The sequence below is a fragment of the Rattus norvegicus genome, chromosome 5, assembly GCF_021556685.1.
Source record: "Rattus norvegicus strain SHRSP/BbbUtx chromosome 5, alternate assembly SHRSP_T2T, whole genome shotgun sequence".
In the NCBI taxonomy this organism is placed as follows: Eukaryota; Metazoa; Chordata; class Mammalia; order Rodentia; family Muridae; genus Rattus; species Rattus norvegicus.
The window spans coordinates 101,037,477-101,109,565 of NC_141538.1; the positions used below are offsets into that span (position 1 = coordinate 101,037,477).

A 72,089-nucleotide genomic window follows, 5' to 3' on the forward strand; every position below is an offset into this window, starting at 1 on the left:
AGGATCTGAACATTATTTCTTTGTACGTTTTGTTCATTTGTCTGCCTGCCTGCCTGCCTGCCTGTCTGTCTGTCTGTCACAGTTTCTCTGTATAGCCCTGGCTGTCCTTGAACTTATTTTGTAGACCAGGCTTTGGCCTCCAACTTAGAGCTCTGCATGCCTCTGCCTACAGGGGGTGGGGTTAAAGTTGTTAGCATGGGGGTTGGGGCTATAGCTCAGTGGTAGAGCACTTGCCTAGCAAGCGCAAGGCCCTGGGTTCGGTCCCCAGCTCCGAAAAAAAAAAAAAAAAAGACAAAATTTTAAAGTTGTTAGCATCACCACCTGGCCAAATCCTTTTTCCATTTTCCATTTTCAAGACCAAATGCTTTTTTGGTCCTACTGATCCCTCCATCTCCGTTATATGTGAATGCTGATAACTGTGAGCAGCGTGTGGACTCACAGTGAAATAGAATCTCTTCAGTGAGATTATTACATTGTAGGTTGAATTCACTGGACTGTGAGTTCCTGAAAGCACAGGAATCAGGTTTTCTGTTTGTTTTTTGTTTTTAAGGTTTTCTTTCCTTTACTGTTCTTTTTCATGCATAGCTCATGACACATGCAAGGCACAAGGAGGGAAGGAAAGGAAAGAAGAAAGTACAAAGAAAGGAGAAAATAGCGATGAGAAAGAGAGACTAGAAAGGAAGAAGAATGGGCCTAGGTCATTGAGGAGTGGACTGGATGTGAAGTGAGAGTTATGAGCAAGAGGACATTATCAACAAGGCCCTAAGACATTCTACTGGAACAAGACACTAGCTTAGGATGCCTTTGGTCATTAAGTTGAATAAGTAAAATAGGTTTCATGCTTTGGAAGCCAAGCTGTAACCATCATGGTAATGGGGTTGTGGGTAATTTTGGAGTAAGGTTAGAGGCAGTGGGGTTATGTAAGTCCTAAAAGTAACTTTAAAAAATGTACTTAGAGACAATATCTTGTGGGTTTGAGAATATATCTCAAAGAAAAAGCAGTTAGAATCTAGACGGAATAGCGGCTGGTGAGCAGAAGCTACATTAGAGTCTTCCGAATAGGAAATGTCAGTGCACCCAAGTAAGTTCTCCACGTGGTAGTAAACGGTGGGAGACGGAGTGAGTGAAGTGAGATTCTGGGCTCAGAAATGTCAGGGTCAACAGGCAAAACAAGCAAGCATGGACTATAGTGTGAGGGTAGGACACTTAGTTCTGCACAAAATGATTTAATAAAGTGACAGATGATGAAGATGCTATGGATTGCTGAGACAAAGAGAACAACCAAAGCCAGGTTTCTGGGATCAGCAGGAAGACAAGCTCTTACTCAGGACAAAGGCATGAGCACAGCTGGCCCAGGACAGAAAGGAAGGTAAGGATGCTGACTGATCACTTTCATTAAGTCGCTTATGTCTTTGGGTGGTTTGATTTGCTTAAAATATTAATGAGATACATTAATTTCTGCTATAATTATTGTGAGAGAAGGATAAAACAAAATGAATGTTAGAATTTGGGGACATTGTGAAATCTTATGCAAGTTGAATTCAGAAAGAGCTATACCGACTTGCCTAACCCAAGTAGAGATGGCATATATCTTTTAGCAGAGCTTACAGGGGAATATTACTCATTCATATCTGCTTTCCAAGAAGGCTAGAGGTGCAGCTTGATGCCAGTGTGGACGCTGAATTGGACCCCTAATATGACCTAAAAAAGTTGGAAAAGGAGAAGAACAAAAGAGGCACAATGTACTGGACATAGTCTCTGAAAACAGACAAACAACAGAAGCAAAACAAATTCTGGGATTGGCTGAGGCTGTTTACTTGTCTGTTAACTAAGTACTTCTACTCTCTCTTTTCAAATGTTATCTCACATATGTGCAGGTACCTACCGAGGCCAGAGGAGGGTATGGGAAGCTCTAGGGTTGCAGTGACAGGCAGTTATAAGCTATCTGACAAGGATGCAAGAACCAAATTCGGGGGCCTCTTCGAAGGCAGCGAGCGCTCTCAATCACTGAGGCATCTAGGTCTCTAGCCCAAAGTTCAATGATTCTTTTCTTTTTTTTTTTTTTTTAAAGATTTATTTATTTCATGTATATGAGTACACTGTAGCTATCTTCAAACACACCAGAAGAGGGCAGCAGATCTCATTACAGATGGCTGTGAGCCACCATGTGGGTGCTGGGATTTGAACTCAGGACCTCTGGAAGAGCAGTCAGTGCTCTTAACCACTGAGCCATCTCTCCAGCCCAATGATTCTTTTCATTTAGATTGTTTCATTTGAGGTGCGGCATGGGAGTAGAGGAGGCTCAGGGTGTGTCCCACCATGCAACTCTAGATGTCCTGGAACTCAGCATGTAGACCACGTCGGCCCAGAACTCACCGAGCTCTGCCTGCCTCTGTCTCCTAGCCATCATATTCACTACTATGAAATGAGATAGTCTCTTTTCTAATCGAGCACATGTGTTCTACAAGGTTTAGTAGACATGAGAACAGAGGCTCTAAGTTGATGACTAAGGAAGGAGAGGTTCCGGGGGACAGAATGTGTGCTATTCTCAGTCAGTGCACTACCTGGAAAGAGTTGCAGTCAGGTTGAGGAAGGGAGCGGATTCCTGGAGGTTTTAACCAATAGAGAGAAAAAGCATTTACTACTGATTAAGCACACAATCTCTGGATTCAGAGAAGGGTGTTTACCTTTATATAAAATGTCTCCTAACTGCGTGACTGTGTGAACTTTGTTGAAGTCAACTGAGCACTGACTGTGTTGTGTGCAACATGGTAAGAGGACCAACTTTCTTCTTAAATTTTATTTATTATTTATGTCACGTGTACACTTGTTGCTTTTGTTTTTGTTCTAATTTTATCTGCATATATGTCTGCATACCACGTGCATTTCTGATGCCTACAGATGCCAGAAAAGGACACCGAGTTCCCCTGGGACTGGAGTTATAGATGGTTATAAGTCTCTGAGTAGGTACTGGGAAGTGAACTCAGTTCCTCTGGAAGGGCAGAAAGCGCTTTCAAATGCTGGGCCATGTATTCAGCCCCTACTTAATTTATAATTTTATTTTAGAGGATGTGCTCTATGGTGGTTGTGATGGCATGACAAGATGCAGAATAATAAACACCAGTGAACAGTATTAAAGGGAAACTGTTAAATCCACTTCAACCAGTAAGAGAACACATCATTACTTATAGTCAAATCTTGAAATATATGAATAGACAGACAGACAGAGAAAGGGGGAGATAGAACAAAGAAAGCAAGGATGGGTAAAATTAAGAAAAAGAAAGAAAGAAAGAAAGAAAGAAAGAAAGAAAGAAAGAAAGAAAGAGAAAGGAAGGAAGGAAGGAAGGAAGGAAGGAAGGAAAGAAAAATGAAAGAAAAGAAAGAAGGAAGGAAAGAAAGAATAAACTGAAGGGAGAGGGATTAGCAGGAAGTGCAGTTGTAGGGAATAGCACACTCAAGACTCTGGACTCAATTCACAGCACTGGAGAGAGGAGACTGCTGTGAAGGGAAATAGCAAGAGAAACAGGAAGAGTTATGGTAAGGGAGAGCAGTGCATTGCTTAAGCTTGCAAGCTCTTCACAGTTGCGCATTCCTCCTCAAAACAGCTGAGGAGCACAGTGAGGCATTACCGTGATGAAAGCAGAAAAGAATGTTTAAGGGAACACCCACTGAGAGCAAAAGGAAATGGGAAAAGGGCCTTGGTATTGAACATAGACAAATGATTGACAGTGGGGTGCATGACTTAAAATTTTCCTTTCTCTATTGGTTGTTTCTTCTTTTTGTTGTTTGTTTAGTTTTTGGGGTTTTTTGTTTGTTGTTTTATTTTGTGTTTTTTCTTTGTTTCTGTTTGCTTGTTTCTTTCTTTTTTTAAACAGAGGGTTGCAAACAGAACTATTGAGACCCGTACATGCTTACTTGCCTCAGGTCGAATGAGGGCATATCTTCTTATTAGTTTGCTCGTTTCTTGAAACAGGTTTTTATTCTGTAATTTATGCCGGCCTCAAACTCTGCTATGCTCCTGCTTCAACCTCTAGATGCTAACATCTATTTCTTTTCTTTTTGCCTTTTCCTTGTATGTCTGACAGTTGATTAAAATGCTTGTTTAAACACTGTGAAATGCCCCTACCAAATCAGAACAGTAAATACCAACCCAGCTACAAACCCTTCAATCTATAATAGTGTCCTGCCTGCAAATTATGCTAGTGCGATGGTAATGGGAGTAGCCAAGACCTCATTTGATTTAAGGCCCCCTCCACCAGGAGGAACCCATACCTGATACTGCTTGAATGACCAAGAACCTCAGACTACATAGTCCACGGACCTAGGGGAAAACCAAAGACAACTCTTCTATTAAAGGCACATAGCAATAAAATGACTCTTAATAGCATTCTGCTATACTTAGAGATCAATGTATTGCAAATGTAAGTTTATCTTTCCCCCAAGACAGTCTCACTGAGAAAACAAACTACTCTTAAGAGTAGGTTGCTTGTCCACCAGAACATGGCTAACAGAAAAAGATGCCCAATGGCATTGAAGTTCCTTGCCACATTGGGGCTTTTTCTTCTTTTAGTTCTACCTTTTTTAATTGTTTTATTATTTTTATCTTTACCCCACAGGTCCTTTGAATATATAATATGGCTTTCCAGTTTTACGGAATTCCCAAGTGTGAAAATAAATGGACCTTTTCTTGGGCTGTTTTTTTTTTCTTCTTCTTCTGTTTGTTTGTCCTATTTCAATGTGCTAATTTTATCTTTTTAAAAATTTTACATTTTTATCCTTTACATGAGGAGAGACAGAAAAGGGATGGATCTAATTGGGATAGGAGGTGGGAGAAACGAGGAGGAGTAGAGGGAGGGAAAGCCATAAACAGAATGTATTGTATAAAAAAAAAAAACCTATTTTCAAAAAAAGAAAAAAGATATGTAAAATGTGTGCCTTCTCAGACAGATATGGCTTGGCCTTTATGTACTCTCTTAACCAATGTGAACTTACATAAGCAGGAAAGGTGCTAAAACACAAAGTAAAGTTTCTGATTACACCCAGAAACCCAAGTTCTGTAAATCAGAGCTTAGATTCCAGTAAACTAGAAAAAAAAATTCCCTAATTCCTATTCACAGTCAATTCTGAGTGATGTAATGTCAGGTTATATATCAACTAAATCATCTGGGACCCAACTACTTAATGGAATCTGTCTGGAGTTGACAGCAGGCAAAAGCAGTGCATGATTCTATCCTCTATCTGCTTTGGTTACCCTCTGGCTAGAGGTCTCACAATAGAACGCAGTCATCCCATTTAAGATGCTCATACACATCCCTGACCCCTGTCCGGTTCCGAGATCATACCTAGGTTGTGACTCTGTAGATTACTTCTGATCATATCTTCTCCCTTGGCCTCCGTACCAGGCAGCAGTGAGTCACAAGTTTAAACCAAAGGTGAAATGCTTTCTGGTACTGCATGACGTAATTTAAACAGAACTTAGCATGTTTTAACAGTAAACTTTGAAGTGTTTGAACTACCACAGACAAAGGTTATTATGGAATTAAGGGTCAACCACCACAAAGTCAGCTGCCATAGATGGTCTGGGAATAATATCACAGGAACGAAGTGGGGTGGGGCCGAGCCAACGAAGAGGGCGGGACTGAGCCATGGCCTTGTAGTTGCCTTTCATCTTGTGGAATGTCAGGGTGCCTTGACATTTTCTCCTTGACAAATTGCCCACACTCCTAGCATTTGCTTCTTCACATAGGTGCGGTCTCTCTGGCTGTAAGGTCACAATCCCATGACCCAGGACGGACTAGGTGCACATGTTTTCACTGGGACACTCTTTCACAAACACTTTGTTTCACACCTCCATAATTCCCTTGGGACCATCACTTGTGAGCCAAATCACTAACTGTCATGTCTACCCAGACCTACGTTCTCCAAATGAGGATCTGGCATCAGGTGTTGTAGGCCTTGTCCTTCCAAGGGTGTGAGAGTTCATAGGAATTGGGATCTGCCTTCCCACGTCCCGTTCCTTTCACTGAACAGGATTCTTATGCAAGAGCCCCAGTTAGTTTCCCATTTTTATTTCTTCTGTCTCTTACATTTTTGAGCTCTGTTTCAGCAAGTGTATGAACTCTCCTGATTCATCAGAAAAAAAATAATTTATATTTTTATATTTTGATTTCTTAAAAGTGTATGTTCATCTGGGCATGATGCCACATACCTTTAATCCCAGCACTTTGGAGGAAGAGGCAGGTGGATCTCTTCTGAGTTTAAGGCTAGCCTGGTGTACATAGAAAGATCCAAGCCAGCCAAGACTATATAGTGAGATTGTCTTGGGGAGAAGGGGGAGGAAGGAAGGAAAGAAGAAAGGAAGAGAAGAAAAATAAAGAAAAGGACATGAAAAAATTTAAAAATATATGTTCAGTGGTAAAAGTACTTACCTTAATTTTATGAGGCCCCGAGTTAAAGCCTTACTGTAATATATTCCCCCAAAGGGCTGGAGAGATGGCTCAGTGGTTTAGAGCACCAACCCTGCAACCACATGGTGGCTCACAACCATCTGTAATGAGATCTGATGCTCTCTTCTGGTGTGTTTGAAGACAACTACAGCTTACATATATATAATAAATAAATACATTTAAAAAAATACACTCCCCCTAATATGTAGAGCAGAAGTGGAATCACTTAGTAATTCTGCCTTTGTTATTATTGTTTGTTTGTAATTTTGTTTTCGTTGTTTAGAGACAGGCTCTCTCTATGTATCCCTGGCTGGCCTGAAACTCACCAGGTAAAGCATACTGATCTCATACTCACAGAAATATGCCTGCTTCTGTCTGCCACGTGCTGCGATTAAAGGTGCGCTCCATCTTGTCCAGCCTGCTTTACATGTTCTATATTAGGACTAAAGATCATCTAAAGGTGAAGAAAACTGTCTATGGGGCTGCCAAGACGTCTCAGCTGCTCTTCCAGAGGACCTGGGTTCAATTCCCAGAGTGGGAATTGAACCATTTGTAACTCCAGTTCCAGGGGACCCAATATTCCTTCTTGACCTCTGAAGGCAACAGGCATACAAGTTGTATATATTTCAGGAAAAATACTTTTACATATTAAAAACAAACAAACAAGCAAACAAAAACCCAAAACACAGAAAATAACATGAAGTTGGTAATAGAATACAATTTAGGAGCGGTTCTAGCCTCCTTCCTTGCCACAAGTCAAACACTGAGTTTTTCATCCTTTGTAGTTTAAAATGTTTCTTTACATAGGAGGGTCAATGGTATTTGTTTTCTAGATTGCTTGGAGCATTAAACAGTAAAACCCTGTAGGGGTTGAGTGTAACTCCTATGCTCTGGATGTAACTGCTTCTGTCTAGTACTTTTCTACGTTCTCCCAATTTATCACAATTTTTGCTTTTCTGAGTTAAAATATTTTCCTGGTACAAAAAAAAGAAAGGTTGTCGCTGATTCATATAGGTAAAACCCTCACTACAACACATGTCCCCAAATGGGATATGACATAATGATAAATTTTAAATAAAATGACAAATTTAATAGACATAATGACCAGTAGCCATTGCTTTATTATTCTGAGAACATAATTATAGTACTTAACATAAGATACAAATACTCTGTATGCCTTCCTATGATCATGAAAATATTCTCACTGAATCACAAACGCTTTAAAAATCACACACGCCAATGAAGGCTAATTTTCAGCTGTGGTGTTCAGAGTGAGAGATTAGGGAGGAACGGGATGGTTTCAGTTACAATTCACTAATGTAAGATACACTGGGATATGGTGAATGGGGCTGTGATCCAATATGGTGTCCTTAAAAGAAGAAATGATTTGAAATATGTACACAGAAGAAAGGAGGAACAAATATGAAGGCGGTGGCCATAGCTGTGCTAACACAACCCAGGGGACACACTGGACACTCGACCGTTGCTTGAGACCTTTAGCTTATACAACTTTGAAATTATAAATTGTTATTGTTTTCAGCTAGCCACTCTGTGTGATTTTATGGCAGTCCAAGGAAACCAACACAAGCGATTGATTTCCTGAGCTTTCTCAAGTGTCACAGGTTTCTCCAGTCACAGTATTGCTGACACCTGGACTTCACATCACTTCAGTGATTTCCCTTCAGCAATTATAAAAACAGAAGTGTCCAGGAGTCAGCCCAAACCAGTTTGCAAGAGATTACTGTTAAATTTCCAGGAATTTTTGCAAACACTCTGCTGAACATTCCTACTATTTAAAACTTACGTTGTGTAAAATTTTGGTTAGGTAAATGAAAACAAATACAATAAACCCTCAAATGTCATTATCATTTCCTAATTTTTGACACTTGGCTGTTCTATGTTCTGGGATATATTTATTTACATGAGTAATTTGCTATTATTATTTACATAAATAGCACAGTCATTTACAGCGATCTGACCTGTGCAGTGGCAATACTATATTGACCTCTATTTGTGGATATCCTTCCCCAACTCAGAATCAGACTGATATAAGGAAGTATTTATTCCACTGTAGAACGTTACAAATCAGTTGCTTGCATATTTGCACAGTGCTTGTTGTAAACATTTACCAAAACAGAGTCAAAATTGTCGTCCTCTAAATCGTACTGGGATGGCTACCGAGGAAAGTACCAAGATTTCTCTGAGTCCAGTTTGAAAACAAAAAGCTGAGCAAAGCACGAGAGAGAAAATCAGGCACTGGTCCAAGCGATGAAGGCAGAGAGGGATTTGACAGGGATTGCAGAGTGGGGATAAGGGAGACTTAGATGCTAGTGACCTACTTTTAGCATTATATGCTAAATCTCTGCAGGAAGTGGCTAGCTCTGATTATAAATATTAATTAGATTTCCAAGAGCACTCTTTAAAGGCACTGTACTCTTTAGAGAGAAACATTTCAGATGTACAGAAGGTAAAACATAAATAGGAAAGTAATAGATAGGTGATAAATGACAATAGTTATACAGCCATCACAGGCACAACTTGCTCACGTTGGTAGTAAACTAAATGATGTTGCTAGGTAAACAGATCTAAACCAGCAACAAAATCATTAGGCCATTTAATGGTGTTTAAATGGGCCAGATAAAACTTTAGTGGCTTTCCTAGGTATATAATTCTCCTATATATAGGTAAGGTCAACATTCTTTAGCTTTGCTATGATGCCTTCCTTGTTCCGCCTATAAGCTGAACACAAATATTTACACCCACAGCAACTCTACGCTTTTAAATAAAAGATGCAAAGAACACACCTATTAAATGGTCACTTCCTAAAACGCTTAAGGGTAGTTTGACCCTGCTGGCAGCCTGATTTTCTTTTGCACTATAGAGTGGAGTTTCAGGTAGAGACTGCCTGAGTCATTGAACTCAGTGCCAGTAGGAGCTGGGAATTGGGCAGACTTTCAGGCAGTGCCAGACCAAAGGTTGTAGGGCGTTCTTATTTAATCAAAATGCTAGCAGCAGATTAAGTGACGAGTGCTGCTACAGACCGGGTCAAGTCCTGCCTGAGTTTGTTGCTCTGAGGTTCTCTCCTCACCAAGCCCCTCACCACCCATTCTGACCAGGAAGTAGTATTCTTATCGAGGAATGGGAAGAGGTATGTCTCACCTCAGTTTGCTGTGACCAGTGCATTCTTTGAGCTTGTGTCATCGGAGTCCCAAAATGCTCCTATTTAATCAACCCAACAGGGATTTCTCTATAATAAATAAGAGGCCTCTATTCTTCTCTGTGAACACAATCCAATGGTGGAGGAAGTTCAGTTTCTGTTCTCCACACTTTAACATCCATTCGTATTTGCACATGCATTTTAATAAATTAGAAAGACTAATGTAAGGCAGAACTAATGCAGCACCCAGACCCATCACCTACTAAAGCATAAAACCGGCCACACACAAACCTCGTGCTTTTACAGTTCTGTGTTTCAGTACATTAGGCCTGAGTAAACACCCCGTGCACCGGCAAGCACTGAGCTGGATGAGTAGGAACGGGCAGGGAGCTGTTAAAAGCGTGCAGCCAGGGTGTGTCCATCTTTGTTTTCTTCTCCCTGGTTTCCTTCTTGCACTGCTGAGAATACTATTCCCTGACCACTGCCCATCCAGAGCTCACAGTGGCAGCTTATGTCTAGTTTCCCACATCAAGGGATAAGCTACTGGCCAACCCTCTCACACTTTCCTCATAGGTAAATCTTTAACAGACACTGTGCTCAAGATGAAAACTGTTACAAAAAAAAATCCAATTTTCAGAAATTTGGAATGAGAAATATCATCATAGTAGAGCATAGTATAGCCATACTCTATTATAGGCCTAGAAGAATTGTAATTCTAAGTTGTTCCCCAAACCGGCTGCTCAAAACATTTCTATTTTAAACAAATATATCATAAGGCATCATAAAGAACACTTTTAAAACTTAGCATAACTAACCTTTTCTTTAAATGTTTAAATGTGTTTTACATTTCACCAGAACCAAACGATAACTATATACCATACACTTGTTTGATTGTTTGTTTCCAAACAGGATTTCTCAGTGTAGCCCTGGCTCTCCTGGAACTTGCTCTGGAGACCAGGTTGGTCTCCAACTCAGAGATCTGACTGCCTCTGTGTCCAGATTGCTGGGATTTAAGGCATGCACCACCACCGCCCACCTATAATACACTTTTTATTATAAGGTCAACTACTGTCTTAGTTATAGATAGGCACTCTGGTGAGGATAACTCAACAACGACTTGTTGAACAAAGATCAAACTAGAGATCGAACACATGAGGTTTGCTTTACATTCAGCTCTGTGTTGGACTTTGTACAGTTTATAATAAAAAGCTGCCCGTGACTCAAATGAGAAGCGTCCATAATTACAGGCCACAGTGCAATCCTCATGCAAGGAGCTTGTGGCGGGCCAGCTTTAAAACCATACATGCCGTTTTATGGCAGAGCTGAGATTTAATTTGGTTCTCCTTAGATTATTCCATAAATGGTAGTTTTGACTGTGAAATGAGCCACCTAACTTACAACATTTCTTTTCTTTCTTTCTTTTTTTTTTTCATTTAAAAAACAGTTAACACATGCAAAGGTCTGGCTTGTTGACAAGACAATTTCAGCAATGTTTTCTCTGACAGGAGATATTTCACTCAGAAGGTCTATGCTTTTTCTCCTTTTAAGGTTTCTTAGATGAGAAAATGACATAAACAAACTCCAAACTCCAGTTATCTGTTGTTTGGAATGGAAAAGCTGAATGGGAAGGGAGGCCAGAAGAACAAGGACACAACCTCTACCGGTTCCAGAAAAAAAAAAAGGATCAACTTGGAAATACTTCAATGGAAGCCAAAAATTATAGTTTAGTGTGTTGAAAAATACTACTCTCAACTCTCACTGACACAAATATGATGTTCAAACAATCTTATAATCTATGTACTTTATGCTAATTTACTTGGTAGAAGTAGTCCAGATTAATAGTTTAAAAAGTTGTGGTTCTTCCTAAATAGTGACAAATTATAGGTAAATTATCAAAGAAAACAAGTATGATTTCACTAGTTATTCTCAGAGTTTTCTTCTATAATTAAAGAGAAAGGATTCAGCAATTTTCTCAATTTAAAATTCCCCTGTCCCCTCAGTATTCATATATATATACTCATATGTATATTCATATATATATTCATATATATATATGTACTCTGGCTATTCTATTCTTCATTTCTGATTAGGGTAATATACTGGAATATTGGTAAGGCAATTATATCTCATTGTACATTTTCACTTAACTATTTATTGATTGAATTTCTCCGTTCTTTGGGGAGTTATTGGGTAAGATTTCTAATGCTATGTTTACTGGCTTTATTAAGTTGTGGGATAGAAAACGACATCAAATTTAGCCATTCTTCTGCCTCTAATGTTAAAAATGTGTTCTACAGGTTGTAGTTGTCAGAGTACTTTAGCAGGGAAAACGTTTAACTTAGTAACCTAATATAGATATGCTCAGCTGAGGCAGAACTTGTGTGTCAGTTTCTTAGCTTTAGGATTGGAAATCTTGCTGCTCTTCTTGTCTGTGACATACGGTACAAGGGTTGGCTCTGCTTTGGTCCACCTGCCAGCCGAGTTTAAAGTTTCCGAGGCTCTGAGGAACACAATGACTTGGATGAGACAGCCTAAAAGGAAAGGACACTGCTGCAGCAACCAGGAAGCCCCTGAACCCCTGCTAAGCTAAGCGTGTCTTTTATTTTTTTTTTATTATTTTTTTTAATTCGTCTACACCGCATACCCACACGAAGAACCCACTTCTTTCATTGATCAGAGATTTTTATTTTCTGACCGTTCAAGATAGCCTGATCTTTGGCGACATATGGCTGGAAAATGAAACGACCCGGCAGTGTGGCCACATCGTTATTCTGTGTGGTGTAATACCAGATGGGCACCGTGAACGGCGCAGGGACGTGAATGGACAGTTTGAAATGGGAATTTTCCCCCATCGAGCAGGTTCCATTTCCCTCTCCGGTCTCTCGCTATAACGTACTAGCTTTTGCCCTTCTCTGCAGTATCAATTAACTCGACTTGGCGGTGGAGTGGCCAGAAAGGAAGGAATGAAGCGATCTGGCTAATCTTGCTAGCTGCGGAGCAGCAGAGCCTGAAACTGCGGCCGGGTGCAGATCTGCCGACTGCGCCCGGGGCATGGAGCGCACGGGCGCCTACGGGGACCCAGGCCGGGCCCGGGGAGCCCAGTGCTGAGCTCTAGAGCCCGCCAGGCCGCCGCCTCCTCGCGCCCTCTGCCTTTACTGTCAGTGTCGCCCCTCGCAAAGAGTCATGGAAGACGGTCCGCTGCCAGATCTCAGAGACATCGAGCTGAAGCTGGGGCGCAAAGTGCCCGAGAGCCTAGCGCGCTCGCTGCGCGGGGAGGAGCCGGCGCCCCGGGAAGGGGCTGCGGACCCCAGCGGGGTTGGTGGGAGCTGCAGCAGCAGCAGTAGCTGCAGCAGCTTCGCGCCCTCCGTGTCCTCCTCGTCTTCATCCTCCCCTGCCTCCGGCTCCCCACGACGTAGCCACCCCAGCGCCCTGGAGAGGCTAGAGACCAAACTGCACATCCTCAGGCAGGAGATGGTGAGTGTGATGCGTCAGAGGCGACCTGGGGACCCGGGGCCTGGGACCCGAGAGGCCGGCCAGGAGCGGGGGAGAAGCCAGGAGGAGGTGAGCGGGAGCGCGCCTCTAGACTCGGCTACAGCTAGGCTTGAACCCTGAGGACTTTGCTCGGTCACGGGGTACCCTGGCAGCTCAGTCGGCTCCGCTCTACTTTCTGATAATACTACTCACTGCGCACCACTCTGCAGCTGCCAGCCCCAGATTCTCCCGCTCTAGCCAGCTGAAGGCCCGCAGTTAACTGCGCGGGTCTGGGCCTGCTGTGAGCGGTTTATGTTTTGCCTTGGTTCAAAGGGTGGTTTAGTCCAATGCACTTAGCGCTGAAATGCCTCCCAGCTGGCCGAGAGGTGGCGCGGCGGGGTCCTTGCAGCCTGCCTCGGTAGTTTGCTCTCCTCCACCCTCCCCTTTTTGCAGCAGCTGCAGCTGTCCCAAGGCCACTGTTGAGTAGATTCGCCACAGCTGGTTCTGAAAACAATGGCTCCTCGCCCTTGATGTGCCACTGAATGGCTTGTTTCACTGTTTTGATCCCGGAGAGCAGGTGACCCTGAGCCCAGGGATTCGCTAATGACTGCCTCCTACCCTTTCCTCTAGTCTTCAGTCAGCACTTGTTTTCTCTACCATTTCTGTTAACCTCGGATTAGGACAATGGGTCAAGTAGGTCTAAGACTCGTTCTGTTCTTCCGGATGTCCTTAGACTAAGGCATTTATTCATTTGCCTTGAGCTCTTGGGCGAGTCTTGGCCTCTACAGATCTCAGTCTGTGATCTTTACAATGATGAGCTTATTGGAGGAAATTATCTTTCTAAGCTTTTTGAAGCCAATGGCCACAAACCAATAGCATTTTCTAATAACTTGGAGAGGAGGAAAATTTCAACAGAGGCTCTCAGTCTCCCAGGGTGGGGTGAGAAGGGCTTTCTACAAAAGTAGTCTGTGGGGGTTCCCATCTAAGTTTCCTTCCGTTCTTATTTTCTGTGATAGGGAGACCCCCCGTCATAAATTCGAAGAAAAAAGTCTTCAGAGATCATGACCTACTAAAACACTATCGAATATTACTCTAAAGACCCTCACTAGATCTCCAAACATGGTCTACTTGAAGACTTCCTGTCTTCAGTACTTGCTTACCATTCGAAAAGGTTCCAGATATTGAAATATATGTATATATTTCTACGTGCAACTGAATATTATATGTGGATATATACTATGTGCATTGCAAATTATTTTTATTACTATTCATATTTCACTGCCTAAATACACATATACATGTTATATATATTAATCACTACAAATGTTACATAGTTGCCATATCTTAGTAAGCAATGAGCTCTGAAATATGCAATTAAAAAAAAAAAAACAAAGGAGGTGACATTGCTTAGACTCCAAGCGTCTAAAACATCTCCCAAGTTCAAAGTCACTACTGGTCTAGGCCGTGGTTCTCAACCTGTGGGTCTAGACCCCATCTGAGGTCACGTATCAGATATCTTGCATATTAGATATTTATGCTAAAACTAATAAAGTCACAAAGTTACAGTTATGAAGTAGCAATGAAATAATTTTATGGTTCAGGGCCACCGCGGCATGAAGTTCGATGCATTAGAAAGGTTGGGAACCACTGGTCTCGGAGGATGTAAAGATGCCGGCTCCTAAGTCTGATGACCTGAGCTTGATACCCAGGATTCCCAGGGAGAACCGGCTCCCACAACTGCTCTCTGACTTCTACACAAGCACCGCGGTGTCACGTGCACCTGCCCGCCTCATAAACTAAATGATAAAAATGATATAAAACCTTTTTTTTTTCTTTTCGGAGCTGGGGACCGAACCCAGGGCCTTGCGCTTGCTAGACAAGCGCTCTACCACTGAGCTAAATCCCCAACTCCGATATAAAACCTTTTAATCAATGAGTTTGTCCGTGAAGAGCTTTCAATTTCTTATGCTACTTCGGCTTTTATTTGTAGTATTGAATTCTGTAGGATAAGGAGAACTGGTCATTTTCAACCATGAATACCTACCTACCAGACATCTGTTTTTCCTAATGAAAATTTCCAAGTTGGCAAAAAATTCTTTCAGCTGTGTCTTCCTATTCATAATGATAATGGCGTATCAGTTTTCTTAAAAATATTTTTGCTTTACGTGTGTGAATGGTTTCTCTGAATGAATGTCTGTATGCTGCATTCAAACCTGGTGTCCTCAAAGGCCAGAAAACAGTGTTATATACACCAGAACTGGAATTACCGACAGTTGTGAGCTACCACGTGGGTGCTAGAACTGAACACGGGTCCTTTGAAGGAGAAACAAGTGGTCACAACTGTCCAACCATTTCTCTAGCACTCCGGTTCTAATTTTTGAAAAGACAAATAGACAATAGCAATAAATGAATGAATCTCCATTGGATTCTCTGTGAGGTCTGTAGACTCAGAGAAAAGTATGCCACAGTGGATGCTTTGGGATAAACTCTGTGTTCTAATAAAAGTCTCCATTGAGCCCATCTCTCCAACACTGGCTTCACTTGGAAGGCAGGGGAGGTATATTCATCTTAACTCTGCACAGGTGCATGTGTAGGCTGACATCACGTGCACTCCTCCATCAGTCTCCATCTCGCATACTGAGGCATCCATCGCCCATCTGTCTAGTCTAGCTAGCCAGCTTGTTCACTGGATTGCAGGAATGCATTTGGTATGGGTGTGGGAGCTAGGGATCCTAACTCCGGCCCTCATGCTTGTGAGGCAAGCACATTTCCCACCGAACACCTCTGAAGCATCCCTTCCGCCCTCAGTCATCTCTGTTTCTGCTTCTGCGGATAACATCTTTTATCCTTGTCTGTAAATGCTGTAGTCATTGCTCTTAGAAATCCAGAAGGTGGTTTGTAAGGCAGAAAGGTGGGTAAAGACATTAAAGTTGGATAGGAAGCTGTTTCTGGCCAAACTCCTTAGTGTTGAAACCCTTCTTAATAGTACAAATGTGCCATGTGCAAGGAAAATATCGATAAGGACATTTGTAAGCATAACTTGATACAAGACATCAAATCTAAGTAATTTTAGGATGTTTTGGGGAAAGAAACAAAATTTTCAATGCAAACGGTTCTTACTTTGAATTTAGAGATTAGGAAATTTGCTAATTCAAGAGAGAAATGTAGAATTACATGTGAAATTTATTATGAAGCTAGAGGTATGTATTGGGCCTCTGATACAAAATTTACCCAAGAATCCTGTGAGTGGTGGCAGCACTTGGGAAACAGAAGCAGGAAGGTTTCTATGAATTCCGGGACAGCCAGGCCTACACAGTGAGACCTTGTCATAAAAAAACAAAACAAAAAAAAAAATCAAAACAAAACACAGCGCAATATATAGAAGATAAAACAAAATCTGTACAATCGGATTTGTTTATTACTTCTCAGCTCATTTTAATGTATGTCATATCATTTGTACCTAAGATTAGACGACAACAAAGGAGGTATTTTCATCCACACTTGAAAAAAAAAACCTGTCTTGACATAGAATTGGGTTGAGAATGCAGACTAAAGCCACACAATTAGTGAACAAAATTATCATTTGAACTTATAGCACCCGATTTTATGTACTGTGCTATTTTTCCCCCCACACTGGTCTGTATTCCAGAAATTTCTTTTTAGAAAATGTAGTTTAGCTCTTGCAAATCTGTGATATCTTAGTACCTTCCTCGTAAAATGATAAGAAACCCACAGAACAAGCCCTTGGGATTTGTGGCAGGTGCTGTTGTGAGTGTGAACTCATTTATCAGTCAGTAATTTTGTGTGTGTGTGTGTGTGTGTGTGTGTGTGTGTGTGTGTGTGTGTGTGTGTGAACTTACAAGGGATCTAATGCACAGTCCTGGTGTTGCCTCCTAGAGCAGTATTAGAGAGTCAAAGTCTGCTGTGGTCTAGGAGAGGCACTGACCGTGGGAGGGACCATGTGGATCCCAGTCAGGGGTCTCTCAGGAGCAGACCCTTTACAAACTTTAGGTGGGCTGGAGTCATTGTGAAAGCAGACATGAAAACACTGTGTCCTGATTTCCACATTGGGAGCCATAGTTTGCAGATTTTAATATCGGTGAGCATAGAATTCCGAAGTTTGTGACTTAGACTTTCTTACCCTAACACATCACATACTGCAACTGGTTGTCAGCTTTTGTCTTTAGTGAAGTTTGGACTAGACACACATACACATATGGGAGAAAACATGATTTCAAGAGGTGACTCAGTGGTTAAGAGCACTTGCTGCTTCTGCAGAGAGCCCTGGTTCAGTTCCCTGTACCCACATACATACATGCAGGCAAAACACTCAAATAACATAACATAAAATAAATAAATCTAATTTTTTTAAGAAAAAAAATCATAAATGATACTAGAACGCAAATTAAAATGTTTGAAAAAATCTTGAAAATAGATTTCTGCTTGACTTTTATGGATACTTTTCTTACTGATTTTTTACTATACCCCTTCCCTATTTTAAATGACTTCTTTATTTTTGTTATTAAAAAACTTTGAAATTCCCTTAAAAGCAAGTTTTAATTTTATTAGCTTCACACTTGGCTTTGGGTACACTTCAAGATAGGCAGGGAGATTTTTATTACTTGGTTGCCTCTAGGTAGAAGCTGGGAAGTGGAGGCATTTTCCTTAATGAGTTCTCAAGATGGTTGAAAAGATAAACTAGGAATATAATTTGGCCAGAGAATGATTACAAGCCAACATGTCAGCGGGCGCCCAGATGCTACATTTGAGACAGGGGAGCCTGGCTGTGGATGTGACTCATGAGGATGAGCCCTTCTGACTCATGAGGTGATCCTGGCAATCATGTTAATTAAGGGTTTAACCTAGGGATAAAGACATGGAGGACAGCTAGTTCCCAGCAGTAGCTGCTTCTGTCTTTTTGCCCATGAAATGTTAGTATTCTTAATGTAATAAGTAAATCTTTTAGGAGGCGTACTTTCCTAACGAGTGGGTCTTGGATTGACAGCAGCCCTAATGTCACTTTGCTAGAAGCTCATTGACAATAAACAGAGAACTTGAAAACCATTACATTTCCACAAACTATTGTCTGAGCATGCCTGTGTGAGAGAGACCGAGGACAACTCAGGAATTGGTTTCCTACCATGTAAGTCCTGGGACTTAACTCAGGTTATCAAATGTGCTAAGCCATGTTGCAGACCCAGACCCAATAAATAACATAACTAACTTCCTTCCTCCTTTTTTTTTTTTTTTTTTTTTGGAGACCGGGTCTCACTGCATATGATAACCCTGGCTGGCTTCAAACTCACAGAGTCAACTACCTGTGTCCCTCAAGTGCTCAAATTAAATGAATGCACCACCACACCCATCCTCAGAACATTTTTTAGGAGAAAAGAATTTCCTCCATACAGGTTGCATAACAGAAGCATGCTGCATTGTTTAAAAAAAGAATTCTAAACTCAGAGCATTTATTCTGTGCCGACATAAAAATATACCTCTTATCTTCCATTTAAGTGAGCCACATTGAAAAGGTGTTTTCCCACTTTGGGACTTTAGTTTTTAAGGTACAACTATGGAATTAAGATTCCTGTGAAAGTCTTTGGAATCCCTGACCATCTGTTAATGTGAGATGGAATCACGGGGTCTCCTGGACCCACTGGAACTGAAGTTACAGAGTTGGGAGCCATCCTGTGGCTTATGGGGGACAAAAACTACAAGGACAGTATGTGCTTTTACCAGCTGAGCTGTCTCTCAGCCCCTTGAATTTTCTTTCAGTCCTCCACTTTTACTATTCAAATGGTAGCATTCTGGTTTGCCAGGGCCTGGGTAGACTTTGGAAGGGGCTTTTAAACTCAGGCAGGGGCCGGGAAGGTGGCATAATGCATAAAGTGTTTTCTGAGCAACACTATGGACCTGAATTTAAAGCCTCAGCAGTAAAGTCTGTAACCCCAGCATGGGGTAGGGAAGAGAGAGGAGGAGCCATATAGCTTCACAACCCCATAGGCCCATAATCTAGTTCAGTTGGTAAGCTCCAAGTTCAGTGCAGGAACCATCCCCCAAATTTGGTGAAGACCAATAGAAAAAAAAAATCACTCAAAATTGATCATTAATCTCTGTCCTACACAAACACACACACACACACACACACACACACACACACACACAGAGAGAGAGAGAGAGAGAGAGAGAGAGAGAGAGAGAGAGAGAGAGAATATGAATGAATGAATATGAACTGGAGCTTCAGATGAATCTATAACAAGTTGATACCAGTATGTATAGGTTGTTAGGCCAACGGAATAGAATCTTCCTATGCAGCCCTAACTGGTTCTTCCTATGCAGACTAACTGTCTGTGAAGAACAGTCTAACCTTGAACTCACAGAGATTCTCCAAACTTTGCCTCCAGAGAGCTGGGGTTAAAGGTATGTGCCATCATGCCCAGATATATTCATAACTCTTAGAGGCTCATGATTCAGGTATTTTTCTAAGTTCAATCAATCAATAGTTTTCCATGATTCTTTTATTTATGATAACCATCATCTGTCATACACACGTTGCTTCAAAGCAGAGCTAGCGTGCTGTGATTATGTTCGACATTAGAGGCCAAGAGCAATACACTTTCAGGTGTGTTTGCAAAGAGAAGATAGTGGCCATGCGCTGCATTATACACACACCGGAAGCATGGTCACCAATGCTTTGCTGTGGGAGGGAAACCTGTATAAGGTTGATGCTATTGTTTTAATAAGATAAAAGGCACCCCCAACATAACCTATTCATTCCATCCTTGTCATTGTTGCAGAAATAACCATAGAGTTGTGTGAAAGTCTACTTTTTCTGTACATTTATCACTGTGCGTCATTACTAAAAGTCCAACGGTACTAAGAAATCGCTCATTCTATAAAGTGCTTGCCTCATGATCATGACCTGAGTTCAATCCCAAGAACCCATGTAAAAGCGCCTGGCATATGGTGCATGAGTGAAATCTCAGATCTGGGACAAAAGACACAGTGGCTCCCTGGGACTCCTTGGCTAGCCAGTGTAGCTTACTTCACCATTTCCTGGACAATGAGAAACTTCCTTTAAAGAAAGCATGGGACATTCTTAAGGATGACACCAGAGGTTGTCCTCTGACCTCCACACTCATGCACATACTCATGCATCTACTTACACACACACATCATATATAGCTCATCAAATTTTGAGCCATCATTATTACTATAGTATTGTTGATTTAATATTAATGTTATTAATATAGTCTATGGACTAGAGAAATTACTTATATATACATGTTATATTAGTCAGGGTTTTCTAGAGGAACAGAACCAGTAGAATAAATATACACTATGTTACTCTACTTTCTGTTGCTGTAAAAATATACAATGATCAACAGCAACTTAGGGAGGAAGGGAGTTGTTGCCTGTCATAGCATACATATACATATGCATAACATATACATATACACACAAATACATATTTCTTTTTTATGTAACTCAGAACCACCTATGCAGAGCTGGAACAACCCATAGTGAGATGGGTCCTTCCACATTAATCCTTAATCAAGAAAGTGGCCCTGGGCTTATAGGCTATTCTGATAGAAGCGACTCTTCTTCCTAGATGACTACAGCTTGTGTCATAGTGACAACAGACAAACTTAGCCAATCGAACCGTTGTCAATCTGACAAACACATCCCTATTGAATCTTAATTTTTCTTTCTTGATTACTCTCAAGATATGATATTAACATCACAGTTTAAACAAATCATAGTATAACTTTAAAAGTCTCACAAACTAAAAAATTGAAACCTTACAAATATTCATTTTCTTCAGAATATCCAAAGTCTCTTGACTGTGGGCTCCAATCCTACTACGATGACAACGACTACTACTACTACTACTACTACTACTACTACTACTACTACTACTACTACTTATAATTATAATAATCAAACAAATTAAATACTTTCTTTCTCCAAGAGGGAAGAACCAGAGACTGTCACAAACCAATGACCGCAAAGCCAAAGTCCAACAGTATAAATAAAACTGTGCCGTATCTGGTCCATGCAAAGGAGGCATTGATGGAGTTGATAATACTCTGAGGCACTTACAGAGCAGTCTACTCAGCAGTTCAGGATAGCAGGAATACTGCCGGCAAGAGGAGTTGAGAAAAAACATTCGTCTCCCAGAAAACAATTTAAAGGCTTTTAGAGAGAAAAATAATCCTTGTCAAGACCAGAGGATTAGAAATAATTAAGGGTACAGAACTCCTCTTCTTAGGATTGTACGTGACTCAGGCCATAGTGAGAACCTATACTTTAGTCTTCTGCCCGTACAATGAGACTATAAATTGCATCGCCGAGATAATACACATGGGGCTCTCAGTATAACTTGGTTTTGTCCTTTAGATCTGTGGTTTTAGTCGCACTGTAAAACTTACTGAGTTATAGGCAGGTAAGGACTGAACTGACAGAAATTGTCCTATAGTGAAATACTGTTATGGCTTGAAAGACATTCATGTGCCTCTGGTAAAAGGTTTCCTTGCAGTTAAAGTCTGACAAAATTATGTAGATGTCGCATCATTCCCCACTCCTGATGTGGCAGCATTAGATCTTGTATCCTGACCTGGTTAGTGGCTCACACTTTTATCTGCTATGCTAGAGTGTAGCCTAGGACATCGCTGTGCCTAAGCAATTTGATGCCTGTGTCTCCCAACGGCCTTGCCATTTCCTTCAAGCTCACTGTGAACTAAAGTATACCTCTGTCTATTTCCAGCTTTCATGTTTGGAGTGTGCCAGCAGCACTTTTCCAGAATAGAACAAAGAACGCAGGCCCACCAGCCAAACCCAGGCATTTGGAACTGGGCTCTTGATCAGAGACTGCAGCATCCTCTTGCTCTCTGTGATTGTGGTAATAGAAGTAAAAATAAAATAAAAAAATAAAATAAAATAAAATAAAATAAAAAATAAGACAACTATTTTCTTCCTGCTTTGAGAGAGTGATGGAGAATTTGTTCCTGGTCACTCGGTCTTTGGATCCAGCCTATCTCAGTAACCCTGGGGCTAAGAATGTTGACAGAGCCCTGCCTGAAGGGGAGTGCACAGAAAGCACTCACACCTTACTTCTGCCATCTTCTCCTGCTCTGTATGAGATTTTGAGGTTTGAGGGTAAAGAAACAATTTAACAGAGACACAAAAAAGGTTAGACCTCATGTCATTTAGTACACATAGGGAAAGAACAATTGCCTGGTGCAATTCGTACACTTTTAGCTGAAAAGGAATAATCATTTAATTTGATTTAATTTGACAGTTGCACACGAGAGCTAGGTAGCGTTAGGGTATGAACTGTCCTTGGCTACCTGTTCAGTCTGGAACCAGGATATTATGAGGACAGTGTGGCTTGGACACATTATATTGAGGTATTTAAAACAGAAAACTTGCGGTGATCTTCACATAAACAAGATCCACGTGGGTAAGATGAGTGGGTAGAAATAGAAACACTACGCTTCTTGAAGTTTCTCTCTGGGATGCCTATTGGTAGGAGTTTCGATGAATCAATCTATTTGTGTGTGTTCATTTGAAACTACATTAATGGGAAGATTTAAAATGGCCACCACATAATCTAGCGTTGCCGCTAGAGCAGGAACTGTATACTTGAATCTGGATATTTTTGTCTGTATACAGCTGTGTAAATACTGCCTTTCCCAAAACATCAGGCTTTGCCTTCTGAGAAGCACCACTGCATGGAATTTTCCTGCCTATAATCAGTCTTTTTAATTCAAATCCTCTACAGGAAAAATTCGAAATATGTGGCAGACATTTAAAACCCATTTGTTTTGAAATATTTTAGACTTTTATTAAAGGTTGCAAAAAAACAAAAACAAAAACAACAACAACAAAAAAACCAGGACCTAAATCAATGTATTGTGCTTTCCCAGGACCCTCTAAACCTTATATTTGTTCAATTCTCTCTCTTCCTTCTCCCTCTTTCTATACAACACACACACACACACACACACACATACACAAACATACACATACATACACACACATACACACATACACATACATACACATACACACACATACACACACAAACACACACACACATACACAAACATACACATACACACACATACACATACACACACATACACACACAAACACACGCACATACACACACATACACACACAAACACACACAAACACACACACATACACACACATACACACACACACACACACACTGCCCACAAATGATTCTTAAATCTCTAGAGAGAGCAAGTATGATATTGCTGTGCTTCTCAGGAATTTAATGAGTATTTCCCCAAGGCCTTCTTGGTGGGAGGTGTCTTTTTTCCTCTCCTGTGTATATTGTTGTGCAGTAATGAAACAATTACTAACATATCTTACCTTTTTCCCATGGAATTCAGATTTGTCCTTAGAAAGTTTTGTGACAGAACACTAAGCCTACCAGAGACCAGAGATGAATCATCACTTTCCCCACCAGGGTCAAGTGTCAGAGATCCTGCAAAGCAGATATTTACAGTATGATTCACAATAGTAGCACAATGGTATCTTTTTTTGAGATGCATACATGTTCCATATTTATAGCCATCAAAGCACTTTTTTTCTGTGTCTCTTTCATCATTCTTCAGGTTATACAATTGCAATTAGATAATGAATGCAATATCTGTGGGCTCTATTGTCAGTACAGTGGTTATCGTATACATCTGCCATACAGTATGTGTCTTAGAATTGTGTCTATAAATGGCCGTTTGCCTGGTGTTCTAGCTGCTGATTTAGGAGGCAGTGAAACTAGGAAGACTGCTCTCTCGTGAGCAATATTACATGTGGCTTGTAAAATTCAGCCTCGCTTGGCGGATTATAGATGGATAGATAGATAGATAGATAGATAGATAGATAGATAGATAGATAGAACGAACTTGAAAACTCTCCACTTAATTTTCTTTAATTTGGCTACAATCAGTGTTTACTGAAGACTGTGGTCCTGAAAATTCCAGGCAATCAAATAGAATTTTATCCTTTACAGTTCCTCTTCGTAACTGCATTATTTCATTTTTAAGATTTGCCTTTTGTTGTGTGCCTTGTAGTAACTAACTGTGCTTGTGCCAATTATCCTTTATTTGGAAATTTCTAAAACTTAGCCTGGAAATGGCCATAGTAAATGCGTGAGGGAGAGTCTGTACAATTAATCCATTTATGGTCTTTATGTGAGTGGGTTGGCCAGTAGAGAAAATGGACAATAATGCAGGGAGTCTTATTTTAGTAGACACTGGACTTAATATTCACCCAGAGTCAGGCCATATTACTAGGCCTCAAACTAGGGGAGAAAGGGTTTAGTAGTGGGTCTTCAAATTTCCGGAGTTGGGTCTTCAAATTTCCGGAGTTCTGCTTCATCTGCTGTCCTTCAGTAGTCATCCTTTAGAATTCTGGGAAAGCATAAGCCACCACAAGTCAACCTATACATGCCATGTAATCTCATACCAAAGGGTAATGAAATCTCCATTCTTCACATTGCTGTGCATGGAACAAGATGGAAACATTTTCTCAGATGTCTGCACTGATTTCGGGTCATGTCGTGAGTGCTGGGTATGGTCATTAGATCATACCATCATCTTCATTGGCACCAGTAATCAAGTGAGCCAAAGGGATTATCAGATGTGCTGTAACTCTTACTCATAACCATTCATCATTAGTTAACTCTCCTGGGAGTATCTAATACCCTGCTTATTTGAAAATGAAGATTCAGAAATGGAGGGAATTCACACTGATAAAGACAGGCCAGCTTTGCCACTTCCAAAACTGGTTGTTCCAGGTGTCAGGGCTTGGCCAATATAAATAGAGGACATTCATTTCCATTTACACTTTAATTCCAAAAGTCTAGCATCACTACTGGGAATATTCTGGAGTTTCAACACATGAAGTGCTGGGTCATGTTTGTTTGCATTCGGTCTCGAGACAAATGGACTCCATTTGGATTTCACCCAGTTCTTACAGAGGAATGTACTGTGAGGATTTTTTTATTTTTAAATCATTGACTTGGTTTTGATGCAGTAAGAGGAAGCAACTGAAAAATCGTATGCTGCTTAACTACTCTTATGTGTAGAGTATTTGTTGCTGCTCCAATGTACCAACTCTTCCGAGAGCAAAGAAAAGAATTAAAGTTATGAAGTCAGATTGATTTATACTCTTAATAATTAGGCCAACAGGAATGAATCTATTTTTCTGCTCCATGCCCTTCTACATGAGTTAATTTTGTCTTAGGTATCTGTGTGTTTAAGTTAAGTACTATTCATACAAACCCATAGTAAACACACATATTTCCAAATCCTCACTTCTTGTTGGACCAGGTGCGGATGAAAACTCATGGGCACACCATTTCACAATGTACGTACGTTGCCGAGATGGGGCTTGACCTCTCTGCCTCAGGAAATGCTTCAGCAGAAGTCCTGGAGTAAACAGAGCACACATTTTTAGTTATCAGCAATATTGATTCCTGTGATAAACCCCACACAGGGTACAGATAACACTGGAGGCACAGGTTTCAGGTTACTTACAGGTGAATCTAGTATTAAGGCATGGGCTACTATTCAATAATTTAATTTCTATGGCATTAAAAATTCTTTTAAAATCTCAAAGGTATTTTTAATATAGCTTATGTTTTTATTTTTTAATAAAGAAAATTATTATTTTATAATTGTGTACCTGATGCTGGGCACAGGGGCTATACATTAGTACCTTAATTCCCAACTGGAGCCTCACTTCCACTCCTGAGACCCTTCAGCAGGCTCACTTGCCTTTCCTGTCTCTTCCCTTCCTTCCAACCTTAGCTCCCACATTACATGTAGTTAATTCTGACTTATTATCCTGAGGGTCGAACAATTAGTTACATTTTGCTCAATATTGGTTTTGATTTTGTTCCTTTGTGGATCTCTCAGTAGATAATACATTTTTAGCTAGAACCATATCCAATTTACACAGCTTTAGAAATTAAGAGAGCACAGGAATTCATTGGAGGAGCAGATTAAGGTAGTTAACTTGTAAGAGTGGCCCTTTGAGGAGACGTGTGATTGTTTAAATAGCTTCAGCAACTCAGACGTAGTGAGAAGTATTGACTTACTGTGAAACTGTAATAAGAATGATTGAGACAGATGGACGACGGTGTGTTCAGAGTTAGTGAAAGCGAGATTAGTTAAAAAGGTTGAATAATCCTAAATAAGAGAATGGCAAACCAAGAAGTTTGAGTAGGGCTGATTAATCAATAAGGACCAATTAGAGTTGCTATTTTAGGGAAGTAATAGTATAGAAGGCAGGTAGGGGTGATTTTGCATGTTTGCTCGTTTTCTTGTATTTCTTTTCATCAGAGATAAACAGTTTCCATGTGTTTTATATCTAGTATCTTTAATAGACATACTTTTGAACCAGCCATAAACAAGAAAACACTGTTGATTACTGAGGAATGAAATGTGGACTCAAGTAAACCGTGACAGCATATTTTTGGAACGAGAGTAGAAACAAGACTATTAAACTTGTATGTGATATAAATATTTCAAAAATATTTGTTCTCTTCCTATTGTCTCTAAACCCATTTTTATAATGGTTTTGTGGTTTTATAATACCGTCTCGATAAATTAAATTTGCCTGGGTTACTATATCAAAGTCTTCTACAGAAAAAAATTAAATACTTCAATCATCCTAATGACACAGATACATAATTCTCCACTCCTAGGAGGAACAGAAGTCCGATTACACTGTGCATACAGCATCATGTTATTGAGGGCATTTCATTTCATTTGCATGATTTCTTCTGTAGTTGTTTTCACTGCAGAAGGTACACCTTGTCATTTCTATCCTCACCTCTATGGGAGCCCAGTCCCTTGCTTGATATTGTTTTATTGGTTTTTTTTTTAAGTTTTCCCCATGTAACTGTCATGGAAAAGATTTATTTATTTTCATGTGTGTGAGTGTTTTGCTTGCATGTTTGTCTTGCATGCCTGGTGGCCGCAGAGGTTAACAGGATGTTCGGATGACCTGGAGCTGGAGTTACAGATGGTTGTGGGCCACCCTGTGTATGCTGGGAATTGAACCTGGGTCCTCTGGAAGAGCAGCCAGTACTCTTTTTTTTCTTTTTTAAAGATTTATTTATTTATTATATATAAGTACACTGTAGCTGTCTTCAGATACACCAGAAGAGGGCATCGGATCTCTTTACAGATGGTTGTGAGCCACCATGTGGTTGCTGGGAATTGAACTCATGACCTCTGGAAGAACAGTTGGGTGCTCTTAACCACTGAGCCATCTCTCCAGCCCAGCCAGTACTCTTAAGTTCTGAGCCATCTCTCTGATCTCTCTATGTGACTGTCTTAAACATCATTTGTATTATATGACTACTTGCCTTTTGTGTGTGCTGCTCTATAGTACTACATGTTTAACTCATTCCTTAGATTTTAATTTTCATGAATACTTTATACATTCATGTTATGTTCAAATAATTCTTGCCCAAGGAATAAGTGTCATTGTTTTTACATGATTTAATTCCTGATGTAGGTTTCTCTTGTCACATTGAATTTTTTTATCTGTGAAAGTGTATAGCATTCTGTTTTCAGAGTCTTTCATGGGGTAGACTGGCAGGTTCCACTTTAAGCTGCTAAGAACTAGGCCTGAATTTCATCCCCAGCGATTCCTAGCAGAATGACTTCTATCAGGTTGCTGTTTGAAGAATATAGCTACCATTTATGGATGTTAATAAGTATAGGGAAAAGGACATACATTGAAGTATTAGTTATAGTGTATGACACTAAAGCTGTTTAAACATAACTTGCCTTTGTCTGTACTGTAATTATTATCGGGATCTATCCCTGTCAGTATGGACACTACCTTGAACGTTAAAAATTTCTCCATGACATGATAGAGGAAAACTGATAGAAAAAGAACACAGCGCTCCGCTCCCTCTGCAGTGTGTGGCTGACAGAAGGTTCTCCTCTCCCATCCCCTAGAACTGTACTGAAGGGAACTTGGCCTCTTTGCAGAACTCAGCACATCACTGCAGGTCCTCCTTTACCCTGCTTCCAGAGCAGCGGACTCTCATAATTGCAAAAATCAGCCCAGGAAGCTCATCCTGCTGTCACTGGAGGAAAAACCAGTGGCAGTGAGAATCACAGTCTGATTGCTGAACAGAAGCAGTGCAGGCAAATCATTAAGAGACAAATTCCACATTCAGTTTGTAATCATGATCCGGAACCAGGGGAGAGACAGACCACAGAAGCCAGGCGGTTTTACTGATGTCAGAGGAGTCTCTGCACTACAGATTAGATTTTGAAGCTCTGTCTGCCAAGATTTTAACTGCCATAAAAGCATCTTACATTCTCCTGAGTGGTTGTACGTAAGATGAGCTTTTGTTGTTCATGTGTTCAAATGTAGGGAAGCATGGAGTCTTTGTTTTAATTTAGGAAATGCTATAAGAATTTTAAGAGGTTATTTTTGATTTTGTTCTTTTTTTTTTAAACTTTGGCCTAGCAGGGAGAAATCAACGTAACAAAACTTCATTTTAAAAATTTATACACAAGAGAAAGTACATAATTTGACGTCCTGGCTAAGGCTGTGATGAAAAATGGTACCCAATAAATCCAGGCATTCATTTTCACTCTGTGGGCATTGCTTGTTCCCTTGTAATCAACTCTACAACCACCTCCACGTAATGGTTGGATTTCCCTTACTGCAGGGCAATAATGGAATGCTACTTCTATGGGCAGACTCCTACCTGAGGCTGTCGAAGCACTGTCATAGTTGAGTGAGAGTTTTATGCATCACTCTTTCCTATGTCTGCATTATAATAAAAGGCAAGTGTATGCGTAAAGTTGCAAATGAAAAATTTCAGGTCACATTAGGTTAGGCAATCCCATGAGCAAGGATCGTATACTTGGACTTAGGAGCTGATGTCTGGACCTGTCCTGATGAATTCATTAGGTACCATCTGCTCTAATAATTCCTGCCACCAACTGTCATAGTCTACAGTGTAGCAAGTTCTTATCCACAGTTCTCTGACGTTTGTTTATGAGTTTTTCTACCTGGATAAGACTGACATTGTGTCATGAAAGGCACTAGAAAACGGCAGGTCCCATAGTTTTGAAGGACACATAAAAATTGTGGGAAAATTAGGAGCCTCCAATGCCTGCCTCGCTTGAATGGCGTCTGCTTCACTCCTTTCACCTTCGTTTTGATATAAATTGAGGAAAGCGAATCATTCTATTCCCAGCAGCTCTTTAAAATGTGTTGACCCATCTGTTGCCGTATGTCAGGCATCTGCTTTTATCATCCTCATCTGTGGTCCTGCAAAACGAGAGGCGATGAATTAACATTGAATATATGCTAATTTGTCGTGCTGGAGCAGCTATTTTCGAGACATTGAATCTGGCGGCAGCAATTTTCAGAATTAGCAATATTAGAGGCTAAGAATAGAAAGCACAAGTATATTTGTATTCTCAGCCACCTCTTGATAGTCAGTAATGGTAAAGTCTTTGTCATCCCCCCTTTGTATCAGTAAGCTGTGAGGAGAGAGCCCTACTTTTGTTATAAGTATTTATTTATATACTTATTTATTTATTTACATATTTATTTAGCGAGCCCTACTTGTTATACTTACTTTCTTACCATTTATTTATTTATTCATTTATTTGCTTTCTTATTTAGTGAGCCTTCTTGTTGTCTGTTGAATTTCCCTTGAAAGCAAGCACACCATCGTATATAACAGGATAGACGTGCAAGAGTGTTCTGTGTCCATGTTGTAGAGTTTCTTCTTTTGGGGAAAATATTGTCTTTATCCAATATTAAGATATCATCAGAATGTATTGAAGGGTTTTAAGCAACCTTATCAATGTGTCATCAATCCTGAGTTAGTATGTTTCATAAAATACAGTATCCCACCCCCACAATTAACCATGGTTTCTTGATTCCCTACCTACAGTTTTTATGCTTATCTGTACGCCATCTTTCATTGGTGCGTTGAAACATTCACTTGGGAGTTTATCAACCAAGTTCAAATACACAAGCCTTCGGAACAGTATAGTGTCACTACCAGATATTCAGATTTAAATGTTATAAATGAACATTATAGTCCCTTAAATAATATGGATTGCCTATGGTTTTTGTCTTTTTCCCCTCTTCCCTTCTGCTCTCCTTCCTTCCCTTCCTCCTTTCTTTCTTTTTTGTTTCCTCCTTGTTGATTTGGAGGCAGAGTCCCACAGTGTAGCCTTGCTGGCAGGGATCTCTATGTATGTGTGCCAGGCTGGCCTCAAACTCTTAAGAGATCCACCTGCCTCTGCCTGCCAAGTGGTGGGATTAAAAGTGCTCAGGTATCCAGCTGATTAGATACATTTGCTATAATAAGTCAACTTTTAAATAGTACATTGGAACAAATAAACAACCTAATTTTTATGAGAAATAAAATTCAGTACAATTATTTTTGTGCCATGTATGACAGTCTTGCCATCAATCACAGAAGGCCAACTTGGTCTCTATAGAGTTTCGGGCCAGCCAGTTTGTAAATAACTAATTAGCTAAATGAACAAACAGATAAATAATTCTAACTTCCTTGAATATGGCAGGCATTTAAAAATTTATGCATACTAATTTTTATTATTTACATTTAAGGTGAACAGGATGCTGTGCTTTTAGACTTAAGTGACTTCATAGTTACATAAATTAATATGCTCATAGACAACCATTTAAGATATTGTTGTGGTAAGATATTTAAAATCTGCTCTCTTAACAAATTCCTGATATGCCATATTGTATTATTAACCATTGTCCTTGTATATATTAGATCTGTGGGCTAATGGATTCCACATATCTGCAGCTTAGTAATTTGACCTATTTCAAATTCAGAGGATGCAGCTAAATTCTGTTACGTACAGGCTACATAAAATATATTATACAGTTCCACCATGGTATCAACATTTCATGAAATAGAGAGCCAATGGAAAAAGTTTTAAGTAGCCTGCCCAACAGACAGAAACGCAAGAATGACTCCGTGGAAAAATAGGATTTCATCCTGTCCTTTGAAGTCAAAACTAGGCTTGTTGTTTATTTGAATAAGGAATCAAGCTGTCTGAGTTTCTCTTTTACCCTACCTATATTTGGAAACTCAAACTCCTAACTCATACAGGTTTAGATGTAATAGTAATAATAATAATAATAATAATAATAATAATAATAATAATGATAATAATAATAGTAATAGCAAGTCATGGACTCTATTGCCCCTTCCAGAGTTTAGATTTCAAGGAACTGTTTATGTAAACTCCTACAAAATGTGGAAACTATGCCCTAGTGAAGTTATTGGACTATTTAATATGTTAGTAATTTCCACAGTTAAGTAATGTCTGTAAGAGTCTCTATCCTGTCAAGTCCAAACAGAAAAATAAAACACTTCTTTTAGTTAATTTCTAGCCGTAAAGTTAATTGTGATTTCCAAGGCATAAAGCAACAGAACATTTTGGGGCTTTTACATCTTGATAAAGATCATAATCCTTATCTTTAGTGCTATAATATTTTTTAGTGGGTTGTTTAAGTAGTAAATGTAGTCTCTTAATTAAACTTATTACATAGCCATCCCCGTAGGCCCATTCATTGAAAAACTTTGAAGCACTCCAAGAGCTGTAGCAGCTGTGGTCCTTGGAGAAGCCTCACATTAGCCTATGACGTTAAATGTCTTTGAGAATATTGCGAACCTTACTGGTAGGAACTGGTGAAGTTTCCAGAGCATTGTGAGCCTCCATGGCCTCTGAGAGAGCATCAACATAAATTCTCCTCCCCTCTTTCCCCAAAAGAAAATGTGTTCCTAGAGTGACCTCTGATCATTTAAAAAAGAAAAAAAAGTTTTTCTGTATCTGTTTCATTTGACTATTTAAGGGTGCTTGTGTTTCATGAAAGGGCAGTAAAATGCAACCTGAGGGAGCACCTCAGTGGACAGGCCAAGTTGGTCCCCTGAGGAATCACCACCATGCAAGTGGCTTAGTGAAAAGGAATTTTATTGGGGGAAGGGAAGGGGACCTGGGAAAGGTGTAGAGGTAGAGAAAGGAGGTGGTCAGAGAAGAACAAAAAGAGTGAGGAGAGAGGAAGGGAGAAAGAGGCTGGCTGGAAGGAAGAGAAAATAGGTTCTTCCTCTTGGGTTTTGTGGGGAAGAGAGCAGAGAAGCAGGGGAGGAAAGGGGTTGGGGAGTGGAGAATAGGAGATGGAGAGAGGTAGAGAGAGGAAGAGTGCTGAGAGGGGGAGGGGTGAGAGGGACAGAGACAGAGAAAGACAGAGACAGACAGACACACAACGGAGTTGGGAGTTGGGGTAGCCAAGCAATCTTTCTTATACACCTGGCCCCGACCTGGCTCCCACCTGGCTCCCACCTGGTTCCCACCTGGCAGGTGGCTCATCAAGCTGTTGGGCAGAGCCTAGCAGACTTGTAAGTCAACAATGCTACTATAAGAGAAAATCTCATTTTTACCTTTTTGTCTGAAACTAGCTCCTCCTGTATGTAGTGCTCAAGCAGTCCTCAAACTAACATCTCTAGCCTCAACGTATGAAGTAGCTGGGAGTTATCGGCATGCACAACTGTGTTCAACAGATAACTTTTCAAAAAATTAAAACATAAAGTGTATTCGGAAATTAAAATTGGGAAGAATGAGTTTTACTGCTTTTAAGTCATGTGGCTATTTCCTTTGATCCATTTTTTTTTAAAAAAAGACATAAATTGGAGAAGTTTAAGAACATGCCCCTCAAAGGATAAACAACTCAAAACCCAAGAGGAAGAACCTATTTTCAATGAGAGTTGAAGGCCAGCTGAACTGAGTTTATGGGGAGGAAATGGAGATCAGAATAAGAATTTGGTGTCAGGGCTCTGGGCTTTTCAGTGTCATCCTCAAAAGGCACTTCTCCTCGGTTTCAAAACTGACTGAGAAAAGGGAAACTGCCTGGGACTGCTTCACAAGTGCAAATTAAGCCTCTCTTTATTCTCATAACAATTGCTCCAGAGAGGACCTGTCACTTTGAACTCCTGAGGATGAGATAATTACATGCAGTTTAGAGAACTGCACTTGAGGATGTAGCACTCATCCCTTAGAGACTTGATTAAATCAATCAGGCCGGAAATTCTTACAGCTGTTTCTTACATGACCAATCAGTTTTCTCTGATATCCTTTGCTAGCATTATTGGTGCATTCTTGCCCACAAGATGAGAAAGAATTGGCTTGAGTTGCCCATGAAGCCCTGCACAGTGAAATATGATTTCCAAGGAAGTTCACTTAGTAGCATCTTGCAGCCCAGCAAAGTCAAATCTGTGGATCAAGAAATATGTAGAGAATACACTGAAGCTTCTCCTTGTAATATGCTGTCCTCGCCTTCCCCATCTCCATGACACACCACTACCTTACCTTACCCTTAACCACACTCTACATCCTAGCTCTTCCTGTTGGATTGTCAGCATTAAGCACAAAGAGATCATTGCATCTCCACACAAGTTGTTATTTTTCTCATTCTCAACTCAAATGATTTCCTACCTCATGGCTTCTTTCCCCAACAGCAGGGAGTCTACTGGTCTCTGCATATCATGACATGCTGTGTCCTCTGCTCTTCCTCTCTCACCTATTCTTTGGTGTAAGTTGCCATCTGTGTCCTACACTGGGATCCATGAATAGGATGAACACATGCTGAAGAACACAGGTCCACTTTGTCACTTGTCTATTAGTGACTGTCATTGATCAGTGTTTCTGCTTCACCCATATAAAGAGTTCAATACCTCAGAAAATTGTTATCTGCATATAAACTTTCTCCCAATGCAGTTTCTTAAAAAAAAAATCAGTGATAGATTGTTCTGATCATTACCAAGTAATCGGAGAATCCTTTCATTTTCTCTGAGTACTCTACAGTGGTCATGTAGTTCTAACAAGTTTTTTTTGAGAGCCATGTCATTTGAGGGCTGGAGGGAATTTTATAAATGATCTTTATTATTCTCATCTATCAAATGGGACAGCAAGAACACATGGGAAGACTTTGGTAATCAGTCAAGGCTATGCTACTAGCAGTAACAAAACTAACTTCAAGGTTATGTTCTCTTCACAAGGCCCTCAGCTGCATTATCAACAGATGTTTGCATTACGAAGCATCTTAGCAGTAAATAAAGAGCAAAACACCCATCACCACCATTTTAAATCTATTTCCATATTATTTATGCTATAAATGGGTCTGTCTATACATCCACATTATAGTAGTGATTTTATGGGGAGTTTCTGTCCCCACTCTATTCCATTTAGCTCTTGAGTAAATGGCACAGAGACATGATTTTATAAACAAGCTGCTGGCACTATGCTAGGCAGATTCTGAACTATTCTAACCTGACTAGTCTACTAATATGCAGATAAATGTGCCATTACTTGCCAACTCAGTCTTGCTCTGTTCTATGTGTATCCTCAGGGTGAGCTTCTCTTAGTCTCCTGCTCATTCATGGTCCATCCTCCTGATCCATCATGCTCCACGGCAACTTCCTCTTCCCTTCACCTTTGTCGTTCTCCCTTCTGGTCCCTACTGGACATTTCCTCACTCTCTCCAGAGTTCTACCTTCCTTTCTCCCCTGCCCAGTCACAGACACAGTTGCCAATCAGACATAATTGGCAAGAATTCTTTATAGCACATCATTGGTCAATACAATGTCCATGTCCAGACTGCAACCTGACTTTGGGGCAGATAACTCAGTATCTGTACACATGACGCAGAAGACCAACCCCAATACCATAGCACACACATCATAACACATTCAAAAGCGAGAGACTCTTGCTTGTCCCAATAAACTTGTTTTCATGAGTGAAAGTAAAATTCTTGAAGGAAACTAAATTAGCAAGAATGACTAGATGTAAAGCTATTTCAGTGACTCCAAATTCACTTAGAATTCATTAGCATAAAAACTGTTTAAAATGGTGCCGGCCAAAGGGATTATTTAAATACTTCTAAAGGGTGAGGTAGCAGTATATGACTTGAGTCATTGATGATTCCATGGTGGCACTTCAGGTGTCACTAAGCTATTTGTAGAGATATAAGCAGCTAAGGAAGAGTATTGCTGAGTCATCACAACACTTGGTAGATGCGAAATCACAGTAAGATGTAGAAACTGATGGCTGGTCTCCCTATATGCATTCTGGCCTAAAGCTCCTAAAGTCCTTGCAGTTTTCAAAGTAGCAAGTGTCTTCTGTACGACAGTGAGTTGACTGAAGACTATCAGTCCACTCAGCATGGGAACTGATCACCACAGCAGGACCAAAGCATGATTATATGATTGGAACCTCAGTCAGAAACCCTAACTCTGGGACCGATAAAGGATGAAGGTTAAGTTGGTCGGTGATATTAACTGACCAAGCTTCTTTATTGAAGCCTCTATGAAAACACGCAAGGACAGGGTTTGGAAGGTTTTACTTAACCTGTAGTGCCTCCTGGAGAGACCACTTACTAGAAAAGGCATGAAAGCTGTGTGAACCTTCTTTCTTACCTTGTATCCTTTAAGATATGCTGGTAAATCCAAGGAAGACATTGCACTAAGGTCTATCAGAGATACTAGCAACCTGTTTATCCTTAGGAGGAGAAACATAGGAACTGGATATTATACTAGGTGGTTGGACAGAAGCATGGAGAAACAACCTGGAGCTCTCATTAAAAGGGAGACTAAACCTGTTGGACCTGGTGACATCTGCAGAGGCACAGCACCTGGACTGATCTATACTGAACTGACGCTACACAGCTGCATGTCTTACACACTGACCTGTTTGCTTGGACCTATGTGGAAAAATGTTTACTTCATACCTTCTGATCTCCTGTGCTAGCATTTTTGTCTATATTCTTAGAGACAGATAATCAGGCATAAATACAAAAGGAATAAAAGCAATCTATTTCTTCCTCATGGAATTCTCCTTGTTCCTACTCAAAAGATGTGTTTCCTTAGTTATTCTTGAAGTATTAAATCCAGTGTGTGTGTGTGTGTGTGTGTGTGTGTGTGTGTGTGTGTGTGCGTGTGCGCGCGTGTGCACTGGGCAATTGAAATGATTTTTATATGAACAAAAGGTGAGGAATGAATAAATTAAGATGAACGACGAGTTGAAGGCAAGGGACACAAACTTAATGATCGAATGGTATGCCACTGGCATGCTTTCTACCTGCCTGCTTCTTCTGCATTATCTATACTGTACTAAAACTACCTGTGTCTGACTGCATTCTGGTAAGATTCCTCTCAGTCACTATCAGCTGATACCATCAAAAAACTTATTCAAACGAGGCAAAGAACAGTAAACACAGACACAAAACAAGCTTTTGCTGAGGACATACAGCTCAGTGATGGCAGCCATTAGAATTGAAAGGGTGGATGAAGGAAGACGCCAAGGCCAGAGTTCCAACTAGAAGAAAAGCACTTGGAAAGTTCTCCAGGAAGCATCTTGACCTCCTCCTTTGTCCCCTGCCCCCTTTTAATCCCTTGCAGCTGGGATTTAGAAAATCCAGTTCTCCCATCTAGCTCTCTTGTGTTTTGTAAACATTTTTGTTGGGTCCCAGCATGATTGTTCTGTGACTTCTATCTAGCTTTTGTCATGGCCAGCATCCACCTGGAGCCCCTTACAAGACAAGCTGGGCTACAAAAGACATTTGAAAATTTTACCCCCTGATTTAGGGCTTCTATTTAGCAGGGAAAGTTGGAAAGATTCTTGGAGTAGATTTAGTTAATTGATTAAAACATTGCCACATGTTCTTAAAGGTTTGAAGTTATGACACTTTAAAAATAGGTTGGGGATTTAGCTCAGCGGTAGAGCGCTTGCCTAGCAAGCGCAAGGCCCTGGGTTTGGTCCCCAGCTCTGAAAAAAAAATAAAAATAAAGGTATATCTATTTTTTAATTTGATGTGTATGAGTGTTCTGCTATGTGGCAAGTGTGTAAACACAGTACGTGTATGACTGGTGATCATGAAGGTTAAAAGAAGATAGTTTTGGATCCCCTAGGTCTGGAGTTATAGATGGTTATAAGTTGCCATGTGGGTGCTGAGAACACAACTCAGTCTGCCTAGAAGAGCAACCAATTCTTAACCACTGAATCATCTCTCTAGTCCCCTCATAGTCTTCTGAATTTTATTATTTATTACTCCGTATATGTGTGATATATGTATGCATGAGCACACATACATATATGCTTTTATATGGCTTCTGGTGATTGAAGTCAGGACAGGTTTTGTGTAATGAGGGACTTTACCCACTAATCCATCCTGCTTGTCATGAATGTTATTTATTAGTTTATTAGTGAGTGGTAAAAGATTTCTCAGTTAAGTCCACAGTCTGTGTCTGACTGCGTTCTCATAAGATTCCTCTCAGTCATTATGAAACCGCAGTTCCATGGTCTTGGGCACAGGACACTAGAAAACACAGGCCACCAATTTCAAAATGTTATTTTCTTCCTTAGTGGAAAAGGAATGTTTTCTTCACAAACCTTAGCAAACTGACAAGCAGACAACAAAGAGCAGCTGGCCATATCCTCTATTCCCTCCCAGAGTCCCCAATAGATCTCTGCCTTCCACAGGGACCATCAAGTCATCCCATCATGAAACTAGATTGTCAGGGTATCCCCCAAAGTTATAAAGAGACTGTGAGACTTCTGGCCTCGGTGTTCAGGAATTACTGAAGTGGCTGTTTATACACAGATTGTTTCTGCGGCACCCTCGGCTATGTAATTAACCCTGCCATTATCTAGTTGTGAAATGGGTGTGATCACAGAGTTAAAAACATGGGGCTGCGTGGTCAGGATTGGAAACAACAAAGCAAGCAAACCAGAACAACAACAACAACAAAAGCACCTGCCCAGGAGAAACCAAGTGCTGGGAAGGCGAGGTTCCTCTCCTATTGCTTTCTTTGAGTCCATGAGCGCATTAGACAATTCCCTAGGAGCAGCTCTTGCCTTGAACCCACAGTGCTCCTTGAGTCAGGCAGCAAGTAGCAAACTTGACTGTCACAAGAAACTCAGAAGGAACATGTCAGTATTGACAGGGCATTTAGTTTTAGAAACCACAGTTAGATAAATGTGCTGTATATTTTTCCAGGAAAAATTCTAAGACCAAATTCCTCATTTAGAAACAAAACTGTCAAATGTCCCATGAAACAACGAAATCATCATTTTTTTCTACTTGCAGATGTTATTGATTTGTACATCTCTGAGACACACATTTTCAAGTTCAGTTAAAACATTCCAGGTCTGAGCAAAATAGGGAATAAATAGTCAATTATGTGAGGAAAAAGCCCATAGACACCAGGCTGTAACCTTAAGCTATTTTAGCATATTATTGAGGATATGTTGAAATTTTAAACATTTTCAAGTGATGGATAAGATTATGAAATATGTTTAGATAAGATGTGATTTTCCAAGGAAGTTTATAAATTTATGGTAAAAAAGATCATAGTAAATTATTTTCAATCTTTTCTGATAGCCCCAGAGAACAAACAATAAAGTAATGGAGTTTATTTCTTGATGGTGAAGTTCTTCAATTTGAGTGACAAATCCCTCAGCTATCTCTATGGATATTAAGAGAGTGTCACACACCCAGTCTATTCATAATGCTAATGCTAACCTTCTTATTAGCTCTTTAAAAAACAAACAACACACAAACAAACAAAAAGAGTGCCCCTTTGGCTGTTATTCAACTATGCCATGCTATTTGAATCAACAACCGAAGTCCGCTAAGTGGCATATTGCCAGTGGGTTGTGGAAGAGACCAGTTGCCTCAACCTAGACCATGAAGACATTTCCAGGCAGTGCAGCTTGAGGGAAGGAAGAACACTCCATACTTTACTGACCTTCATCCTGGCTCTCCTTCTCTATTTAAGGGTAGTGCTGTCAATATGCAATGTCCTTTGATAGTATTGATTTCCCCCTTCTCACTTGGCTTTTTATGCTGTTCTGGACTGTTTCTAGAATTTTCTCTGACTTTCTGTGACTGTTGGGTGTGAAAAAAGAGCTGAGTGAGGAGGCCATTAAGTAATAGCCTGAGTCAGAGTTAGATTTTGTTTACTGTTGTTTCTAGCTGTGGGTGTCAGAGTCTAAAACTTCCTCCAGGACTCCTGTTTTGGCTACTCTCATATCCCTCACTTTTCTTAGACAATCTTAACTAGGATCAGAAGCACTTTCCCACTTAACCCCAGGTTATGTAGGAGTATCTATGTTGCTGGGATGGTGGACTATGGCACAGTGTTCTGTACTGAACCTGACTTGAATGGTTTCCTACTCTCAGCTAGGTTATGCTTTAGGAAAACTTACCTTTGTTAGTCTCTGTAAAACAATCTCCTTTACAGTGAGATCTGCTCCAGGAGACCAGGAAAGTCTGGAGTATATACTTCAGAGTGTTTCGTCTGCCAGAAACCGCAGAGATCATGAGAAGGCAGCAGGACTCCCAGAGGTGAAACTGTAAAGTGTGGAGGTCTTGAGACCATGCCTAACTCACAGGCAGAGGCCACTGAACCTTAGCAACTCACAAATTGTCCTTTAAACATTGCTACTGACAAACTTGTGCTTCTGGACTTCTGTTTCTATACATAATGATTTTATTACCCTGTGTCCCAGGCCACAGTTTGCCTTGTGACCTCAGTTCTCTGCTTATTCCAATTGTTGACCTGCAGTTTGTCCAGCTATTTTCTTATTGTGAAGACTAGCATGTTACTTGTCAGATTGGGAACCATGATGAAAATGATCAAATGATCAGCTTCAGCATTTTGTGTGTGTGTGTGTGTGTGTGTGTGTGTATGTGTGTGTGTGTGTGTGTGTGTGTGTGTGTGTGTTAATGACATACTTATCTATAAATTGATGTTTAAGGCAGCAACCTAAGTATATGGCACATGAAACTTATAATAAAAGATATACTTTTTTAGTATTCCTAAAACTTTTTAATAGCAGAGACTGAAGAAATCACTAGAGCAGTCAGTCAATGTCCTGCAGTGAATGTTGGGATCTTGCAGGAGTTGTTTATTGGCTGCTATTCCATTCATTGCTTCCACCCAGTGACGTGTCGGTCACTGCCCTGATCTGGAAGGTTCCACTTGAAATCTCCCAAAATACTTGGCCAGCATTTGTATGAAAATCAGACCAGGCTGATGCTCTTGTACCGTAAAGGATGTTAGATGGGGCCAAGTCACTAGCAGTCGTCGAAAAGGAGTATCACGGTGAGATGTCAGTGGCTCAGTTATATTCCCTATGCAAAAGGATCATTCTACTATGTGGATCCATTATAAAGAAAATGGATTAACATATGAAAAATCTGGTTTATAGGAGGCTACTCAACAGGAAACTTTTATTCCCATCTTATGTACCTTCCTTTTTTTTTCTCTTTTGAGGCCAACTCAAAGTGCACTTTCCAATTAAATGAACCATTTCAAAAAGAAAATTTGTGATAGAAGAAAATTGGAAATATTGAAATGTCCATACTGTTAGCATTTTGTTTAAGCTTCGCCTGCAGGTGATGCCAGTGGGCATGTGGATATATGACGCTTGTCATGGCAACAGATGCATGGGTACCTCCAAACTCCTGATCACATTGTATCTGACTGTTGTGATGTGCGTTTAGATCTGCTGGTCAGGGTGACTTTTCATTCACCCTCAGGACTATGATATGAGACTATGATGTGAGCGATCGCTACAGAGTGTCTCCACTGTGCCATCAATTATCAAATCTTTCTGCCACTATCACTCCTCAGTGCAATACACAGCGTGCTCTGTTTGCCCTGTTGGAAATCTGGATAGCTAGTTAAATATTGACCTTGTAAGTACTTAACTACTTACTTATTTGTTAAACACCGAACTGTTAGTTATTAGAAGAGTAGCATCCCATACACACACAGGTCTGACATTCTCTCAAATTATCCACAAGCTGAAACACTTCCAGGCCCTTGCTAATCAAAGTGTGGTCAGATTATCACACCGTTTATTTATTAGTGATTCATGCGCCCCCAAACTCAGTAGCATCAAAAAAAGCACACTGTTTCAGAGTTTCTGTGAGTCAGGGGACTGGGTATATTTTCATTGAGTGCCTGTGACTCACAGATTCTCACAGCACCCATTAAGGTGTAAGGTGCGGTTGGAGTAGGAGCTGAGGTCTTCTCAAGGCCGAATTTCGGAACAATTTGCTTCAAAGGCTCACTGAGGTTCTGTGGTGGTGGACAGATCTTTCCACTGTCCCAGCTATTGCTTGGAGCTCAATTACTTACTATGTGGAGCTCAGAGTAGGGCTGTTTACAGCTGGGAAGAGGGCTTTCTTCACACAGGAGCCATGCTCTTTGGAACTTTTATCAGATGGGTTGCCATGATACTCTTTAGAAACCAGGCCACAGGCCAGATCTATAGAGAATGATAAGGACGACCAGGACTATTGATCGGGAGAGGGAATGATTGAGATATATGCTCCAGGCTTCTTATGAGTTAGTATGAACTGAGTGCTTGCTTGAAATGCAGCATCATGGAACTAGTAAACAAAATTTGTATTTTAGCACAATTCTCAGGAGACTGATGTATATGTCCAAGCTTGCTGTCTTCATTTTCTCTTGTGATACAATTTACTGAAAAAAGCAGCTCGAGGGAGTAAAGGGTTATTTTGCTCATATATAGTTCCAGGTTATGGTCCACCCTATCCAGGAAGTCCCAGGACAGGAGCATGCCAGAACTGGCTCACTGCTGTCAAGGAGCACAGAACAACAAATGCATGTTGTGGCTCAGTTCACATTCTTGACTTTATTTCAGCCCAAGATCCACAGCCCAGGGTATGATATCAGCACAATGGGCAGGGCTTTCCACCTCAGTTATCTTAATCAAGATAACATTCCCCGTGCCAGAGGTCCATCAACCAGTTGGGTTGAGGTTGTGTCAAGTTAATAGCATCTGACCTCATAGTTGGAGAGCCCTTCCCTATGAGTAGGGTCCATTCAGTTTATTCTGTTGCAGAAACAGTTTTCTCAATTTTAAGATCAGTTTTCTGGGCAATTCCCTTTCCCTTATTCAACAAGTGGTGAAAAGCAAAGGTGACTAGAGCACGCATGACTTGATGCTGTTTTCAGGCCGAGACTGGAGTTGGAGAAATAAGGAAGATGCAGAGGACATGAGAACTGAGACTAAAAGATAGAATGATGGATAGCATGAAGAAAATGAAGAGGTGGCTGGACAGCTGGCTCAGTGTTTAAGATGACTTGCTGCTCTTGTAGAGGACCTGGATTTAATCCCCAGTATTCACATGGTGGCTGGTTCACAGCTGTTTTTAACTCTTCCCAGGGGATCTGACACCAGCCATGCACATGGTACACGGAAATAAATACAGGTAAAGCACTCATATACATACAATTATAAAATAAATGAGTGTAAAGGCAATGTTAAGACTTTAAAGAAGTTAATTAGAAAACAAGATTATAGCCCTATTTCTTTGACAGCACTTATTCTTCAACAACTGTATACCATGCAGCATATTAATTATAATGGTAAACGCCTTTTATTGCCTGGATTTATTTGATTCTACCTACCAAAACACCAAAGTGTTGAACATATTTTAGAAATATAGCCACTAGATCACTTCAGTACAAACATATAAATGCATAACCGAATTTCAGCACTTTAATTATGCTGTCCCATTTACTTCATGTTCCAACAGATCCAATAATCTACATATAGAACTGGACAATTTCCATAATAGACATCTTAACATTTGAGACAGTGTCTTCCTATGTAACTCAGGTGGCAGCCTCAGCCTGTCAAATATCTGGATTATAGACATGTAGTACCTATTGTCTTCCTTGACAATAATTTCACTGTATTTTACATTTATATCAAATTATATCTAGTGGGAAAGACAAGGTACATTTTATTTACAATTCATATCTATCTATCTATCTATCTATCTATCTATCTATCTATCTATCTATCTATCTATCGAGAGATCCCATCCCTAAGGTATAAAATATAAGTCCCTAAATGTACTCATTACAAAATATAATAGGTTAGGTAAAGCCTTTGTCTGTATGATCCCAGTGGTTCTAAAAACCAACACATATTAGGATACATGAGCTACTTATTAAACCTTCAAAAGCTTTGGGAATCACTATTAAAACTTTAGGTATGTATGCAAACCTAAAAATCAGTATTATTCACTGATATTCAACTACATCTTCATGATTTTACTGTTTTTTGACTTTTAGTTATAATATTGCAGCAAATGTCTTCTATACATTAGAGGAAAGCTGCACCTATGGATCTCAATAATCTGGTTATCTAAATAAGACCTAAAATGTGGAAATATTGGTTAGCATGGCAACATGCCTAGTGGAAATTCATCAGGCTCTATATGGTAGATGAAGAGCTATAAGCAGTTAGTGGCTCAGAGGAAGGATAAGCTTTCCCCGAGAAGAGGCCCCTGATATGTTATCTAATCCCAAATGGTCAGTCCTTAACAGTAATACAAACACTAAATGGACTCAGGACTCAGGGAGGTGTGTGTGTGTGTGTGTGTGTGTGTGTGTGTGTGTGTGTGTGTGTGCGCGCGCACAACATTAATAAAGAATAAGAAAATATAATTTTGAGATAGTAGGGCACAGGGATATTAGAGGAGTTGGAGGCAGAGTACAAATGATTTAAATGTAGTACTCACATGAAGTTCCCATGATTCTTTTCTGTTTATATCTAAGACATGAAAACACTGTGTATGATTCTTTCTGAACACTGGTCAATCATGTTTGCTGTTGTCACATTGCTAACTTGAAATTGGCTGAAAGATGAATACACAGAAAGTGGAAAGCACTATAAATAAATCCTTGGGTTTTAATTAATTGATTTCAGACTTTAAAAAGTCGAGAGACTATTTTAACACTGAAGACTAAACTTTGAAATGTCTCTGTTGGCTGGAGACATGGCTCGATGACTAAGAACATTGGCTGGTCTTCTAGAGCACATTGTTCATTTCCCAGAACCCACATAGAAGCTCTCAGCCATCTGTAACACTGAAGGCACCCAGGATGTAAGTAGTGCATAGGTGTACACGCAGACAAAAAAATCTATACACATAAAATTCAAATTAAATATATTTTGAAATGTCCCTGTTACTTTACTAACAATGAAAAGCAAAATAAAATAATGCATATCTGAAACCAGTTATATAATTCACCAAAGAAATTGCTGACATTGATAGACGAGTAACATAAGTGTAAAGCTCACAGAGGTTTCACTTTTAATGAACATAATTTGTACTTGAGAAAGTGTAACCACAGGTAACTGCCATATTTAATGATAAATAATTATTAAGAAAAGTCAGTGAAATGCAAGCAATTCTATCTGTGTAGGTTACCATATATCCAAGACTTCAGAAAGAATGAATAAGGCATTTCTTGAGAATCAATTGGTTATAAGGAGTTTATAACAAAAGATACTTTATATGTTACTGAAATGGTATCACACATTTTTCATGTTAGCCCAATTTATTTTGCATTTATTTATACGGTAGATTTTGGGTTTGGTTATCCAAAGGCCCATGTGTACTTGGCTTGATTTTTAACTTTGTGACAGAACTGGGAACTGGAAACATTTAAACATGTACAGCCTTCTAGATGGATGTTGACTCACTGGGCGGAATGTCTTGCTACTGGGATCCCAGTCTCTCTTTCTCAACCATCTCTACTTAAATAGGCCTCTTCATATGCAGTCTCTCTGTGAACTATTATTCTGCCACATCCTCCAAGTGTGCTATGTGAAACCATGAGCCAAAATAAACCTTAATACCTCAGTTATTTCAACAGAGTGGTAGGATGTCTTAGTCACTGTTTTATTGATGTGATGAAATGCCATGACCAAAAGCAACTTGTAGTGGGTGCAGGATTTATTTGGCTTACAATTCCATGTAGAAGTTAGGCCCTGGTTCTTCCTTCAAGCTCCATGTTCCCAGAAATAAGACTTCAACTCAAAATGTGTTTACAAATACCTTGGCCATGTAGCTGAACTCTTCTCTGACTAGTTATAACTTAAACAATCCCATTTATTCTAGCCTGTATTCTGCCATGTGGCTGTGTTAAGATATCATGTAACTGTCTTGTCACGTCTTCCCAGAATCTTCTGTACCTGGCTCTATCCCAGAATTCTCTCTCCTCCTGGATGTCCCAGCTCCATTTCCTGCCTAAGCTGTAGGTGATAGACTTTTCCTATCAATTAAAAATAATGATAGGCAATGCATCCATAAAATACACAAGATGTTCTTTCTACACTTCCACATTGCACAGACCATGGAGAAATGCATTCAGCATTTCTTATAGAATCAAGGACCACCGTGGGAAGGACTCTCCCCATCAATCACTAATTAATAAAATGCCTTATAGCAGGATCTTATGGAAGAGTTTTCTCAGTTGAGTTTCTGTACTTTCACATAACTCTAGCTTATGACAAGTTGACATAGAACTAGGCAGCACAATAAGACATTGGGTCTCCCAGTAAATAGGTGTAAATGTTTCCATGTATTGGCTAGTGAGTTGGCTTTTGAACACTTGGCATTATATGGCCCTGCATCCTCCTCTTAGAACATAGACTACATATAACAGAGAAACACAGTACTATGACCTGAACCTCATCTGAAAATACTGCTTTAAGGTCTACTTCGAAAAGATGGCTATGCAGAATATTTATGTCAGTGGACATACTTCTGACATATGCTCTCTGTGGACCAGCTTCTCTCTGGTGAATGTTTGCTAACTCACTCTAAAGAAATCTTGGCTTGGTTAATTTTCAGTCTGCTGCTGCATTAGCCTCAATTAAACTTCAGACATGAATAGGTAAAGTTGACTTTCAGTCCGTTAGACTTTACCTGATAGGATAAGGAAGAAAGACTGTGTAACTCACTTTAGTAATCAGAAGACTCATTGAGAGGGCACTGATCAGTATACACTCACTAGTCTCATGCTAGAACTGGTTGCAGATTCTGCAGTCACAGGTACCTCTTTTAAATAACCAAACTAGCTTTCTGTGTCATTGAAAGTATCCTTGGCCAGCTGCTTGATGACTGGTTTTTGTCAGTAATACAATCATAGGGGTAGTTACTCAGCCCCAAGGCTCTGGGAGAAGAGCAAACTGTTCACTTCTACCAGTGAGCAACACACATGAGGGATGGCAAAGTTGACTGATATAAAAATTAACCCCTCCTTTTTCAGTTAAAAACAATTTTTGCTCTAAATTTTGAGCCAAATGAGAAAGGTGTATGTAGTGAAGGCTTTTCTCCTGAAGGATCTAATGAAATGTCAGCTAATAGAAATGACATCTAGCAACTTCTCAGACTAAGGGGAGACAGCAGTGTCCTTGTGGATCTGCAGAGAAAGGCAGATAGGGAGACATGTTGTGTTATATAGCTATCAATAAAACTTCTGGAGAATCCAAGTATGAGTAAGCAGAGATTCCCTGCGATCATCAAATGGGTATGTGATGAGTTTGGAGAAGGAACAGAAGTGGACACTAGGAGGTTACACAGTGGGGATGTGCATGCCATGGATAATTTTATGTGAGTTTGACATAAACTAGAGTCATTTTGGACAAGAAAACCAATCACAATCAAAAAATGTCTATACCAAGCCCATTGTGGGTGATCACACCCCTGGAGTATGGGTCCTGGAGTCTATAAGAGGAAGCAATTCATGAGGAACAAACCTGTAAGAAACAACCTCCCATGGCCTCTGCGTCAGTTGCTGTTTCTTCTAGATTCTTTTTTTTTTCCTTTTTTTCTTTATTAACTTGAGTATTTCTTTACATTTCGAATGTTATTCCCTTTCCCAGTTTCTGGACCAACATCCCCCTAACTCCTCCCCCTCCCCTTCTACATTGGTGTTCCCCTCCCCATCCTCCCCACATTACCGCCCTCCCCCCAACAATCACGTTTACTGGGGGTTCAGTTTGGCAGGACCAAGGGCTTCCCCTTCCACTGGTGCTCTTACTAGGATATTCATTGCTACCTATGGGGTAGGAGCCCAGGGTCATTCCATGTATAGTCTTTGGGTAGTGGCTTAGTCCCGGGAAGCTCTGGTTGGTTGGCATTGTTGTTCATATGGGGTCTCAAGCCCCTTCAAGCTCTTTCAGTCCTTTCTTTGATTCCTTCAACGGGGATCCTGTTCTCAGTTCAGTGGTTTGCTGCTGGCATTTGCCTATGTATTTGCTGTATTCTGGTTGTGTCTCTCAGGAGAGATCTACATCCGGTTCCTGTTGACCTGCACTTCTTTGCTTCATCCATCTTGTCTAATTGGGTGGCTGTAAATGTATGGGCCACATGTGGGGCAGGCTCTGAATGGGTGTTCTTTCTGTCTCTGTTTTTTTTTTTTTTTTTTTTTTTTTTTTTTTAATTAACTTGAGTATTTTTTTTTTTTTATTAACTTGAGTATTTCTTATATACATTTCAAGTGTTATTCCCTTTCCCGTTTCCGGACAAACATCCCCCTCCCCCCTCCCCTTCCTTATGGGTGTTCCCCTCCCAACCCTCCCCCCATTGCCGCCCTCCCCCCATAGTCTAGTTCACTGGGGGTTCAGTCTTAGCAGGACCCAGGGCTTCCCCTTCCACTGGTGCTCTTACTAGGATATTCATTGCTACCTATGGGGTCAGAGTCCAGGGTCAGTCCATGTATAGTCTTTAGGTAGTGGCTTAGTCCCTGGAAGCTCTGGTTGCTTGACATTGTTGTACTTTTGGGGTCTTGAGCACCTTCAAGCTCTTCCAGTTCTTTCTCTGATTCCTTCAACGGGGGACCTATTCTCAGTTCAGTGGTTTGCTGCTGGCATTCGCCTCTGTATTTGCTGTATTCTGGCTGTGTCTCTCAGGAGCGATCTACATCCAGCTCCTGTCGATCTGCACTTCTTTGCTTCATCCATCTTGTCTAATTGGGTGGCTGTATATGTATGGGCCACATGTGGGGCAGGCTCTGAATGGGTGTTCCTTCAGTCTCTGTTTTAATCTTTGCCTCTCCCTTCCCTGCCAAGGGTATTCTTTTTCCTCATTTAAAGAAGGAGTGAAGCATTCACATTTTGATCATCCGTCTTGAGTTTCCTTTGTTCTAGGGATTTAGAGTAATTCAAGCATTTGGGCTAATAGCCACTTATCAATGAGTGCATACCATGTATGTCTTTCTGTGATTGGGTTAGCTCACTCAGGATGATATTTTCCAGTTCCAACCATTTGCCTACGAATTTCATAAACTCGTTGTTTTTGATAGCTGAGTAATATTCCATTGTGTAGATGTACCACATTTTCTGTATCCATTCCTCTGTTGAAGGGCATCTGGGTTCTTTCCAGTTTCTGGCTATAATAAATAAGGCTGCGATGAACATAGTGGAGCACGTGTCTCTTTTATATGTTGAGGCATCTTTTGGGTATATGCCCAAGAGAGGTATAGCTGGATCCTCAGGCAGTTCAATGTCCAATTTTCTGAGGAACCTCCAGACTGATTTCCAGAATGGTTTTACCAGTCTGCAATCCCACCAACAATGGAGGAGTGTTCCTCTTTCTCCACATCCTCGCCAGCATCTGCTGTCACCTGAGTTTTTGATCTTAGCCATTCTCACTGGTGTGAGGTGAAATCTCAGGGTTGTTTTGATTTGCATTTCCCTTATGACTAAAGATGTTGACCATTTCTTTAGGTGTTTCTCAGCCATTCGGCATTCCTCAGCTGTGAATTCTTTGTTTAGCTCTGAACCCCATTTTTTAATAGGGTTATTTGTTTCCCTGCGGTCTAACTTCTTGAGTTCTTTGTATATTTTGGATATAAGGCCTCTATCTGTTGTAGGATTGGTAAAGATCTTTTCCCAATCTGTTGGTTGCCATTTTGTCCTAACCATAGTGTCCTTTGCCTTACAGAAGCTTTGCAGTTTTATGAGATCCCATTTGTCGATTCTTGATCTTAGAGCATAAGCCATTGGTGTTTTGTTCAGGAAATTTTTTCCAGTGCCCATGTGTTCCAGATGCTTCCCTAGTTTTTCTTCTATTAGTTTGAGTGTGTCTGGTTTGATGTGGAGGTCCTTGATCCACTTGGACTTAAGCTTTGTACAGGGTGATAAGGATGGATTGATCTACATTCTTCTACATGTTGCCCGCCAGTTGAACCAGCACCATTTGCTGAAAATGCTATGTTTTTTTCCATTGGATGGTTTTGGCTCCTTTGTCAAAAATCAAGTGACCATAGGTGTGTGGGTTCATTTCTGGGTCTTCAATTCTATTCCATTGGTCTATCTGTCTGTCTCTGTACCAATACCATGCAGTTTTTATCACTATTGCTCTGTAATACTGCTTGAGTTCAGGGATAGTGATTCCCCCTGAAGTCCTTTTATTGTTGAGGATAGCTTTAGCTATCCTGGGTTTTTTGTTATTCCAGATGAATTTGAAAATTGTTCTGTCTAATTCTTTGAAGAATTGGATTGGTATTTTGATGGGGATTGCATTGAATCAGTAGATTGCTTTTGGTAAAATGGCCATTTTTACTATATTAATCCTGCCAATCCATGAACATGGGAGATCTTTCCATCTTCTGAGGTCTTCTTCAATTTCTTTCCTCAGTGTCTTGAAGTTCTTATTGTACAGATCTTTTACTTGCTTGGTTAAAGTCACACCGAGGTACTTTATATTATTTGGGTCTATTATGAAGGGTGTCGTTTCCCTAATTTCTTTCTCGGCTTGTTTCTCTTTTGTATAGAGGAAGGCAACTGATTTATTTGAGTTAATTTTATACCCAGCCACTTTGCTGAAGTTGTTTATCAGCTTTAGTAGTTCTCTGGTGGAACTTTTGGGATCACTTAAATATACTATCATGTCGTCTGCAAATAGTGATATTTTGACCTCTTCTTTTCCGATCTGTATCCCCTTGATCTCCTTTTGTTGTCTGATTGCTCTGGCTAGAACTTCAAGAACTATATTGAATAAGTAGGGAGAGAGTGGGCAGCCTTGTCTAGTCCCTGAGTTTAGTGGGATTGCTTCAAGTTTCTCTCCATTTAGTTTAATGTTAGCAACTGGTTTGCTGTATATGGCTTTTACTATGTTTAGGTATGGGCCTTGAATTCCTATTCTTTCCAGGACTTTTATCATGAAGGGGTGTTGAATTTTGTCAAATGCTTTCTCAGCATCTAATGAAATGATCATGTGGTTCTGTTCTTTCAGTTTGTTTATATGATGGATCACGTTGATGGTTTTCCGTATATTACACCATCCCTGCATGCCTGGGATGAAGCCTACTTGATCATGGTGGATGATTGTTTTGATGTGCTCTTGAATTCGGTTTGCCAGAATTTTATTGAGTATTTTTGCGTCGATATTCATAAGGGAAATTGGTCTGAAGTTCTCTTTCTTTGTTGGGTCTTTGTCTGGTTTAGGTATAAGAGTAATTGTGGCTTCATAATAGGAATTCGGTAGGGCTCCATCTGTTTCAATTTTGTGGAATAGTTTGGATAATATTGGTAAGAGGTCTTCTATGAAGGTTTGATAGAATTCTGCACTAAACCCGTCTGGAACTGGGCTCTTTTTGCTTGGGAGACCTTTAATGACTGCTTCTATTTCCTTAGGAGTTATGGGGTTGTTTAACTGGTTTATCTGTTCCTGATTTAACTTCGATACCTGGTATCTGTCTAGGAAATTGTCCATTTCCTGAAGATTTTCAAGTTTTGTTGAATATAGGTTTTTATAGTAAGATCTGATGATTTTTTGAATTTCCTCTGAATCTGTAGTTATGTCTCCCTTTTCATTTCTGATTTTGTTAATTTGGACGCACTCTCTGTGTCCTCTCATTAGTCTGGCTAAGGGTTTATCTATCTTGTTGATTTTCTCAAAGAACCAACTTTTGGTTCTGTTGATTCTTTCTATGGTCCTTTTGTTTCTACTTGGTTGATTTCAGCTCTGAGTTTGATTATTTCCTGCCTTCTACTCCTCCTGGGTGTATTTGCTTCTTTTTGTTCTAGAGCTTTTAGGTGTGCTGTCAAGCTGCTGACATATGCTCTTTCCTGTTTCTTTCTGCAGGCACTCAGCGCTATGAGTTTTCCTCTTAGCACAGCTTTCATTGTGTCCCATAAGTTTGAGTATGTTGTATCTTCATTTTCATTAAATTCTAAAAAGTTTTTAATTTCTTTCTTTATTTCTTCCTTGACCAGGTTATCATTGAGTAGAGCATTGTTCAATTTCCACGTATATGTGGGCATTCTTCCCTTATTGTTATTGAAGACCAGTTTTAGGCCGTGGTGGTCCGATAGCACGCATGGGATTATTTCTATCTTTCTGTACCTGTTGAGGCCCGTTTTTTGACCAATTATATGGTCAATTTTGGAGAAAGTACCATGAGGAGCTGAGAAGAAGGTATATCCTTTTGCTTTAGGATAGAATGTTCTATAAATATCCGTTAAGTCCATTTGGCTCATGACTTCTCTTAGTCTGTCTACATCTCTGTTTAATTTCTCTTTCCATGATCTGTCCATTGATGAGAGTGGGGTGTTGAAGTCTCCTACTATTATTGTGTGAAGTGCAATGTGTGTTTTGAGCTTTAGTAAGGTTTCTTTTACATATGTAGGTGCCCTTGTATTTGGGGCATAGATATTTAGGATTGAGACTTCATCTTGGTGGATTTTTCCTTTGATGAATATGAAGTGTCCTTCCTTATCTTGTTTGATGACTTTTAGTTGAAAATTGATTTTATTTGATATTAGAATGGCTACTCCAGCTTGCTTCTTCTGAGCATTTGCTTGGAAAGTTGTTTTCCAGCCTTTCACTCTGAGGTAGTGTCTGTCTTTGTCTCTGAGGTGTGTTTCCTGTAGGCAGCAGAATGCAGGGTCCTCGTTGCGTATCCAGTTTGTTAATCTATGTCTTTTTATTGGGGAGTTGAGGCCATTGATATTGAGAGATATTAAGGAATAGTGATTATTGCTTCCCGTTATATTCATATTTGGAAGTGAGGTTATGTTTGTGTGCTTTAATTCTCTTTGTTTTGTTGCCAAGACGATTAGTTTCTTGCTTCTTCTAGGGTATAACTTGCCTCCTTATGTTGGGCTTTACCATTTATTATCCTTTGTAGTGCTGGATTTGTAGAAAGATATTGTGTAAATTTGGTTTTGTCATGGAATATCTTGGTTTCTCCATCAATGTTAATTGAGAGTTTTGCTGGATACAGTAACCTGGGCTGGCATTTGTGTTCCCTTAGGGTCTGTATGACATCAGTCCAGGATCTTCTGGCCTTCATAGTTTCTGGCGAGAAGTCTGGTGTGATTCTGATAGGTCTGCCTTTATATGTTTCTTGACCTTTTTCCCTTACTGCTTTTAATATTCTTTCTTTATTTTGTGCGTTTGGTGTTTTGACAGTTATGTGACGGGAGGTGTTTCTTTTCTGGTCCAATCTATTTGGAGTTCTGTAGGCTTCTTGTATGTCTATGGGTATCTCTTTTTTTAGGTTAGGGAAGTTTTCTTCTATGATTTTGTTGAAGATATTTACTGGTCCTTTGAGCTGGGAGTCTTCACTCTCTTCTATACCTATTATCCTTAGGTTTGATCTTCTCATTGAGTCCTGGATTTCCTGTATGTTTTGGACCAGTAGCTTTTTCTGCTTTACATTATCTTTGACAGTTGAGTCAATGACTTCTATGGAATCTTCTGCTCCTGAGATTCTCTCTTCCATCTCTTGTATTCTGTTGGTGAAGCTTGTATCTACAGCTCCTTGTCTCTTCTTTTGGTTTTCTATATCCAGGGTTGTTTCCATGTGTTCTTTCTTGATTGTTTCTATTTCCATTTTTAATTCCTTCAACTGTTTGATTGTGTTTTCCTGGAATTCTTTCAGGGAGTTTTGTGTCTCCTCTCTATGGGCTTCTACTTGTTTATTTATGTTTTCCTGGAATTCTTTCAGGCATTTTTGCGATTCCTCTCTGTAGGCTTCTACTTGTTCTCTAAGGGAGTTCTTCACGTCTTTCTTGAAGTCCTCCAGCATCATGATCAAAAATGATTTTGAAACTAGATCTTGCTTTTCTGGTGTGTTTGGATATTCCATGTTTGTTTTGATGGGAGAATTGGGCTCCGATGGTGCCATGTAGTCTTGGTTTCTGTTGCTTGGGTTCCTGCGCTTGCCTCTCGCCATCAGATTATCTCTAGTGTTACTTTGTTCTGCTATTTCTGACAGTGGCTAGACTGTCCTATAAGCCTGTGTGTCAGGAGTGCTGTAGACCTGTTTTCCTCTCTTTCAGTCAGTTATGGGGACAGAGTGTTCTGCTTTCGGGCGTGTAGTTTTTCCTCTCTACAGGTCTTCAGCTGTTCCTGTGGGCCTCTGTCTTGAGTTCACCAGGCAGCTTTCTTGCAGCAGAAAATTTGGTCTTACCTGTGGTCCCGAGGCTCAAGTTCGCTCGTGGGGTGCTGCCCACGGGCTCTCTGCAGCAGCAGTAACCAGGAAGACCTGTGCCGCCCCTTCCGGGAGCTTCAGTGCACCAGGGTTCCAGATGGTCTTTGGCTTTTTCCTCTGGCGTCCGAGATGTGTGTGCAGAGAGCAGTCTCTTCTGGTTTCCCAGGCTTGTCTGCCTCTCTGAAGGTTTAGCTCTCCCTCCCACGGGATTTGGGTGCAGAGAACTGTTTATCCGGTCTGTTTCCTTCAGGTTCGGGAGGTGTCTCAGGCAGGGGTCCTGCCGCTCCTGGGCCTTCTTCTAGATTCTTGTCCTGACTTCCATTGTTAGTGAACGATGATGTGAGCGTGTAAGATGAACTTAACCCTTTCCTCCCCAAGTTATTTTTGGTCTTGGCATTTTATCACAATGATGGCAATCCCAACTAAGACCACAAATAAACAAAGCTAAGATACAGAAAAGGCAATAGTCCAGGCACCTTTCCAATATCATTCCAGCTAGTATTTAAAATTTAAATATATGTAAAATTAAGTATGTTAAAAAGTGGGAGATAAATATTGCTCTAAGAGCTTTGTCCAGAAGCAAATACTTTCTCTTGCTGTAACTGGGAGGGAAAAAGAAGCAAATGTGTATCATTTTCTTGGCTGGAAACTAGGAGGAGAGCATTACATTAAAAGGTTTATCTAACCTCTTCTCTTTGTCCTATGAATTTAATGATGGGCTTGCATAAAACTTTTCTTAATTTGTATTGTACCTCTCAGGACATTTGGGATTTATATCATGGGTTTTATAGTAGGATGATGTAACTGGGGACGGCAGGCTTTATTTGTTCAATCAACTTGCCATTAGTATATAAAAGGGTGAAAATACAAAGGACTTTATGAGCGGTGTCTTACCCAGTCCTCCAGGATGACCAGACAACATGAGAAATCCCCCTATTTGTAAGATACATTCAGCTGCTCATGTGCATGTTGATTAATATAAAGAGTAGTTTTTTAAATAAAGGGTGGCACCACTTAATAAAAAATATATTTATGTTCCAAGGGAAACAGACCTTTTTTATTTAATATTATTTTGTGGGTGCATTTGTATGGTGCATATATGTCAGTAAAGGCATGTGTGTGCCACATCATGCCTGGGGGAAACAGAGGCAACTTTCAGGAGTTAGCTATTTCCTTCTGCAAAGAGATCAGGGATGGAAATCAGGTTATAAGCTTTGCACAGCAAGTGTTTTTACCTTATAACCTAGAACATAATTTTATTTTTTATTAAATGGTGAGAGTCCAGATTTTTATTATCACACAGTTTCTGGTCAGCCAAGTAAAATTCATGTTGGCTTTGAATTTCAGTGTTTAGCTGCAAGCTTTTTGCTAGCTATACTTCATGGTGAAAGTATTCAGCAGCAACTGTCTGTCTCGTTTGGCCCATATGATTTCCTCATAGCAAAAATGATTTATTAAACACACAATCTCAAGGAAGAAAAAGAATATGTTGGAATGGAAAGAAACGCTGGGATTTTACAGGAGCACAGTAATGTTTTCTTATAATGTGATATCTGAAATGAAACCTCGGTGGGAAACAAAGACAAGTACATGAGGCTTGGGCTAAATTCAGTCTTAGGGAACAGGATTCCTCTTTGTTTCACAGAACTCGCTTTGGCATTCCTATTGAGCCCCGTAGCTCATAGAAAAATGAATGCAATCTCATGATTTTTCTTTATTTTGGGGAATTGGAAATCCTACACACTAACTTGTTTACCCTCAGACCACAGGGAGATTATGTCGTGGGCAGACTTAGACCTTGGACCATGTTCCACCTTGAGTTTTAATTCTCTGATTTAAAACAAATTATTTTTGTTTATGTGTATGGGTGTTTTGCCTACATGTAGTGTCTGTGCACCACTTACAGGCCCAGTGCCCTCAGGTCTCCTGGAACTGGAGTTAGAAATGATTTTTAAGTCACCCTGTGGATGCTGGAAATTTAACTCTAGTCCTTTGGAAGATCAGCCGGTTCCATTAATCACTGAACCATCTCTTCAGCCCCCTCAGTTCTTTGGTTAACTGAAAATTTGACTGTGTTCTTCCTTGAACTCCATCATGCTAATTCATAACTTGCATTCTTTCAGAGGAAAAGGACCCTGCAGGGCCAGCAACATGGCTCTGGTAAATGTTGGTAAATATACTTTCTCCCAAGCCTAATAACCCGATGTTGACCCTGAGACCCACATGGTGTGTCTGACCCTTGAATGACTTTTACTTATGTCTAGGATACCTATAAATTCCCACCCTTTACACAGATAAACACATTAGTAAATAAATGTATTATGAAAATTGTTTGGAAAAGGAGCATTTGGAAGAAAACAGGCCTTGGAAAATGTGTTGTTGGGAGCCACTGATCTTTCTAGGTCCCTCATTGGTCATTCAAATTTGGTATAAACCCAAATTTGTCATTTGTCAGAAATGACATGGAAGTTTTAGCACTTTCCCCAGAGACCAAAGACATGTTTGGCACCAACCTGAGGGTTGGAAGACTCAGTGTGAAGGCAAAACACACAGCAGGAATTGTAAAGATCAGAATAGCATGTGGGGAATGAGGAGTGAAAAGAGACGATACCGACATGGCTTTGAATCAGTCAGTCAGGACACTTGTACTGGGGAAGCAGAGACGAGGTTTGTTTGGTCTCTTTGTTCAATTCCTTTCACTGGGTGTTTGCAGAACACCTGTGCTGTGCTAGGACAAGTTATCGCCACTGAGCAAACAGAATCATGTGTGCACTGTGACTCACAGCTTGAAGTCCGCTTCCCTTTTGGAGGCTATCTTAGACTCTGTAAACTTAAGGTAGGGAGAGTCTATACGAGTTACTCAGTGCCAGAGTCCTGGGAATGAACAGAAATAGGATTATCTGCTTGGGAATGCTTCAGACCTATGGTTGTTTCGTCCTGACAACTTTTCTTCCTTTCGAGTCTTATACCACTAGCCCACACAAAGCCTGTCTTCTGAAGGGGTCCATTCTGCAGCATAGCTGATGTCTGGTCATTGAACGTATTTTGACAGAGTAGATGCTATGTGCCAAGTACTCCTCTAGGACTTAGCAAGCAGTGGTAATTAGGCAGACAAAGTTGCTAGTGCTCGGAAACTCCTTTAGGCACAAATAATAAGCAAATTGATTTCAACGAGTCATAAATATTGTGCAGGAAATAATAGTCATGAAACTCAGTCTAACTGGGCTTGAGGACTGGGCATGATTAATCAGGAATATGAGCTGTACGTGCTGATAATGTGGAAGCTTTGAGCTTGAGGAGGGCCCCAACTGGCCCTAGCTGAGAGAACCACAGGTTCCTGCCACTGTGGTAAAGCTACTCTGCTCTGCAACCTTCGCAAGGACCAAGATGAATCACAGCACAAAAAAGGTGTGGCAGCCATAGGAGAAGCACTGTGATTCAGTTTTGATGGATTGCTCATATTCCCAGGGTTTATCAATACCATAACCACACCTTAGTTCTGGAAGAAAGCCACGGGTAACAGACAAGAACTCCTGGAACAGACCAGTAGCCAATCACAAAACCCAGCACATCTGGCAGTCTGAAGAGACTGCTTACTGTCCTGTAGGACAAGGGATAGACACACAACTATAATCATTATCTGCATCAACAGGTTTTAACCTTGTTACTTTCTCCCACCTTCCCCAACAATAACTCAATAGACTGAATGTTTTGCTTTTTGCAGTAAAAGATTTCCTTACTTAAATCATTTCATGGTTAAGAGAATCTTGTTTCTTCATAGTCTGCCTTTTTTGTTTGTTTGTTTGTTTTTTATTGATCAATTAAATTGAAAAAAAAAGTATTAGATACTACCACTATACAAGACCAAAATTGCTGACAGAAAATGTATTTTTAGTACATATTAACCCTTGATTGTATCAACAGTTTCTGGAAGTCTGAGTTTATTAACTAATTAAGAGCTGATATGTCAAAGATTTTAAAATATGGCTAAAAATTTAAAACGTATTTGGGAAAGACTTTACAATATAGGAGGGCAGTGAGAATGGCTTTCGTAAGAGGCTTATTTACTTAATTGAGAAGAACAATATATAGTCACATGTTTGTCATATATATGACAAATCAGTGCTACTATGCGACGGCACAAAATTCAGCGATGTTGTAAGATAGAAATGTAAAGTCCTACAGAAGCTTCATGGACCAACATGGGAGACTAGAGTCAGTAAGCTGGGAGCAGTCCACCGAGAGGAGTGAGGAAGCTTTGGAGAAATGATGAAAGGTGACGGTCCACTAGTTCATGCTCAGAGCTCAACCAAGGCAAGGTGTTTTTATGGGCAAAGCAGGCATCTGGGAACAGGCACCTATTGTCCATTTAGAGAGTGGCTGGGAAAAGATCACATTGACCTTGCTCCATGCATGTAGTGGCATGGGAAATTTCTTCAGCTTCAGTGGCTGACTGAAGAATTTTGTGTGAGTTTGACCCACTGGTTTTCTTTGCTCATCTGTGGAGCTATGTGTGCACTGTTGATATCTGTAAAGACTTGTATTATTTGTAATTTGAACTCTGTCTTGATGACTTATAAGGTATGTGGATAAATGTGAACACACAGACTTTCAGAAAGCCTCCGTCTTGGTCATAGTCATTGCAAATTTTTTGAAGCAGCATAAAAATAATAATAAAAAAGTTTGAGACTTACTGAGTTCACGCCCTTCTGTTTGAGAACACCAAAAAGAGTACTAATTTTAACCTGTTACTGTCTGAGTGGTTTATTCTTTATGCTTTTTACTAAGAAGATGCAGAAGTTGCTTTAATACCTTAGAGAATTTTAAAATGTACTTTGTACTTACTAATTTTTCATTTATATTTTCATTATTTTTTGAAAATTGTATTGTAGAGTGGAACTTTCTTCTTTCTTTTCTGTAACTCTGTCTATGTATCAGTGTTGAAGCCAGAACACTATAGGCAAGCACTCTATTCACCTAGCACTCTCCCTAGCGGCTCTGTGGTGGAGGAGATTTTATCCCTCCCTGTTTGTTCACACATTCACTGTTCACCTTCAGTTATGGATTAACTCCTCAGCAGGAAGTCCTTTTGCATGAAAGCACATTTCTGATGACAATAGGCTTCTGTTTGTGGTTTGAGTCACCCAAGAATGGATGCCTTTGATAAGTCTAGAAACCTACATATCTCAAGATCTCTTTGTCTTATAGAGAGAATTAGCATGGCTTTTTGGGTTTCTATCCCAAGTGGGAAACTGTAATGAATGTGAGAAGGCCCTCTTGTGGCCAGCCAGGTCCCTGCCACCCAGTTTGGTTCCCCTTACAAGCAAATGCATTGTCTAGAGTTCATGTAGATGCAGTTAGAAAAGTTGCCATTTTCTACTTATTCTTAACTTTTTCCCCTGTGGTTTTTAGTTCTCTTTGAAAGATGAAAATCATAATGCCTGCAGTACAGGGTAACTAGATTTTTCTAATGAATCAATAATTCATTTTTTCATAATGTTGCATGTTATCATTTAATAAGCAGAGGAATCTATAAGACTAATGATTTCTTAACTTTCTTGGTTGCCACACCCAGTTCCGTATTAGTATTGATAAGTTAATCCAGAAAGAATGCATTTCTTAATAAACAACTTGGCATTTGATAGGTGTGTTCAAGGAGCTTTATTGGAGTCAGAAATACAATGGATTTTTGTTTGTTTTTTGTTTTCTTGGTGTTTTTTTTGGGGGGGGCAGTTAGGAGCCTAATGTATATGTCAAGAAGTGAGTTCTTGATTCTGACTTCTACTAGGAGTCAATAAGTTCCAAAAAGGATGAAACAAACGCGCGTGCGTGCGTGCGTGCGTGCGTGCGTGGTTTATGAGCGAATTTGAGATTTTTCTTGGGCATAAAATAACTAGCATGTCTTTCTTCTTTCCCTCTCTGTCATAGGTGAACCTCAGAGCCACTGACGTAAGGCTCATGCGTCAATTGCTCCTCATCAATGAGAGCATCGAGTCTATCAAGTGGATGATTGAGGAAAAGGCCACCGTTACCAGCCGAGGCAGCAGTCTCAGTGGCAGCCTGTGTAGTTTGCTGGAGAGTCAGAGCACCTCCTTACGTGGCAGCTACAACAGCCTCCATGATGGCAGTGATGGGCTGGATGGCATCTCGGTAGGGAGCTACCTGGACACTTTGGCAGATGATGTACCAGGCCATCAGACCCCTTCAGACTTGGATCAGTTCAGTGACAGCTCTATCATAGAGGACTCTCAAGCTCTGCACAAGCATCCCAAGCTGGATTCTGAGTACTACTGCTTTGGCTAATGATCCACGTTTTTGCATGGGACTGATGTGCAATTAACTTGTATGTATCCTTCTTCTCTGCTGCTATATTTTTGGTGTGATTTATTTTAATAAGGCAACCTTTTTAAAGAAGCTTATTTTTAAACTGCTTAATGAAATTTCTGTTGCTCCTAATACTTCTCATCTAGACTGATTTATTTTTCTCTGTTACATCTCTATTTTTATTTATTGTAATAATCTTTCTCCCTTCTCTTACAGTAGCACAGACAAAGTAGAGGGGGAAAATAAGCAATAATTGTTTCTGCTTTTGTTTTCAGAGTGAGGGGTCAGGGATTATATGAAACACTTTGCTAAGTTTTACAATAAACCAAAGTCTGATCACTTCCTTCATCCTGTTGTGTGTTGTGTTAAATGATTTGAGATTTCTATGTGCAAGAAGATATGAAGATATTTTACTGTTTGTATATTAAACTACCTATTTGGACAAAGTAGACATTATTTCAAAGCCAGAATCTGTTCCTGCATGATGAGCTTGTGCTCTTACCCATGTCACTGACATTTGGAAAACCCAAACTGCATAGACTTGATTTAGTCTACTCCAGTGTCAGAATTGGAGATGAGTTTTAGAATCAATGAGTTTAACTCAAATCTTGAGTTTACATGTCTTACAATATGTATTATACTACTAGATTTCAAAAGAAAATGGACAGTAGTTTTCAAGGTGAGTACAGGCAAAGACCTTTGGGTTTCTGTGGGTGACATAAAGGAGAAAGGCTGAAAGAGTAATGGATCTGGAGCAGGACAGGGAAGATTGGTAGACACATAGAAGGGTCACCATCTCAGTCACAGGGATCCTTGAGCCAGGCAGGCAGATGAGAAACTTCCCACAGGAAGAAGATGGCAGAAATGACTACCACTTGTATGTTACAGTCCCTCTTGTAGTCTGGTCCCAGGGAATCTGGGAAGTGTGATATTTCAGCAGGAATCTATTTTTAAAAACTAAATTTAGAGATAGTTTGAGATTAACAGACTATTTTCATATATATATATATGAAATATATATATATAAATATATATATATATAGACATTAGTAGAAGGCATAAACACGTACAGTAAGAAAGATCAGAACCATTATGTTATAACTATAAATCCCAATATGTTATTTTTCATCCTAAGATGGAAAAATAATTTCTTAGTTTTCTGGATTGATACTTGAATATATTTTCATTTGTATAATAAGTCAAAACACTTAATTTTTCTTTTGGTATTTATTTTGTTTTACTTTATACGTGTGTGCTTGATGGGGGTAATAGGCACATAAATACTATGACTGTGGGGGCCAGAGGCACTAGATCCTCTGGAGCTGGAATTAGGGGCAGTTGTGAGCCAGTCAACATGGGTGCTGGGAATCAAACTCTGGTCCTCTGAAGGAGAAGCACTAGCACTCCACAGCCAAGCCATCTCTCCAGAACCATTTAATTTTGATGTGGTGTTATTATTTCAATTCATTATTTTTTTCAAGTGAGAAAGCTTAATTAAGATTTCAACATATTCTAATAATGCATGTTAGTGCACTAAACATTAGACAATATAAGTCAATGGGAACTGGTATTGCCATCAGGAAATGTCCCTATTCAAAGAATGTTTTCTCTTTTTTATATGCTCATTGTTCAATTGTCAATTTTTTTTTGTTTCCAAAACACATATCACTCAACTCCCAATTATAGTCTGTGGGGTGCTATATTTTGCAATCCTCTTTTAACATATATTTCTTATAGTAGCATCACAGCAGTCTTATGATATGAGAACTGACACCAATTTATGTTTAAGGAAACTAAGGTATAGAACCTAGATGATGGGGTCAAACTTCCCCAGTGTCAAACCCAGGCCTTGAATTGAACTGAGGTCTCTGTTGCTCTTAAAACTACACTCACTAACCCTTTCTATTATTTGTTGACATTCAATAATAAAATGTAGACAAAGGAGCAAATATAAGCCCAGAATTGGAAAATGCAACCAACTGTTTTCCACGTCACCAGTGTCTCCAGGTTTCCCTGTGTTAACTACCAAACTCTTTCTTTAAATCACACATCCAGAGTAAGGCAGTTGGGAGTTGGCACCTCACATATTCCCCTCTTTCTGTATACTTTTATTTTCAATTTAATAAAGACTGTTTGATTGACTGTTTTAATCTGGAATCAAGCCAAGAAATTCTTAGCATCAATTGTTTATCATGTAAAAACTCAAGAGGACACATCATAACTTCACATAGAATGTATCCTGAACATCAAGCCTGGTGCATGTCAAGCAGAAAGTAATGAACTATATAGGCATGTGTTTATGCATGGTGGTGAGACTATCCTTAATAAGAATGAAGCTGGCATTTAGCAATAGAACAGATGACAAGAGCAAATTCTAATATCTTTCCAGTCCCAGCAGTTGTCTAGAATGAGTTATGCATGAGCAAGTTGCTGTTCTCAGACTACAGCTTCAGACTGGGAACTCATTCTGGCAAATTTTTCTAATACCTTCCTTTTCAAACCAACTTCCCTAGCTATTTGTCCATGCTACCCATGAATATTTACCAAGGAAATGAGAAAAATCTTAAGGGCCCGTTATGAGAGACACATATGGAATAGTTTTTATTTAGACATTGTATTTTATATGGAATCTGTAGGAGTAGTGGTGGAATTTAGATTGTTTTGTGCTCCGTGAGTAATAAGTTTCAGTATTTTATAATCTTAATACTTATTCTTTGCCTTTTGGAAATGGTATTTGCAACCGTGGCTGTTCTGGATTTCTCCCTGTAGACGAGCCTGACCTTTAACTCAGCGCGTCTACCTCTGTCCCTGACCCCCAAGTTCTTTAAAGCCATGCACTACCATTACCCATTCAGCTTCTGCCCGGCTTCCCCCTAAAAATCTAGCAAATATTTTATGGTTTAGATACTAGAGTCAGTTATACAACTGTTTTCCACCTACTTTACTAAGGGGGATGTGCATTTAAACTAGAATAGTTAGTAATGTTAACTGATCTTGAGAGAATGTAGACTTAGAAGTGTTTCATTTTCACAAAGGAATTTCTGTTACCAACCTCTGATCTTGAGCTTTTGGTATTTTTGTCTTTATTAGCACCAAAAGGAGGTGGGCTAAGAAATTAAAGCAAGAGAGTTTTCCAAACTACTCTGGCTATACTGAATTTGCCATAGAAATTGGAATGTGCCTGGGTCATGTTACTCTATTTTATGAATTTGCTAGTCTTGTAATAAAACTGAAGTAACTGAACAAAAGGAATTCAGGCAAGCCAATGCCAATATAGTTTTGGCACGATTCACTACTACCTGGAGTTAGAGCTGTACAATTTTCAGAGCTTCCTTGCAGTTGGGTGGATTATAAGGCAATGGGATAAGCACAGATAACGTCAGTTAACGTACTTGTTTCCCCAACGCAGGGGGAACACAGTCACATCTGTAATGATAAATGACAAATAGGAAACACTGAATCTTACTCACATATCAGCCTTAGTTGATAAATTTGGTCATTCCTCCTTTGAAAGTTTGTTTCATTTGGACCCCAAATGCCACTTTCTCCTCTTTCCGTGCTGCCTGCTTCTTTAGACTCCAGTGCGGCTATCCCTTCTTCTCATCCTGGTCTCCAAACCCCAGTGGGCTGACTTCTATTCTAAACATTCACTCTGGGGATTTTACTCAATGCCACAGTTTTACATGACCTTCATTTGCCGAAATTTCTAAACATATACCACCTTCCCATGTCCATCTGCCTGCATAGGTGCTGTACTTAATTTCTGACAGGTAACTCATTCTGAACATATCTAGAACTGTTTATAATCATCCCGAGTAAATGGAACTTCCTTCTTGTCAGCCCCAGTCCTTTAGTCAATGTAGTTATTCTCTTTCCTTACACGGTGTCCAACTTGTATAGTACCTCCATCTAGATACCTGGCATCTTATCTAAATCCTTACCAATGACTGCAAAATACAGTGCACTCTCTTACTCTTTCCCCCATTCCCTGATGTCATCTTCTGTCACAGACCTTATTTTTTACTGCAAATCACACGGGTATCACTTTCCTTCTTTATGGAGTTTCAAAATATATTCCAACCTTAGAATCTTTACACTTCTCATTCCTTCTTTTGGAAGAGTTCTTTGTGGGCATCTTCTTTTACTTCTATAGTTCTCTGGCGTTTCCATTCACATGACATGTTTCATAAAATGTGTCCACAGCAAGCCAAAGCACACTGTATTTAGTACTCATAGCAGTCTCTGCCACCCAATTCTAAGTTTGGTGTGAATTCTTTGCTTTTCTAAACCAAAGCTAAGGGTTAGGAGAACATAGACATTTATTCACTTCATTATTTTCCACCACTTACAAGAGTATCTTTCACACAGTAAATACTTTCATTGAAGTACTTTTACATGTATGCTTGGCTTGTTCTGGAAGCACCATACAGCGACTGAAAAGTCAGAGTGATGAAAGACGAGTAAGGTATAATCTTGCCATCAATGAGACCACCTATATAGCACATTTCTCTGCAATGAAGAAAAAAATGTTCTAGAGATGAATGATGATCCTCTGTGATCTAAATGTTTTTTTAAAAAAGGGAGTATAGATAAAAGAATGATTAAAAATATTTTAAAATACTATACTGCTGTTAGGCCAAAAGTGGCCAGGAACCAAAGAATGTGGAAGAAAGAACAGTTTGTTTTTTTCTGCAGCATAAGTTTTATTGACTGGTACATCTGTCTCACGGTATTTCTATGTTATCATTGTTATCACTATTTAAATGTTTAGAAGATCATTTCCATTAAATTCTAACCAACATTTCAATATTCTTATCTATCATCATGGATTATTTTTATAACATGATTAGCTCAAGGTATAGCTGGGTCAAACTTGAACCAACACTGGAATCACATCTACCTGTATTTGATCAAACATTGTCCAAACATGGTATTTAAGTCCTTAAGAGTATGTGCAGATTCTGTTTCTCATTGTAGGAAGAACTTTGTCTGAGGTTGTGCTCTTACATGATTTACCCACGAGTGGCCTGCACTGCTCTGGCAACGCACATATTCTCAATGCTCTCTAATTGTTTTCAAAGTAACTTACTACAATTATTTTTACGTTAACCGAATCCACCTATAATTTACACAGACTCGTGGCACTGCGCTCTGCACTTTCCCTCTTGTACAGAGGAGCGTTTAAAGAGTTAGCTGACGCTCTTCCTTCACCATGGATCCTACACAATGTCATATTCCAGGCTGTTGTCACTTTTTTCTCCAAATTAGGTTCACTGTGATATTTATTAAAGATTATATGAAAAATTATTAGCATATATTATTTCAAAATCTCTCTGAAAGTTGTTTTTGTTGTAAAAAAGATAGAAGTGATAACAAAACCCTTTCAACAATTCTGAAACTATGTAGTATTAAGTCAGAGAAGATTGCCAAAGGACACGGAATAATACCCCTTTGGAAATCGTGAAGGATGAGACATTTAAGAGCAACTAGTACCATACGATGGACACATGTTAAATAATCTTCCTGGATTAATCCTCAAAAATTATCTGATCCACACTTACGGCAAAGTATGAATGATTTAAAGAATAATGCGAAGTAAACAAGCAAATAAATGGAATCCATTTACCATTCAAATAATGAAATATAATAAAGATATTGAAAGGACTAAGTAACACTAACTTTCAAGTAAGGGTGGTATAAAGCACAAAGACGGATCTCAAAGTGTCTCTGATTTTGGTATAGACTAGACTGTGAACTCGAGGAGAACTCTACTTTGGATGTCAGCTTTCTTCCCTGAAAATGGGTGTAATGAAACCAGACTCAGAGCAGTTGAACAGTTAATAATCTACTCACTCTATCTCTTGGCACACACAAAGGCTTAATGAATGATGCTATTATCATTTACAATAAATAAGTAAAGGGAGATTTTACACATAAGAAATCATCGCTGGTTGTTCATCACAGTACATACACTTTAACAACATATATTACAACATAGATATTTCAATCAGGTAAACATTTAACAGAGTTCTCACTTGACATCCTGTGTAGACAACACAGGAATTAAGTTCTACTTGTAGTTTCTTTTTGCAGCTAGTCATGACCATGGGATAAAGTTATGGAGAACAAGCTGTGGGCAGACATGAAACAGAGGCTTCTGGAAAACCTCTTCCTATCTTTGAGCTGTTTATATAAACTATTCTTGAACTTAATATTTTGTGGTTTCCATATCCTAACTTGCTATGGGAGTTGTAAAACTTTTGAAGACAGTGCCAGTAATGAATTAAAAAGACACAGATGTAGTTGTTTTTATTGTGTCCTCAAAATCACCATAGCAAAGCTAATATAACTGAGCTTAAAAAGAAAATTTTTTTTAACTGTACATGTTTCAGAATAATCTTCAGAATGACAAGGCACTAGATTTGCAATCTATTTTTTGATGTTCTTTTCTAGAAACAAACAAAAGAAAAATATTTAGAAATTACTACTTTTTAAAGTATTGTCAGTTTGCTATATCAAATTTTACTTTAACTTATGTTAAAACATGGGTGCACATTTGTCTATCATCCTTTTTAGATCTCTTATAAATAACAATAAACAAATGATGGATTTTTTTAGACTTATATAGATTAAAAACAAAGTCAGTTCAATATGATTAGAGTTCTTTTTCCCATCAGTTTTATAAAATGAGTCCATGAGAAAATGACAGGCAATTAAATAAGGACTGGTAATATTATTTATAGGCATACTTACTGTTTATTATGGGGACCATTCTGTTCTTTAAATATTCACCAAACGACTTCACAAAAATCTACCAGGAATTGGATGCAGGCTTTCATCAAATTAAGACAGCGGTGGTTCTCAACCTTCCTAGTGCTGTGATCCTTTCTAGATCCGGTTGGTATGTGGGCATGTAAGTGGGAGACTATCTTCACTCCATTGATTGATGTGTGAAGACCTTCCAACTGTAGATGGTACCATTCCCTAAGCAAGATATCCTGAATTGTGTAAGAGTGGAGAAAGCGAGCTGAGCCCAAGCATGCACGCACACATTCCCTCTCTGATGTTGACTGTGAATGTGTATAAAAGAAATGTTGGAACTGGACATGGTAGTAAAAGGTTAGGTGGCAACTCTGTATTCTTTTGGGTCATGTTTTTGTCCAGCTGAATTATCTTGTCTAGTACAAACCACACACAGTTTTGTATCTAGTATTTTCAGTCGTTATTCAAATTTATGTTCTGGCAGCTCCTGGATTACAGGCGTTCAGGGATTTGGGCAAAAGTTTATTCTACACTGGGGGGATATACCATTCCTGTGTGGAAAATCTTTATGCTTTTAGCATAACAGCCAGCTCTGACCTGTTTTCTTTGGCCTCTCTACTTATCACGGTATCTGCATCCTGCCACTTGACAGTCACCTGGTCTAAACTCATCTGCTGCAGCAAAGGCTTTCCAGGTTAGGTTTTGCTCTAGTTTTGATATAGTTTGTTTCAGTCCTTAGTAACTCTCTGCATTGTGTAAATGAACAATCAGCTCTTGCCTGGAGGGATGAATTTGTTACTGTTAGATAAGCATTGTGCCTATGCAACTCATTTAAAAATACAAAGCTTAGAATCAGTTTTCTATAACTGCTCTTACAAACTTTTTTTAGATGATTGAACAATGAGACTTAAGGGCCAGATAGCATGGTTATGTTAGATTCTGATTGAATTATAAATTTTGAGGTATTTCAATTAGAAATGGCTGAGAGTAGCTAAGATTTAACAGAAATATATATTTCTTCAAAAACATCAGAAATCCACAGAATGTGACATTTAATGTTATTTAATCATTTAATAGCAAGACGTATCTGCTCCTGATAGCACCTTCTTGGTTCAAAGAAAACACTGAGCATCTTCACTTCCAGGCGAGATTGCTTATCATGGCAAGGTAGCCACTGGGCAGAAATTGCTTATTTCACCTGCAGACAAATACTGTCCATGGAAAGAACACATCATACTTTGCTAAGACAGGGTGAACAGTCCTTGATGGCAAAAGTCTGCAGATGATCCTGGGCCAGAAGGTCAAAGACTGATGCTCCAAGGGTTTGAGGAATTAAGGAGCTGTCTAGGTAGTCAGTTGTCTCTACAGTTGTTTGAGAAGTTATGTTTAGCATACACCCAGGTAATGTTTAAGTTCTTCTCAGATATTTGATGGGGTTGAAGACTAGTTTTAGTCTCATAATCAAACTCAAGTTGTTTGACATTAACAGAGTTTATAGACATGGTTCTCAGGTAGAATTACAGACTAAATCTAAACATAATCTAGGAATAGAATCGTAACTCTTAATTAGGGATGGTGGTGGTGTGCTTTATCTAATTGACAAATATGATGGACTAGATGTCATTTGTATATCATACTATGTAATCTACATGATTGTTATGGTATTGTTTAATTTATGTCTGGGTGAAGAGGGCTTTTGTTTTGTTTTTTTGTTTGTTTGATTGTTTGACAGAAAAGGTGAGGTGTAGGGGAGCGGTTCTAATGCTAAGGTCCTGTGCCATACTTGATTCTTGGTTTGTCAGTAAAGAAAGCTGGGGGATAATTGCTGGGCACAAGGTATAGGTGGGACTTCTGGGTCCCAGGAGGAAAAGACAGACTCAAGGAAAGAGAGAGGCATTTCAGTCATGCTTTGAAGGGAGAAGAACACAGTGACCATGTGAGGTCTCTGGGGAGCATAGAGTGGGGAGTTGAGGCCTGTGGCCAGAACTATAGGCTGGGGCCAAGTAGGTTTGACAGGGACTAAGTGGGACTAGCCACTGATGTTTAGGGCAGGTGGAGAGATGGAGATTGGTAAGGGCACACTTTTCCAGGAGGAAATATCAGTGCCTAGCAATTGTGCCAAGAAGGCAAGTTATGAAGGAACAAATTGTGTGTTGGTTTTTTATCTGCAGACTCAGGGAAGCTAGGAGAAGACTGGTAGCATAGTCACCTCCCAGAGCTAAAGTTGGGTAGAACAAAAGGGAAGCTGGATGGGAGCTGGTAGCACTGCCAATCCTGGAACAAAAAGCAGTAGCATAAATCTTCACACAACAGCCATCTAGCAGTCTGTGCAGCATTTACACTCCTATCTGATATTTTGCTCTCAGCTCTCTTGCTTCCCGGATTCCTTTTTCATTATGATTTCTTACCTGTGCTCTTTGCTACCGTAAGTCAAGACAGTAAAGCTGAGGAGGTTTTCCATTACAACCATACGCTACAGATTGTTTTCTTCTCACATTAATATGTTGAAATATACTCCCCAGGAAGATTCTTTAAGGTAAGTTGTTTGAAAGGTGCATCAGGAAGCCATAGCTCTTTTCAGTCTGTAATGGAGTGAGATTATGATGAAAGATCTTTATCTAGGAGCAAGGAGGCAGTCTCTCACCAGACACCTAACCTCTGTGCACATTAGTCATGAACTCCCCATCTTCTAGAATCAAAGGTTATTAATTTTAATCATGTATAAGCCTCCTAGCCTATGTCAATTTGTCATAACAGTATGCAGGGATTAATACATCTTGGAAATAAGAGGAGTACTTTCGGATAAAGGTAGCACACACAAATCTCACTCCTTTTCAAGGATGTCTCTGAATTCAGAGTCCTTCCAATGTCCTTGAAGAATTTTACTTATTTTTTTCTTAAAAAAATAGAAAGTCATTTATTTATTGCTATTTTGTGTGAGGGAATATATCATGGTGCATATACAGAGATCAATTTTTTGAAGTGTGTTTTCTGTTTTGCCTGAATTCGGGAGATCAAATTCAAGGCCTCTGGCTTCAAAGCAAGAAGTTTTATTCATTGAGCCACCTTACTGGCCCTGAAAGACTTAATATTTTGTTTATATTTTATAACTGTTATATGAGAGAATTTTTATTAACCAATCCATCACTATCATTAAGGAAGCTGTCAAAACTGAGGATTACTGATAAAAGTTATATAGGACAAATTTGTTGGCTTAAAGAGTATACATTCAAACTGTTTTCAGTAAGTGCGTCTACTCTGTAGATATACTTAGTCACACTATTGTCAGGAAAGAAATTATAGTCTTTTTCAGATTTTCACTATTTTTTCACAGGAAGATTATTAACTCTTATTTTATCAAGACTTAAATTCTAACTATATCTTTAAAATTTCATTATAATTCTGTTATTAAAGTATGCTTTTGGCTTATTTACACATACACATACCCATTTTAAAATTTTACTTTTCAACTTATTTTCAAATTTTATTTTATGTGTATGAGTGTTTTGTCCTCTATGTATGTAAGTGAACCCGTATATGCATCAGATCCCCCAGCAATGGAGTTGGGGGTGATCTTAGAATTGGAATTACAGATGTTTGTGGCTTACATGTTAGCGCTGGGAATGGAAGGCTGGTTCTCTGCAAGAGAAACAAGTTCTCTTAACCATGGAACTGACACTCAAGCTCCAAACTATTTTAACCAACTAGCTTCACTAAGTTTAAATCAGAGAGGGGGGAAAGCATGATTCCCACCAATTTTGTAATCTCTTCTTTTTTTCTGGCTATGTAAATGTCAGAACAGAAATGCTGTTATTCATCTCAATCTCAAGAACAGGTAAGGAATAAAGCCACAGATGTTTGGAATCGTCATCCTACTTTCCATTTGTGTCCAACAGAGGGGTGGGGGTCTGTGCAGAAAGCTTGTGGCCTCTGTTATACACGGCATGACTCAAAGGGAATAAAAGCCAAACTACGCTGGCTCATCTCTGTTCCCAAGTACATTGTGTTTAAGTTGATTCACTAGAATGGAATGAGCCAGATTTAGAACTTCCTCAAAGATCATGCACAGAGACTGATTTTAATCTCTCTGAACAAAATTGTGCTTTTCCATTGGAAAAACTCGATGGAAGAACCTGTGTTTAGAAAAGCCTCACAGAAAGCTCAGATTCAATCTATTCTGTTTAGATAGTAGATCTTTAGAAAAAAATCTTTAATTTTTTTCTTTTTACAGTATAGTTGTTATTCCCCCTTCCAGTCTGTCCTCCAATGGTTTCTCATTCCATCCCTCCTCCATCTTGTCTCCAGGAGGATGTCCCCACCTCCAGCCCACCCACCATGCCTCTAAACTCCCTGGGGTCTCAAGTCTCTCAAGGATTAGGTGTGTCTTCTCCATTGAGGCCAGACCAGGTAGTCATTTGCTGTGTATGTGTGGGGGTCTCCATACTAGCTAGAGTATGCTGCCTGGTTAGTGACTTGGTGTCTGAGAGATCTCAGGGGTCCAGGTTAGTTGAGATTGCTGGTCTCCCTATGGGGTTACTCTTCTCTTCAACTTCCTCCAGCCTTTCCCTAATTCAACTACAGGGGTCCCAACTTCAGTCCATTGACCGGGTGTAACGATCTGCTTCTGTCTCAGTCAGCTGCTTGTTGGACCCCTTGGAGGGCAGTCATGCTAGGGTCCTGTCTGTAAGCACAGCATAGCATCAGTAATAGTGTCAGACCTTGGAGCTTCACCTTGAGATGGATCCCAATTTGAGCTGGTCACTGGATCTCCTTTCCCTCAGTCTCTTCTCTATTTTTGACCCTGCAGTACTTTTAGAAAGGAGCAATTCTGGGTTAGAGTTTTTGACAGTGGATGGTGTGATGTTTTGTGTATGCTTGGACCAGAGAGTGGCATTATTAGAAGGTGGGCTCTGATGGAGTAGGTGTGACCTTATTGGCATCAGTATGTCACTGTGGGTGTGGGCTATAAAAGCCTCATCCTAGCACCTGGAAACCAGTATTCTGCTAGCAGCCTTCAGCTGAAGATGTAGAACTCTCAGCTCCTCCTGCACCATGTCTGCCTGGATGCTGCCATGTTCCCATCTTGATGATAATGATGGAACCTCTGAACCTGTAGGCCAGTCCCAATTAAATGTTGTCCTTTATAAGACTTGCCTTGGTCCTGGTGTCTGTTCACAGCAATAAAACCCTGAGACAGATTGTAACCCCATTTCTCTAGTTGCTGCCCTGTCTTTTTACTGGAAGTGGACTCTACACGTTCCTTCTCTCCACTGCTGTACATTCCATCCAAGGCCCCTCCCTTTGAGACCTGAGAGTTTCTTACTCCAAGGTCTCTGGTACATTCTAGAAGGTCCCCTCACCTCCCACCTCCTGAACTTGAAGACAATGAGATCTTATAGGGTTGTTTTGTTTTGTTTTGTTTTGTTTTTGGAGTTTAGAGACTGGAGAGATGGCTCAGTGGTTAAGTGCACTGGCTGCTCTTCCAGAGGTCCTGAGTTCAATTCTCAGCAACCACATGGTGGCTCAC

The 72,089-nt window shown here is 39.8% G+C and overlaps 1 protein-coding gene across 2 annotated transcripts; it reads left to right on the top strand.

The window, feature by feature from the left end:
* Nucleotides 1–12,114: 12,114 nt before the first annotated feature.
* On the top strand, nucleotides 12,115–60,148 carry Lurap1l (leucine rich adaptor protein 1-like). Of its 2 annotated transcripts, none has more exons than XM_087549769.1 (2): nucleotides 12,115–13,164; nucleotides 59,405–60,148. In XM_087549769.1, the coding sequence occupies exons 1-2, from the start codon at nucleotides 12,787–12,789 to the stop codon at nucleotides 59,777–59,779; spliced, it is 753 nt and encodes a 250-aa protein (XP_087405895.1). In that variant the 5' UTR covers nucleotides 12,115–12,786; the 3' UTR covers nucleotides 59,780–60,148.
* The last annotated feature ends 11,941 nt before the right edge of the window (nucleotides 60,149–72,089 follow it).

Excerpts from the sequence above, each read along its gene's own strand:
- Lurap1l (XM_087549769.1), top strand. The coding sequence starts at position 12,787 with ATGGAAGACGGTCCGCTGCCAGATCTCAGAGACATCGAGCTGAAGCTG. Across the intron at positions 13,165-59,404 it reads GGGGGAGAAGCCAGGAGGAG|GTGAACCTCAGAGCCACTGA; the intron begins GTGAGCGGGAGC and ends TCTCTGTCATAG.